The sequence below is a fragment of the Embiotoca jacksoni genome, unplaced genomic scaffold, assembly GCF_022577435.1.
Source record: "Embiotoca jacksoni isolate LCO1_2020_lvr unplaced genomic scaffold, fEmbJac1.0.p SCAF_26, whole genome shotgun sequence".
NCBI classification, from domain to species: domain Eukaryota; kingdom Metazoa; phylum Chordata; class Actinopteri; family Embiotocidae; genus Embiotoca; species Embiotoca jacksoni.
Window position 1 is genome coordinate 4,663,683 of NW_027185377.1, and position 72,089 is coordinate 4,735,771.

At 44.3% G+C, this 72,089-nt stretch overlaps 2 protein-coding genes across 2 annotated transcripts; both read right to left on the reverse strand.

Annotated features, from left to right (window-relative positions):
- Positions 1–2,534: 2,534 nt before the first annotated feature.
- On the reverse strand, positions 2,535–23,173 carry hs3st3b1b (heparan sulfate (glucosamine) 3-O-sulfotransferase 3B1b). The gene is made up of 2 exons (XM_069160218.1): positions 22,280–23,173; positions 2,535–5,711 (listed from the first exon to the last, which is right to left on the reverse strand). The coding sequence occupies exons 1-2, from the start codon at positions 22,861–22,863 to the stop codon at positions 5,093–5,095; spliced, it is 1,203 nt and encodes a 400-aa protein (XP_069016319.1). The 5' UTR covers positions 22,864–23,173; the 3' UTR covers positions 2,535–5,092.
- A 4,026-nt stretch (positions 23,174–27,199) lies between these two features.
- cox10 (cytochrome c oxidase assembly factor heme A:farnesyltransferase COX10) lies at positions 27,200–58,874 on the reverse strand. The gene is made up of 7 exons (XM_069160219.1): positions 58,780–58,874; positions 57,210–57,352; positions 56,514–56,922; positions 56,162–56,286; positions 34,086–34,156; positions 30,381–30,613; positions 27,200–29,199 (listed from the first exon to the last, which is right to left on the reverse strand). Exons 1-7 carry the CDS (start codon positions 58,808–58,810, stop codon positions 28,766–28,768), a joined length of 1,446 nt encoding a protein of 481 aa, XP_069016320.1. The 5' UTR covers positions 58,811–58,874; the 3' UTR covers positions 27,200–28,765.
- Between the last annotated feature and the right edge of the window lie 13,215 nt (positions 58,875–72,089).

A 72,089-nucleotide genomic window follows, 5' to 3' on the forward strand; every position in this document is an offset into this window, starting at 1 on the left:
AGGAAACACTGACTGCTTTTACAGGGAGTGAGGGTGAGGGTGAGGGTGTGTGTGTGTGTGTGTGTGTGTGTGTGTGTGTGTGTGTGTGTGTGTGTGTGTTGGGGGTGAAGGGGGAGGGCATTTCCGATAAGCAGGCAGACCCACCGCCACCACCACCAGCAGCCAAACCTCCCACATAGCTATGGGTCACTTGAAACCATGGAGACCCCCCACCTCCATAACCGCAGTACCACGCTGAGCAGGAAACAGAAAAAACTAGCCAGGACGTTCTTTTTGCGACCACAGAAAGTCAGTCTACGCCATTCACTCAATCAAGTCAATAGTAGGTCAGGTCAAAGACTGCTCCAGTTTTTGCACGCACGCTTTACAATGAGCGTCAATATTGAAGTGCCAAATGGTTTAAAAACATACTTCTGAACATCATAGTCGTTTTTCAAAGACGATGATTTGAGATCCACGCTACGCACACGTCTGTGCACGAGCCTACTCCTGTTTACAGGCCTCTCCTCTACATTTCCTGTCAACATTTGCATTTTTACTCCATTCACCTGCAAAAACAAGCATCATGACTAACTTTAAATTCAAATCATGGATGTTAAAGCACAAAGTCAGATGAGGTAGACCTACATTTGATGCTATAATACGCATCCACCATGATATTTGTTTAGTTTTATGAGGACAGCCAAATTAAATGAAACGTAATTATCACATGTATAAAGAATATACACAAAAAATATATATATTTTCATCACCACCAGCAAGCGCAGGACAATAAAACTGACACACCTCGACCAAACTGATTTTAAAACAGAACCCGATGACAGCGTTAAGAGAAATTTGTATGGTAAACACCTTTTTCTGATGTGCAAATACCTCAACATTGTTCTTAAGTGCAGTACTTAAGTAAATGTACTTAGTTACTTTCCACCACAATGTAGCAGCAGTATAAAGCTTGAAACAGGAAGTCAGCAGTTGATAGGAAAAAAAAATAATAAAATCTATGAGTTGCACGTTTTCTGTATTTCTGTCATGTTTAGCTGAAAGAGTTACTATCAAGCATGCACGGGAGGAGCCGAAAACCGAGTTTCCCATCAGATGTTAACTAAGAACATCAGCGTGTTTTCAAGCCAAAACACAGATCCATCACCTGCAGCCTCCTTTTCAGGGAGGTTGAAAAGAAACGCCCCCCCCAAAAAAAAAAAAAAAAAAAAAAAAAAAAAACACACACAACAACACTACACACCAACATGATGCACGACAAGCGTTATAGGAAAGTAATGTCAAGCAAACAGCAAGCAGCACACATTGCTAGACAGGTTGCAGTCAAACAACTGTTAACACAAAAAAATACCAGCTCAGCACACCAACTCAAAACATGCATGTTCGCACAAGCAGTGAGGACCCTGCTTACCTTGGTTGGAGTGATGCGGTGGTTCCCGGCAGTTCAGCTGATTAACTCCTTTGCGTCCTGATGGCAAGCTGCAACATCATGTCTCGTAAACAATGACTTCCACGACTTGGAGGCGCACCGGCGTGGCAAACAGCTGATGGGAGTTCTCCTGAAGCCAAACAGCAGCAGCAGCAGCGTCAACAACGTCACTTTTCCTTCACAAAGTCCTACTGAACTGACGTAACTGAACGGATACAGGACTCTCGACATTAGACGCAAGGGCTTTTATATCTCAACAAACGGCCACTTTATAAGCACAGTGGGGAGTTGTGTGGTTGAACTGTGGCTTTATTCAACGAAATTGTTTGCTCAGGCACGTTTCAGCTTATTATTTCAAAACTGACGCTACCTGAGTGACGACGCGACACCATTGGTCAGGCGAATACCACGTGACTGATGACGGATGGCTAATTACACCAATTGGGCTCCAGCTGCGTGTTTGAAATCAAAAGCCCACTTTTCAAATTAAAAGCCCTCCAACGTTTCATACACAGTCCAGACATGTCCAAGGTTTTGACGTAGTCTTTTTTTTTACAAGCAGAAATGGTGACTCCCCTTAAACAATTGTAGTAACTACAGTAACCAGAAAATTGTTCTGTGGTTCTTGCTATTCTATTTTGAAATGTAGGAGTTTTATAGCGTTTTATAGGTTAAATTAATTTCAATCTAATTACCAGGGTGAAGGCAAAAAATATCATAGACATAAATCTCAAAATTACCCCCATTTAAAACTAAAACTATATGCAAGGCTGGATATTTGCCACTAGAGAAAAGTAAGCTTTTATTTTGTTAAAAGCTCAACACTTCCTGGGAAACGACAATAAAAAGTGAACACTTCAACTCAAGATTGAAAGGAGATCCAGAGGAACTCGTTGTGCCAAAGAGAGCTTTATTTAACGTTTTTCTTAACCCATATCCTCTGTTAGTACATATTCAAGCTCATCTTTTATGAGAATTTTTTTTTCTCTCATGAAATCTAAACTTTGTGGTGCCCTTCATCAAAATGAGTGTGTTATTTGTTATTTAAATAATGAAACCCTTAAAGAATACCAAGAAAATAAAAGTCAAGGCAAGAGGTTTTTGGTAAAATATATACTGTTTTATTTATTTCTTCATACAAAGAAATATTATGAATGTTCAGTATTTAATCGTCTAGAAACATCTCTTCCATTTTGCGCTTGCATTGTGTAAAATTAATTCCTTTGATGTACATACCACAAAATACTTGATTTACATGTCTTTTTCATTTTTGCACATACAGATCTGCTAGTCTAAATACATATTATATGTGGATAAGACAAACATTTCTAACATTTTTTTAGATCTCAAAACAGGTTGAATAAAACTCAACCATAACCGATGCAGCAACACGGAGGAAACCCATGAGTGCAAGTTTTATTTGTTTTTTTGTTTTTTTTCTCAGATATTCTCTCAGTTACATGAACTTGATTCAAATGCAGTACTCCATCAGTTTCAGGGAAAATGTCTGACTTTCCTTCCAGAATGTGACAGCTTGCAAACAGAGGTTATCATAAATGCTTTTTTTTTTAATTTTTTTTTTTTAATTTTTTATATAATCCAACATTGCACTAAAGGAGAGAAGGGGAGATGAAGGCTTTCTCCACAGAACTTCGTAAGAGGGGTATCGTCGCTCAGGCAGAGTGAAAGTAAAGGATAACACCACCACAACAACAACAACAACAACAACAACAACAACAACAAAAATACAGTGTAACAAGCCTCCATCTCCCCTGCTACCCACCATTGGTTTGAGGCTAAACCAGGCAGCTGATTGCAACTGGAAAATAAGAGACACTGAACTAGTCATTGCCTGTTTTAATGACAGGAGCAGGTGAACTATGTTGGTTTGAATAGTTGAAGAGGCACAACATTTTTTTTTCTTAACTTAAAAAAAAGGACAATCAAATTTCACCCAAGTGGCAATCTGACCTTTAAAACTGATCTGAATGACTATTCGTGTGAGGATAGGTTGTGTACATTCAGTCTGGGCTCTGCAATAACACACCAAACCCTTCTCTGGACGCCAATAATCCCCTCCACACGGAGCATGCATAGCATAGCGTGGCGTAGCACATCATAGCATGGACGCCGCCCCCTGTGCCCTTATAATAGCGTGCCACCCGCTCGTAAAGACATCACATCAAAGAATGATAACTACACATTTTCTCCCTCTTGCATATCAAGAATTCAAGTAGAAAGACAAAAAAAAAAAAATACTACGAGGCAATGCAGAAAAAAAAAGAAAGAAAGAAAAAAAAAGCAGAGATAGCAACTAAGCTGTGTGAAACGCGATATCAACCCAAAGTTGTTTGGTTTTTTTTGGCAACAAGAGAGAGTTAAGATCTGCTGTGGAGAGGTGAGACGTGAGGACGATGAAGGTGAATAAGGCATAAAGTATAGAGGCCATGGATGATGGCACATGAGGTTTTCTGATGCCACGAGAGGTGAGACACTGAAACCCCGCCTGAGGCAATTCTTGCTGTGCTGCGAGTGCTTCACAAAACCCTTTCCTGTTCCTTTGATCTGTTTAGTCTGAGATCTAAGATGGGGCCTGGTGGACTCCTGTCTGAAGACGCGCCGTCGTTTGTCTGTCATCTTATCTCCCTTTTATGCCCGATTTTCCGGCAGATACGCCTTCTGCTACCTCACGCAAAGACTTTCTGTCTTCACCAGGGGAAACAAGGCGCACAAACTCCCCCTGACCCGGCTCTGCTCGCCTCAACAAATCAAATGCCTCTCAAGGAAATTTGATTGAGACTTTGTGTGACCTTTGAACTGAGCGGATAGGGGCGAGAGCCCGGCTCCGAGCCAACACCGCTTCTAATGGGGAGTTTGAGAGCGCGGGCTCGATCGATCTGCCAGTTACCTTTACCCGATTAGCATAATGTTAACATGGGCCCTTATGTGGTCCGGGATAGGATTTTCCGTTTGATGGATGGGTCATTCATTAGAGCAGGCAGCAGGAGCACTGAGAATGAAAGGGCAGCTGTATACTTTAAGCATGAGTGACACAATGAGGATCAATTAGGCCTATTGATCTAACTGTTATTGAGTGGAATGGGACACAAGCTCCGCTGCTCCTTAGGCCAGTGCCCGTGCAGGAAAAGCTGGATTGTAACAAACTATAAAAGGAAGTGAAACACCTTATAAAAGAATCACACTCAGAAAAGGGTTCGAAGGTTAAAGTTAGGATGCATATATAAACGAGGACGCACATGGATAGGTGTTCTCCACTTCTCTGTGAGCACTCTGTACCCGTAATATGGTGCTTTTCTATTTTTTTTTTCCACCTCCTTCAGTCATCGCTGATTATCTGCATTACGAAGCACCAGTAAATCCACTGAGTTTACAGGACCACGAGGGAAGGAGCGAGAGATTTCAAAATATAATGAGGAATGTTAAAAAAAAAACGTGGGTCAGATGTTATGTACAAATATGGTTAGGCAGCTTAGTGAATTAATTGCTTAGAAATAAAAATAAATTATTATAAAATAGATTTCTGTACATTTTACATATATATAGCAATATCTCCACATCTTGCCGTTGAATTACAGAAGAAAAAAATAATAACTTCTCAACAAAAAAAAAAAAAAAAAAAAAATGTCTTTCATGATGTTCACGTCAATCCCAACCAAAATTATGTCCAGTCATCTGGTAGAACTTCATGTTGAAGGGCCGGTAGAAGTCCCGTAGCCTCTGCACCACCTCGGGATCAATGTTCGGGTGGGTTCGTCCTTTGGTTTTTCCCAGGCAGTGGGGCTTGCTGCTGCCCTCCGCTTTCTTCAGGCACGGGAACCCCTTGGTCTGGTTGAAGTAAAAGTGTTTGTCCGTGATGATCCTCTTGAGCCCCAAGAAGTCCTGCACGCGGCCCAGCTCTCCGGCCGGGTCGCTGATCAGACGCTCGCCGCTCACGAACAGGATCTGGTCCATGGGGAAGTACTGCAGCCAGTTGTCCAGGTGCTTGGCGTAGATGCCGATCTGAATGGCGCTCCACGACGTGTCGATGAGCCCCGTAGTCCTGTTTTTGAAGGTGAGGCTCTCGAAGGAGGGAATGTCGGGCTTCTTGGACAGCGTCTGCGTGTAGTCCGAGATGGCCCTGGTGACCGGGTCCCTCACCACCACGATCAGCTTGGTGTCCCGGGACATGGCGGAGATCCGGGCCGGAGCCTCTCTGGTCACGAAGTAGCTGGGGGTTTTCTCCATGGTGATCTGGCCCTCCAGGGTCTTCGGCATCAGCTCTCTGCAGAAAAAAAATAAATAAATAAAAAATAAGATAGAGGGCACAAAAAGAAGGTTAGGAGAAGGGTAAGGCAGAGTGAGGTCTTGCATAATGTAATCAAGTTGATGGACTGTACTGTGCTCTGCAATCAATGACTCACTGAGCCTGTTTAGCCTTATTACAGGGCTTGAGAAACCTATTAGTGCAGGCAGCTCTCCAACATCAACAAGCTCAGTCACTTATAAGATATCTCACTTCTGACAAAAGACAGAGACCCGTATTAACTGCACAATCACACAGAGGGAAATATTTACCGGAATCTTGTCAACACGATCGACCGCCAGTTTAGCCGTATCATTAGGATTAGGAGCTGGGTTTCCTCACTTCTGCTAATGCTCCTAAATCCTCCCCCTTCCAGATGAATTCAACTCGCCCCTTAAAAATGTTCATTGTTAATAATTTGGAGCCTTGCAGTGCATTTATTTTTTCCAAAATTAACTCACAGCATGTGTGAATTTCATTATCTGATGTGTCTTTCCTGAGCTCAACTGTCCTCGAGCCTCCAAATGAAAAATCACTCTCCCTCTTTAAAGTCTTTAAAGAGTAAAAACGCCCACTGCCTCCTATCAGACCCACAAAAAACACAAATTATACAACAGGTAGTTCCGACCCAGAGATCTGATTGGTCAACTGTACATTTGGAATCAGCATGACATCACACCGTGCTCATCGCTGGAAAATATCACTCCGCCTTTCCAATGGGAATATATAAATGAAATTGAATTTCATATAATATGCAATACAGTGTTGTTTTTACTTGTTACAGGCTTATTAAATTTAAACCCATTTGGTGAAACTGGGTCTCTTTTGGTCCTTTTTTTTGTCGCTCCGAGCACCCGTACCGTAACACCACGGATAGTCGGGCACTGAAAATCGTTTTTTGTTTTAACGCGCCACGGTGCTAAAATCTTAAAAATACATGACTCCATCGATATCGTTTTTTCAGTGGATATCCTACTTCCAACAAGACGGCACTAGCTAAGCAGTTTAGTGTTTCTATGTGCTGCATTTATTTAGTTTGAGGAACCATCTCTGGAAAGCATTAAGACGGACTAGATCTCGTCTCAGTCGCTAGGGTCGTTGCTAAGGGTCGGCCTACTTCCTGGAGTAGTAAACATTGCATGAATAGGAGTCTACTGACGCGACTGATTGATTTGAACAACAAGAATACATTTTTATTACATATTGTATTGAGTTGGTAACGTCATTATTGGCACGACAGTGATGCGGTCAGGACCGAGGCGCTCGTGTCATATTGCTTAACTGCAACATCTCTGAAAGACGATGAGGCTTGTTTCAGAGACGGAATCTGTGTTTTTGACAAGAGTGGGTTTGGTTTTTGGGTGAAGGCTGTGTGATGGGCTTCCTACAGATACGTTACATGCAGACATATAATCAAGAGGGACTTGAGAACAACTGGTTTTGCAGGGAAAGCGACTGCGCTCTGCTCTCTCGGCATTGGGTTTCAGAATCGGTGGCCGACCGCGGAGTCGAGATTATGGTGCAGGCGATAAGAGCGGTTTGACTGACATTGGGAGGCGGATCACTTTTCCCCTCAAGAAAACCAGCCTAGGTTCAAAATGATAGAATGTTACACTTATAGTCAAATCAAATAACACAATCAGTGACACTCAAGACAGGGAGAAAAAAAACCACAAAAAAAAAACAACCAAGGGACGACAATAAATAAGCAGTTTGAATCATTCAAAGGAAAAAGAAAACAAAGGAAGGGAGAGATAACTGAGGGCGCCGATCTATCAGGGCGAACACACTCTCACAGATAAGATCCCTGTTCGCCTGAAGCTCGCCTTTGTTGTTAAGGCGAGAGCACTGATATGCCATTGTGTAGCGAGTACTAAAGTAGTGGTTCCCAATCTAATACTTTGTAATCCTACACAGAGTGTTTACACACGGAGAGAGGTAAAAGACGCCGGACACTCGCGTCCCGTAACGCTCGATTCTTCCCCGGAGCTTCGGCCGCTCCTCGGAAATATACTCTAAAAGCTGGAATCTAGTTCATGTCCATCCAGCGTCATGGTTAATTCATGTAACATCAGCTCTCCGTCGATGCACATACACACAAAAAAAAAATTCCCCATGAAAGCTGGGGCTCGGGAGGGAACAGAGAGAAATGCCCAGGGTGATGTCAGGTAACCAATAAAATGCCTCGTGGAAATAACGCTGGAAGATTTGTGTAATCCTAATGCAGTGCCAGTGATCTAATTATGATAATATCATCTTGATTGCTGACACATCAGACGGGTGAATGGGGAGAAAGCAACGCTGTTTCCAAAAGCTCATTAAATGCCTATTGAAATCAAAACAGATACTGCATGTGGTTTGTATTGCAAGAGCATGACGGATCCAGAGAACCGTTTCAGGAGATATAAATGCAAACAACGCAGGAGCCACAACTTAAAAGTGTTTACACGGCACCTCTCGAACGTCTTCAAGGAACATAAACCCAACATGCTTGACTTAAACTGCGCGCTATTCGTCATTCTCTCGATGCACAATGGCGATACAGCCCGCGAGCCTTTTTGTCGGTCCTTGTGCTAACATACAAAAAGAGTCTAGAGCCGAACAGAGGAGGCAAATGGCTCCCCTTCTAATCCGATTTCAACATGACAATGCTGCGTGGAGATAGGGAGGAGGCCTGAGTTACAATGTGCATAGTGATAGATTATGCTGATCCAAGCTCAGGGAATCCTTGGAAAGAAGAAGAAAAAAAAAAACACAACATGAAGTGTTGGGGGTTGCAGGAGCATAAAACCAAGGGGACGGTCAGACAGCGAGGGAGAAAGAAGGTGGTGAGGAAACCCTGAAAAAAAAAAAAAAAGCGCCATATCCACAAGAAGAGGGCCCCCCCCTAATAAAAAAAAAAAAAACTCCACCTCTGACTTTGCCCACTCTCTCTGCCAAAGAAGCAAAAAGCAGGAAGGGAGAAAAGAAAGAAAGAGGAGAGGGGAATTTTAGTGGGACAAGTAGCTCTTGGAGAAACAATGGCCATTATGCTCTTTTTTTGATTTATGAGGTGCTGCTTTCAAAGAGTCCGTCAGCAAACAGGCAATTCTGTGACACCGGGCTCCTCTTTTTTCCTGCTTTTCTTTGAAAGTGAGCCGTTGTCCCCGAGCGGAGGGGTGAGCAGGGGGCAACGGGTCGGGGCAGAGGGGGCGGGGACGGGGGCAGGGGTAGAAAAGAGGGCAGATAGAAGAGGAGGAGGAGGAGGAGGAGAAGGAGGTGTGTGTGTGTGTGTGTGTGTGTGTGTGTGTGTGTGTGTGTGTGTGTGTGTGTGTGTGTGTCCCCGTGCGTGTGGGGGGGGTGGGTGGAGTGCTCATTGGGAGCTGAGTGGAGCACTTCGCCGTCCTTCTCCAACCTCAAGTAAGAGAGGCCGTTTGGAGAGCTCTTAAGTGGAGCGTGTGCCCTGCAAACATCACCCTGTCCCACTTAGATAACGACCGCTGCACAGGCCGCCGCGGTCGGACACAGGTCGCAGGAATGCTGTAAACAAACTAATATCACAACACAAACACACTTCATTGCTCGCTGGTACTTTCAAATGATATCTATCGGTGCTATTTCCTTTCTCTCCGCACCGTTGTCCACTTGAGGATGTTTCCAATTTGAAAGACATGCCAGGGACAGTGATGAGACGGAAAGCAGAAGCCCCCCTGTCACATGACAGCATCAAACAGGGGCCGGCGGAGTGCCGGAAAGGAAAAGAAAAGGGGGGGGGGCCCTTTTCTTTTCCTTTTTTTTGGGGCCCCCGTGTTTTAAAGAGCCCTCATCCTGCCGGAGCTAAACAGTAGGCAGGAAAAAAAACACCAAAAAAAAGGGTTATTTCTGTCTGATGCTGCTGCCTCCCTCCTGTCACATTTGATTTGATGATAACTGGCTGCCACTGAGCTCTCTGTGTCACAGCGTCCCTCACAAAATGACTGGTTTGCTCACAGACAAAAGGAAAAAAGCTATTTGGCGGGTGTCCATCGATTTTGCGTTTGATACAAAAGGCTTCTCAATTGTCTCACATGTCTGGATGCTGAAAGCATTTGAATCTCAAATTAGGGTTTGCGTATTTGACTACAGACAAATCGGAGGGCATTTTGTGTCCAGCGGCGGAGGAGAAGGCGTGGCTTTGCACTTTGCACTTACGGGCATTTAAAGCTGAAGCAGTCTGGTTTCTACGGCTGGAAGACCCTGGAGCGAGAGTTATCTTCCGGAGGGACAACACGGTAGCTCTAAGTAGCACTACGTATAAACTCAATTAATCTGTCTGAATCAAGGAAGATAAGGAAACTAACTTCTGGGAGATCAAGCAGACAGTCATCCGCAAACCCTCAGCCTCCAGTCCACCCCCCACCCCGCTCCCTTTTTCCACTGATCTACGAGGTCCACTCGACCCCCGGCAATCAGGGATTGAGGTCCGATAGCTAAGTGACACTTCACAAGTGAGAAGGAGGAGAGGGAGGAAATGAGCGAAGGAGATTCTCAAAGGCTCCCTTTCTTTTCCCGAGGACCTCTTACCCCGAGCCCCTTCTCGTGAACCAGCGCGGTAGACGTCCAGGCAGTTTTCAGGGAAACACAAAGAAATATCTTTATTCCTCATTGGACGATAAAGATCTGGAGCACCACTTGTTCGATCGCAGTCGAACGTGTTCGAGGTTTGATCTCTGGGACCCCGGAGACGCTAAAGCATTCGGGCGTCACGTGTAAATGCAAACAAAACGGATTGATTTTACGTCGCATGATATGACGCACTGGAAATCCCTTTTCTCTGGTGTTTTGAGGAGGAAGATTGGAAAAGATGAAGCAAATGTGGAAGTTTGGATATAGGAATTGGAGTCTGATTTGAAAGCGCTCAGTAGCCTGCGTACTATAAAATGGAGCTGCAGTAAGCAGCATGTTTACAGCGCGCGCACACACACACACACACACACACACACACACACACACACACGATGGACACTACCAAGGGAGGTCGGCATGCTCTGCCGGCTCACTGAATATTTTCAAAGTAGCATTTAAGCACACACACAGACGAGAGGCCAGACATTTTGAAATACACTCCAGTGTGCCTGCAGTCTGACATTATATTTAACCGCAGAGCACGGCTTCGGCTGTAAATTAAAAAGAGTAAAAGAAGATAGTTTACGGCGCAGAGCAGGAAGAAGCGCTGCGACTGCAGTCACAGGAGCCCCATCTGCTTTCTCTTTTCGAGCACTCGGGGAGTTGGAGTCCAGGTGTAAGTATGCCGCCACTTAGAGGTTCTGACAGTTCATTTCCTGGCTGAGAAGAGCCAGAGATCTCCTGCTTAAAAGTGAGATCCTGCAGACGTGCGTGCTGAAGGGGGCCTTGTGTGTATCTATATCTGACGTGTCTACGGTTTCGTGTTGATATGCGTGCCTTCGGCAAAAATACGCACACCTTTTTGCACTTTTAGTGCGTACCTCCCACCTGCTCGTAACTTGACGCCTAGTGATGAACCTTGAAGTGATGCTGCAGCCTCATCGACCCGATCAGACCGAGGTTTCAAATTAACAGGCTTCACTGAATAATGGTGTCACTGGAAACTACGGCTGAAGGTTACTGAGTGGAAGCCCCCTCCAAATCATGCGTCTGCCGCGAGGATTAATAATGCAGGCTGGCCTAGTATCACACACTCAGACCTGGATGGCGGAGGGGGAGAGGGGGGGGAGGGGGGCTGCATGAGATGGAGCGTATCATTGCAGCTGTAGAAGGAGGAGAGCGCTATTTGAAAGCTGAATTCCTCCCGCAGATTACCGGCGAGGCTGTTGTCAGAAGTGCCACGGAGCCGCAGCACGCTGTTTTCTGCTTTATCTCTGTTGCTTGACTGAACTCTGCCTCTCCAAAAATAGTGAGCGCTGATGCAATGCTTAACCTTTTTGCCCAGTCTCAAAGGAGGAGGATTTTTTTTTTTTTTTTAAACTCTCTGCAAGTAGATTTTGGGAACAAAACACTTCAGCTACAATTTGAAAAATAAAAAAAAAAGCGCTTTCTTATTTCCAATGGCAGGATCTTTATTGAGGGTAGAAGAAGGGCCAAACACGCCACAACGGAGTCTAAAGTCAGGGTATAATGAAGGAGCTTTTCCCAGAGCAACACGTACTGACAGCAGAGGTCGAATTGGTCGGAGGACCTCGTCTTGTTTCTCGCTCGGTGACACTTTGACACCTCAACTCTGGGGCCGGACTTGGAGTCCCGGTCCTGGTTGATGAATGCAGCTCCCAGACCCTGAACTCCATCAAGACGTTGCACTGTGTCAGAGCAGCCTGGGAATCTACTGACCCTCCAAGTAAACGAAGCGGTTAACCCGAGCGACGCAACCCGTCCATCCATCATCTTGCACTGAAATCAGGGAGTGGATCGCAGTTTTGTTTTTGTTTTTAATTTATTTTGTATTTTTTTACTGTAACAGCCCGAGTGTAGAGAAGTGTGTAGGAGAGGCAGGGCGACTGACTGAGACGATGTGAAACGACGAGGGAGGGAAAGACGACGAGAGAGGGAGAGGGAGAGGGAGAGGGAGAGGGAGAGGATGGGAGTCAGTCATTGCGGTCACAGACCATCCAGCCTGGTTTTGGACACAAACCCGGCCTGGTTTTGGAGGCAACATCAGACACAAGTAAAGTAGAATAAATAAATAGAGAACAAACCACCACATTTAATGTCAATGGTCTGTATGCCCTACAGCATATTACCCCCTCTGCTACGTCCTGAAAATACTTAAGTGAGGTTGAGACATTCTTCAGTGATACTATCGTGGTACATTTCATATGTAACCATCATTTTTTTTTTCCCCCCGCTCAGAAAAATCAGTATTTGAAGTATATTTGTTGCCGTTTGGCACCTTTGGAAAAAAAAAAAAAAACACAGGAATGTGTGGTGCCGCAGAGGATTTTCTTTTCAGGGGCCTGGAACCACATCGGCCTGCGGGCCGTAGGCGGGTGCCGAGAATTACCGAGTGTTAATAAGCCTGCAGTGAAGCGAGGGAGCCCACCATGTGGCATAAATAAAACAGAGGAGAAAGTCGCGAATACCTCCCCCCCCCCCTCACGTCCCGTCACGAAATCCGCTGTCCCTTTCAAAGATGGCGGTGAAAAAAAGATCCCGTAGTTTTCGGTTCCACTTAACACCTCACCGGTTTATTTGTTTGACGGGAGACGAGTCACCTGAACTCCGCCGCAGTGATTGGGCCGCTCTTTGTGCGCGCCTTCCGCCACACACACACACACACACACACACACACACACACACACACACACACACACACTTTGAAATCCACCACTTGGTGATATTAGCTCGAATTTGTTTAGCGCTTGTAATCCTCTCTAATCAGTGTGTTTGCTTTGAGTGTTTACTGAAGGTGTTAGGCCCCCTCTCCCCCGAAGCTATAGCCACACATTCCAGCACTCCATCAGGACGAGGGCGCGACGGGCTGACAGCTCGGACCAAACAAACTGATGAACCGCGAAAGGTTGAAAAAAAGACAACAACAACAGGGCCGAACAAGAATGAGGAGCTGCAGGTGAATGCTCAGTTTGTGTGTGTGAGCGTGTGTGTGTGTGTGTGTGTGTGTGTGTGTGTGTGTGTGTGTGTGTGTGTGTGTGTGTGTGTGTGTGTGTGTGTGTGTGTGTGTGGGCAGAATCAGCCATTCTGACTGATTTCCTGACACTTGACATGCACCAAGAGGCACATGACTCCTTGATCTAGCTACAGCAAAGATGAATAAAAGATGAAACAGACTGCAGAAGAACATACATGCCACCACCCCCTACTCCCCAGACACACAGTCACACACACACACACACCCACCCACCCACCCACCCACCCACACACACACACACACACACACACACACCCACACACACACACACACACACACAGAGCGAGACAGAGGGAGGGAGCGAGCTACTTTGCATCCTGTTTGAATTGTCTGTCATCCGTAACTGCCTGCACACCTTTTTGAAGACAGGTGAACTACAAAGTGTGTGTACGAGGAAGAGGGGATTTCCTCTCCACTGTATGTCACTCAGCGAGGTGAAAAAAAAAAAAAAAAAACATCTTCTTGTGCGTTTGGGCTCTTATTTGGCCTCCGTTACTGCACACTGCAAGTTAATGGTTTACAAATTCCTAAAGACAGCTCGCCAAGTTCAACATATAATTAGCTGCATTGAGTAACAATAGCGCCAGTCAAGACAATTCAGAGATGGAGAGAGTGGCAGCAGCAGTCCGGAGGCACTATTACTCCTTTCCCTGGATTTGACTCGATATGTTGTCGGCTATAATATCTCCAAACATTAAAAACTATAACCCTGTCTTCCTTGGTATGTTTAGGTGCCACATAATCGCTGGTGAGATTAAATTTAGAGGCAATTTTTATTTAATGAAAGAATGAAGCAGCACATGTATAAACTGCATTTGGCAGGAGGTGGTTGGGGTGGATGGTGGGCACACAAAGCACTCAACACGTACACCAGAGATCGTGGTTACACTAAAAGAGATAGAAATTACAGAGCCCGATTTTTCCTGTTTAAGTAAGTACAGTAGTTTATGAAAAGAAAGTGAATCACAACGTCGGCTAGGAAGAAAATAAGAAAATAAAAGCATGTCAAAGAGGAAAATTAGTCCACGCCGACACCCCTCAAACTATATTTTGACCAAATTGCGCAAAATGACATCACCACGATTTTGGCTAACTTGCGTCTGCGATGTTTCGGGAGTGGACGTGTAAAGCGGGCGCAGATATTTGTCAGTTTAATATCAGTAACAGCTGATGGTCGTGGAGAGGAGCGGCGGCCTCCGGGGACCCGGGGCGCAGTTTCCAGAACGGCCCCGCTGATTGCAATCAGTTAAACGAGGGAGGGAAAGAATCTACGCACGGTGGAAAAATAATTGGCGTTGAGCAGAGTTTGGCCAGGTTGTCTCCCCGAGTTGAGCCGGAGTGTCTTACGAGAGAGAGAGAGAGAGAGCCCGGCAGCACCGGGGAGCAACTCTCAACGGAGGGAGTGACGAGTGTCGAGGCAGCCGCGGCGGAGAGGGAGGCAACTCGGTGCTTCTAATGAGCTCTGCTCTTTTACTGCCAGGCTAATGGAAACCTCGGGGGACCGCTGCTGTCGCACTGTGTGTGTGTGTGTGTGTGTGTGTGTGTGTGTGTGTGTGTGTGTGTGTGTGTGTGTGTGTGTGTGTGTGTGTGTGTGTGTCCCGTCCTCTCTCCCGCAGGCAGCCACGCTCTCCCGACACCCTAATGGCTACCTCTGGGACTGAATACCTGGGACGAGTGAAGCTTCACAGGTTTGCCGTCATCGGTTTCTCCTCTTCCTCCTCGACTACTTTTTTTTTTTGTCTTTCGCTTTCACTGACGTGACAGTGAATACTTAACGAAACCACATTAACGTGTGTTTTTCCGCCGGCCTCTGGGGAAACCCGTTCTAATGTGCCAGTGTTTATTTAGCGGCAATGAATGACCATAAACTCTGGAGGGAGGATGTCTGGTTCTGTTCTGACATGCGTAACAACATCCAAATTATCACCTCATTAAAAAAAAAAAAAAAAAAAAAAAAAAAAAAAGGGTCTCATTCACACGAGGCACAGAGGGAGGTTTGTACGCCGCCTCCTCCGTCTTACGGCTCTTCTCTTCCTCCATAACAGCTTCATTAGAGTTCTATTAAGTGTTTTATTGTTGTCGAATTACTTTGACTTCATCGCCAGTGCGCAAAAGTGAACAAACACGGTCACGTGACTCCCCAGCCCGAGCGAATGAGCACAAACAATATGGTGTGTGTGTGTGTGTGTGTGTGTGTGTGTGTGTGTGTGTGTGTGTGTGTGTGTGTGTGTGTTTGCATCATCCTTGTGAAGTCGGGAGTGCGTGTGAGGGTTTGACAGCGACTTCCTGTCAGCCTCTTCTTTTATCCACTGACTTCAGCAGGAGGTTCTTGTCTGCGGCGGCCATATTGTCTTCTCCGGTAGTGGGTATAGTGTTCACTGGACACCAGCAGACGTGGACGTGGAGGAGGGGGGTGGGGTTGTGGGGTGTGTGTGGGGGGGGTGCAGGTCACCACACCACAGCGCTGTCCCTCCCCTCTCCACAGGTCTCTCCTTTCACTATTAACCGGTTGTAATTTGCGGATGAAAGCCGCCTTTTCTCTGTTTCTCCACACACACACCCCACCCCTCCACCCCTCCACCCCTCCCCCTCCCCCGGTCGCTCTGTATTCTCCAATGGGCCGTGCCAGCTTACAGGCCGCAGAGAGAGAGAGAGAGAGAGAGAGAGAGAGAGAGAGAGAGAGAGAGAGAGAGTCCCTCCACGCTGACCAAAGGCTTCTCCGGGGCCACTGGTGGTCAGTGAGGCCTGCAGCGAGCCCCGCCCTGCAGCGAGCCCCGCCCTGCAGCGAGCCCCGCCCAGCAGCGAGCCCCGCCCAGCAGCGAGCCCCGCCCAGCAGCGAGCCCCGCCCAGCAGCGAGCCCCGCCCAGCAGCGAGCCCCGCCCTGCAGCGAGCCCCGCCCTGCAGCGAGCCCCGCCCAGCAGCGGACGAACGGAGCACGACATGTGACACTATTCTTACACATGAGCGGCGCAAGTGCACAGCTGGAGCGTGGAAAGAAAAAGCGTTTCGTAAGGGGTGGGGATTTGGGGGCCGATGTTTTTTTTGGGGGGGGGGGGACACGGTATCATTAACAAGTAATCTGGGAAGTGAATGTGGAAGTTTAGCCATCACGGAGGCACAGTTTCAAACTGCTTGTTTTCTATGTTGGCCCACTGCGAGTGAGGATTTGAGCCCAGGATGTGAACCTGCTGTCAGCTGTACTGTTGGCTGGTAGCCGGCCGGCCGCTCGGTCCCCCGGAGGAGCCGGGGAGTTCCAGGAATCAGGAAACAATCAGAGAGCCAGAGTATCTAATCATCTGAATTCAGCAGCGTCCTCTCCGAACGAGAGCCACTTCAACTCTCCCTGCTCATTGAATCTGTCATGAAGTTTTAAAACACTGCAAAAAAAAAAATAAATAAATAAATAAAAAAACATCCTCCTCATTTTCTAACTCGCTGGGTTTCAAAATTGTGCCGTCATGCTGTTGTTTTCTGAGGATATGAAATCCCCAGCGGGGTTCGTAGCTTCCAGCAGCTTTGTGTAGCTCTGCAGATGGTCAACAGAGACCCTGTCAGCGAGCAGACGTGGGTCTGACCCCAGCCAAAGGCCCTTAACCCATCTCTACCACATTACCTCCAATCAGGCCTGACCGATCAATACCGGCCATCCCCGAGGAGCCACGGCCGTGGCAGCGCTGGCGGAGGGCTGTCTGCGTGTTTCGGGCCTTTTGTGACTGCAGATGAATATCATTCGTGGTTCAACAATGCCCGCTGACTTCCTACAAAACAACCCATGTATGCAAACATCAGCGCTGGGTGTTTTTTGTCGGCCTTGATGCCTTTCACTGACGCTCTATAGAACCAGGTGGCCTCTTTTTGGGCCATTGAGAGGGAAGGAAGGAGGGCGAGGTCAGCAGAGAGTGGACGGATCACCTACGTGGCGCCCCCGCGGTGGGCAGATAAAGGGACGTGCACCCATCCAGAACTGTCCCCCAACACGGCCAGGAGCGGCAGCCTGACTCCGGCTCAACGAACGACCAGCGGGGGCGGAGGTAGATAACGGCTTTCAAACGGTGCAGACTTCTGCACAAATCCCGAAGTCTGATAGCGGAACCAAGATTTGTCTTTTTTTGTCTTTTTTTTTTTTTTTAAGGGACCCCCCCCCTTTTCAACAATGCTCCACTTGTCCTTTTGTGGCGCCATAAAGTACTGAACGCCGCTTTGTAAAGCGTGTTTACCTCGACTGTGTTTTTTTTTTTTTTTATCACTGACTAGATACAAAGGTTGACCAGAGACACGTCCTGCTCGGGGATGGCGCCGGCTCTCTCGACGGCGAACGAGGCCCAACCTTTGATTATGAACCACATCACACAAGGACTCAAAGCGTTCAGTCTCCAAGTTAACATGTTGTATTATTATGGCACACCAGTTCTTTAAAAAAAAATCACCACTTGAAGACAACTTTTCGCTTTAAAAAAAATCTCCAGAGATCGACACGACTGACGCGCCCCGGCAAAATAAACTTCGCTCCAGTGCAAACAGAACGCCACCTCATGTTACTCATGAGCACCATGTGGCTCTAAAACTCCGTAACTCCACTCTGCCCGACATGTGTGCAGCTTCTTGTTTAATGCTGCGGGGGGACGGGGGCGGGGGGGGGGGGACGGGGGTAGGTGGTGGGTGGGTGGGTTGGGTGGGGGGGGGGACGGCGTCGACGGTGCCTGGCCCTGACAGTGAGCCGAGACCAGAGCCCGCGACACGACAGCAAAACCGCACTGGAGTAATTACATATCAAAGCCCCTTCATAACCAATAGGGCTAAATGCAACACGAAGAGAGCAACGTGCGCCGCAGACTGACAGGACGGAGACGAGGGCCGCAAGTCAACAAGAGTTAGGAGTAAATAAAATGCCTCTCCGGTTGAAAGGGAGAGCCGGAGCACTCGCAGCTGATTTGCATGAGCCGAAGCACGTTTTACAAAAAGTGACACACCGTGTCAAACAAACAGCAAATGAAGGGTTAAATGTAAAGTAAGACTTGGCAAATTCAAGTGCTTCTCTTGTCGCTTCTACACTCCTACAAAGTCTCAATGAAAACAAATGCTAATTTTTTTTTTTTTTTTTTTTAAATCCAACATTTCTTCTACGACCTTTTCACGATTTTATAACGTTATATTTTCTTGTTCATACACAGTTTTTATATCTTATTTTCTCCACCTTTGACCATGTGTCTCTTCGTTTTCTCCTGTAAAGTGCGTTGTAACTTCTGATTGTGAAGCACAAAACGTTTAATTGCTGCGTATGTTTGAACGTCACAAAGTTGGAAAATTTGAAATGAAACAAAGTTACACAAGTTGTCGCTTCACTAAAAGTTCACCCTGCCGCCCCTCAACTCTCGTGTTTTTACTCCGATCGGTTTATCAAACTTTTGCAGGCGTTAACTCTTTGCGTTTGCGGCTCGTGCGCGTGCTGAGGAGAACTTTTTTTTAATTTATCGTTTTCAGACGACACCAGTTGCACTTTTCGCCGCACCGTGAAACAGGTGCAGACAGAAAATAATGAACCAATGTTCCTGTTCACATTCAGTCACATTGGCCCGTTGAGCCCTGACTCCCTCTGTGTGTGTGTGTGTGTGTGTGTGTGTGTGTGTGTGTGTGTGTGTGTGTGTGTGTGTGTGTGTGTGTGTGTGTGTGTTCCTTGGGGCCAGTTTATGCATGACCTCACTGTGAAAATGTGTACCTCCTGATACAAAGACCCCCTCGGTCAAAAGCATGAATCGTGTGTTTGTCTTTAGCACAAATAAAAACTGTCAGAGTACATCAGAAATCCACAATATGACTTGTTATCACCACCTCCTTTTCATTTTCAAACTTAAAGAGTCTTTTCTGGTCCCTCTCTTTCTCTCTCTCTCCGTCTTTTCTCTCTATGGCTGCAGTTTACTAGCTGGAATTCCAACTCTAAATGTGCGTCCATTGTGGGGGGGGGATGGGGGACGGGGGACGGGGGACGGGACGGGACGGTGTGAGCTAGCTACAATAGCGGATGGCGGGGTGGGGGTGGGTGTGTGTGTGTGTGTGTGCAAATGAACAAACGAGGAGAGGTGAGTTACACAACTCGGACACAAACACGCACGTTTGAACCGTCTCCACGGACGACTGTGATTTTTAGATCACTTTTTCACCGACTATTCATTCTTCAATGCAATTCAGCCTCTTGTGCGGAACGTCCCAGCGTCCTCTCCCGAGTCATCTCCAGTATCTGGTCCTGACGGAGCATCAGCAGTTTCCTCCGTCCATCCTCACTCCACAAAAAACACAAAACGTGTTGTTTTTTTTTGTGTTTATTTTTTTTTTTTTTTCTTCTCCCTCCTCTCCCTCCGCTGCAGGGACGGCCTCCAGCAGCTGTTTCACTGCAACGCGCATTTCTCACCGCACTTCGTCCGTAAAAGTATGTCACGACAGATTCAATCCGAGCGCACTTCTATCAGGAGGAAAACACGGGGGTGAATTCTTGTTTGGGAAAAAAAAAAAACACAAGTGTCCGGAGATCCTGCTCAAGCATCACGTTTCTTTAGATCGCAAACAAAATCTGGAATTGTGCACTAAAAAAAAGTTTTGTTTTCAATGCAGAACACACATATAGCCGGTGTACATTTATGTGTGTGTGTGTGTGTGTGTGTGTGTGTGTGTGTGTGTGTGTGTGTGTGTGTGTGTGTGTGTGTGTGTGTGTGTGTGTGTGTTTGTGTGAGCTTCCACTCCATCTCAGAAAACCTTGAGTCATGACTTCTTTACATGGTTTTGAAAGTATTCGATTTCATGGTTTAAAAAAAAAAAAAAAAAAAAAGTAGCAGACAGCATTTTTCCACAGTTGAACAGTCGAAGGTGGAAGTCGGGTGAAATCGCAGCCGTCCTGCAAACTCTCACCAGTAAATCGCCCTGAAATTATATCTAAAATTTCTCCCGAGAGCAGGGCGCATGGAACGACGTGCAGATCAAGGAGTGGTGTCTTTATTTTAAATGCTGCCAACGCTCGGTTCCCATTCAGCTCCTTTTCCCTCCCTTTATGTCGAACATTGTTGGGCCCCCTCTTCAGCGTCCTGCGTATGAGAGCCGGGGCCAAATCCGTTACTTTTGGGCGGCCACAAAAACACCGAAGAAACTTTCTCTTATTGTGTTTGACGAAAACTTAATGGAAAAAAAACCCCAAATTGGGGTAAAAGAGTTGACATGATATGAAAACAAAAAAAATGTCTGAAAATAATTGGCAATTTTTGAATTTTAAGTGGAATTTCAATAGCCAATCAATAAATTGATTTGGTCATCTGCTATTTATTCGCCAGAACTTAACCCTGATGATAGAAATAGATTTAAAATAATTACCAGTCTAACTAAGCACTGATTTAAATCAGATTAAATAAAAAAAAGTCGCAAAAAACTAACTCAAAACTCAAGTAATTATTTTCATTTCAATGAAGAGGGCTGTTTGCACTGTGACCTTTCATGGACTGTCAGTAAGCTCAATGCTCCCTCGGCTCCTTGCATCAACACTTTGTGATGTAAATGACGAGGATACTGTTAGTTTATCGACCTCTGAAGATGTTAAGCAGTTTGGGTTTTGTTTCTAAAGAGGATCCTCCTCACTTTATTCTGCAAATCCCCCTTCTTTTTTATTTTTTTCTTCTGACAAGGTAGGCTATGAAGGCCTGTAGAGCCCATTGACATAAGAATGCTCCAAACTCTTTCACATCTATCAACACTATTAGGTTTAATGTTATGCAAGACAAAAAAAAACACAATAGCCTACTATTCCCTTTTTTTCACGTCTCAAAATTGGTCTCACAAACAAGTTTAAAAGAGTTAAGAGATTTTTCTTATTTTTTTTTATTTGGATCTTGTCACACTGGGCAAATTTGCTCGAATTGTGCTCCACGTTTATTGAAGCTTCTTTTCACAGTGTATTGTAGTTAAGTGCAAAACTCGGGTCCTATATTTTCATACATTTCCTACTCACCCAAATGTAACCGAGAGCTGAAGGCGGCGGAGTCAGACTACAATCCCCTTAATCGATCCTAATAAATGAGATTTAATTTATAAACGCGAATCTCAGTCGCAAAAAAAAAACCAACAACAACATAAAATCCAACTAAATTCAAAATTGTAACTTGACAGACGAGCCTGAGGACGCGTCACCGTCAAGGTGCAGTGTGGCACTGTGTCCAATAGAGATCACTGCACATCGCAAGAAAACAGGCCAGCCCGACCGTAATGATCTGCAACTACAGCTTCACAAAGTGCCCGTTCTTCCAAAACAAAATTACATACGAGATCAAAATCAGTCTGCAATCAAACCTCAAAATTAACAGCTAATAAAAAAAAAAGACAAAGAAAAAAAAGAAAGGTTTTAATCTGTGAGAGCAAACAGCCTGATGGACTCCGAACAAAGCAGGGGACACAAACAGCGTCTTCCCACCCTGTTTATTTAAGCTTGATGTGTTTACTTAATAAAATAAACTCCAAACCAGCTGGATCATTTTTTTTTAAATTTGGTACCGGCTACTTTTATTAGGTCCAAATTACAGCTCTTGTTAGGGCATTTTAATTAATTAGTTAATTACACCGAAGGCTATAAAAAAAAAAAAACGGGCGTTCATGCTGCTGTGTGAGAAAGAAATGAACGAATAAAATCTTATAGAAACGATAAAACGCTTAAATAGAGGAAGATAAAAAAAACATATTTTGTCCCTCAGGTTTACCGATCAAATATCAGCATCACCGTGCTGCAGCGCTGCGTTGCCAAGTCCTCCATAAATTCTCCAAGGGAATAATAAAAGCCTCTCAAACGCTAACAGTAAAAAAAAAAAAAAACAGTTCCATTTTGTTTTTTAAGAACTTTCAGTCAGCATCCACACCGCGCCGGAGGATCATGTCTTACCTGTACCACTCCAGTCCGTTGTCGTAGTTGCGGTCGAAGAAGTGCGGCTCCGCTCCGACGGCTCTGATGTCCGGATGAACCCGGAGAAACTCCAGCAGAGCCCGGGTCCCTCCCTTCTTCACCCCGATGATGATCGCCTGCGGCAGCTTCTTGCTCCCGGAGCCGTTGGAGAAGCTGGACATGGCGCTGGGGTCCGGGGCTCCCCTCTGCTGCTCGCCCCGCATCTCGTCCCAGTCGTCGGCCCGGTCCGTGTCCAGCTCGTTATTGAGCAGGTCTCTGGACGCGGCGGTCCTGATGGACGGCTCCTCGTAGTCGCTCTCTATATCCTCCCAGGGCTGCGGTTTGGCCAGCAGTCGGGACACCAGGTCCGTCCTGCCGCTCTCTGTCCTCTTGCCCACCGCCGAGCCGGTCTCCTTGCCCCGGTAACCCTCCACCACCAAACTTGGCACGGTGGAGCAGTAGCCCACGCAGGAGTACAGCATGTATACCCAGATTAAAAACATGATGCTGAGCAGAATGAGTTTCTTCTTCACGGGGCTGGACCAGAAGGCATACAGGCTGTGGCACACTGGGCTATATTCCATAAGCCTTTCGGTTGAAAATCATATCCCAGCGGCGCATATTGCCCTACTCACTCCCGGTGGCACCTCTGCAACCCTCGCAAAATTTACGCACATGCTCACCTATAATAAAAAAAAAAAAAAAAAAAAAACAACAACAAAAAATAAATAAATAAAACTCACACCTAAAAACAAAACGAGAGCTAATCTGAACAGAATCGAAGTGAGCGATATATCCAGGAACGGAGAGGCATTGAGCGATTTGTAGTCATAATTGTGGCTAAAAATGTGTGGAAGTGTGGAGCTGCGACAGACGCACCGCGGAGCTGCAGCGGCCGCGTCGCAGGTTTGTTCACGCTGTTCCGCGCGAGCTCCGCGCCTTATACAGAGGCGCGCGCGAGAGCGACGGCGGCGGCGGCCAACGGCTGCAGGGGACGCGGACACGCAGCCGTTTGTTGATAGGAGCGGACCAATCAGAGGGAGGGAGGGGCGGTGCCGGCCGTGGGAGCCTCGGGATGGAAATGAAAGCGTGCGGTGCTGGTGAGGGGGGAGGGTGAGGGGGGGGGGGAGAGACTCTGCTGAGAGTTTGGAAAACTTTCTTATTGGTCATAAGAGTTTCAATTAACTGCAGAGTCTCACGTCCCGGTGCACACTTACCGTTCACGTGAAAGTGTAACCGTTTCAGTCTGGTTTGATCTCATTTAGGCAAACGGTTTATTAGGCTTAACAATAAAGAAAATAAACTCCAAAATATATTATTAAAAGCCCTTATTATGCAAAATACTGCCATACATTTTTTTTTTTTTTAAATAATAATAAACCAGCAGGTCTACCTACATAATCAATTCAAATGGCGTTTAAACTGACTCAGATTTGGGGAAATGACATAGTTTGACTGATATTAACACTAATGGAGGTCACTTTAAAGCCTTCTGACAGTTCACGCCTATTAAAACTAGAAAATTATACCGGGAAAACAAAGTCAAACAGATCATTAATTTTAATTACTATTGTTTTAATTACTTAACTAATTAACAGGCTAATTAATTGGGTGCGTGTGATAAACCTGGCTATTAAAACTGAAAAAAAATATTCCCGGAGAAACAACAACTGGTTAATAGAATTTCCGTGATAAACAAAAACAGGATTAATAATAATAATTATTATAATAATAGTTTTCTATAGCCTGTAATTTTCCTATAGTTACTCACACTATTCATTTGATCATTTCTCCCTTAAACGTGTGTCTGACCTGAGTGTGTCTTTACGTATTATAACTTGACTTAAAACTTTCCTCACTTCTCCTGCGTGTTCTTACAAATTAATCTATAACAGCATGGCAACACACCGTTTAAAAAAAAAAAAAAGAAAGAAGCGGGAACTGTTTGCTTGTGTAAAGTTGGAAGAATTATTTCAACAGGTTAAATCCATCTCCGTGGACATGGAATCTCTATAGAGTTATTCTTTTGATATGATCCAAAATAATGGACTTCACGGAGAGAGCACACTCTCCCATGGCGTTCATTTGTGACATTAAAAGCTTCATTCTAAAGTTGAAAAGTCTGTTTAATATGCAGCAAATGAGAAGATATAATTAACAGCCTGTGCGTAATAATCCGGGGAGTGTTTTACTTTGAAATATTCTATTAACAAAGAAAGTCTGCACGATAATAAAAAAAATAAAAACTCTCCTCAACATATAGACCGAAATACGTAAAACTATTTTTTTTTCAGTCATCTGAAAAACCCAAGCACACTTTTTATTAGATAAACTTCAAAATGTCGGTGGGAGCTTGCGAAACTCTGCAAAACCTCAGAATAATAATAAAAAAAAAAACTAAAAAAAAAACCTAAAAAACATTGGAAACACGCACTTAATTACCAATTTAAAGAGAAGAAGAAGAAAAAGGACAGCGAATGCTTTTCATCTGACTGGAGATGACTCAAAACAGAGCTGTAATTTAAACCTCGGCGACTCCAGCAGCGCATGAAACAGACCCAGTGACAGACTCATGGTTTTTAAAACGAACCAACACACAGGCTAAAACGTGAACAGCCTCCCCTAACATGTGTTTTATTGTACCAAAAAAAACAAAAACTTTTATTTTTAGTTGTCTTGGCTGCAATTAGTAGAAGTCACGGCGAAATTACGGCCTGGGTTTATTACAAGGACATTAAATTAAGATGGTGGCGTCAAACCGAGCCGATACGGTGGATTTTTCAAGATAAGATTTTCCTTTGTATGTGTCGTGTTTTTTTGTTGTTGTTTTTTTTTTAAGAGAAATACTCACACTACCTGTTGCTTGTGTTCCACATTGAATTTATCATAATAAAAGAGTTTTTCCATGACATTAAAAGTCACTTTTTACTCTCATATTCCTACTTATGGAACTACTTTTTTTTTCTTTTTTTTTTTTTTTTCTTTTTCCCCTGTGCACGCTCAGTTTTAAATGTTGCTGTAGGATTTACTGCCGCTATTTCAATTCTACTTTGCATCTACCAACCTTTTGAAGAGAGGCCAGAGGTCATCCGTCATCCTGAGATTTTCACTGCCTGGTCTGAGGAGTCCAGGAACCCGAGCTGGAGTACAGTATTTCCCCCCTCTGATGGGAGCCTCGGTGTGCGGATATATGAAAGCCTGCTGCACTGTGGTTGACATGCAGATTGCTGCTGGGAGCCTCTCTCCTGTTTACAGATGCATATTTCGCTCCTCACTTTGTTGACTCTGGCACAGCACCTCAGACTCAAACTGAAAAGGCAAAAAAAAAAAAAAAAAAAAAAAAAAAAAAATCACGAATGTTTTAATGACTGATATCAGCAGTGGGGAAAAAAAGAGAAAAGCCATCCACGTCTTTATGCATGGAAATAAAGGAAGATGAGCGCTCATAAAATATTGTTGACTTATGAAATAATAATACGGTGACTTTTTGAGGTTTGCATACATTAGAGTAAATCTGATCCAAGTTCAAAATGTCAACTGTTCTTTTACATAAGGTATGACCAGCAGGTTTTGAGGTCTCTTAACAAGTCACATAAATACTTTAAGATCTACTCAGACAATTTTTTTAAGATATATACACGTAGTCTGCTTTGAATAGCCTAATTGTTTGTGTTTGAAATGTTAATTGCAGATCAATTTACCAGAATAAAATCCTCTTAAAATGATTAAAAAAAAATTCTTCATTATTCCACTTGGATTAGTTGCATATTCGAACAGGCACGATGGGGCTCCGAACAAGCTGTGATGTCACAAAAAAACATCTCATAAATACAAATCTTAGCATCATATTTAAGGTGAGCACATTCAAAAGTTCCACAAAGCGAAAGATGTTTTTGAGTAGATTACACCTTTAGAAATTGCTGTTTGTTGGTTCACATGAAGTTTTGGTATTTTTTTTTTTTTTTTTTTTAACAAGCTCCTGTTTGTCTCTACAACCAGAGCATAAACTTGCCTGAGACTTTCATAGTTAATTATGAATAACGCTGATTTAAAAGGATGGACTTACATTCAAATAAAACATCACTCTCGTGTTAACTGGAATCTCAGCCAGCTACAGGTCTGAATGCTAAATATACAGAAACAATAAGAAAAATCCACTAACTGTTGAACCATAAAGGCGGATGGTACCAGACATCACCAGAGTCACCTCTGTAGGAGCGGATGTTGTAAACCATCACTTTGAGCCGTGGAGGTTGGTATCGACATTCAATCTCCACACAGGTTTTCTGTGTGTGTGTGTGTGTGTGTGTGTGTGTGTGTGTGTGTGTGTGTGTGTTTTTTTTCCCCACTTTTCTCCCAAACTGTAACAGCTGGCCGAATCGCTCCGCTTTCACCCTCTGAAACCTCGTATCCGGTCAGACGCTTTACGAGGATGTCGAGCCGTTTCAGGTCTCTCGGCCTTGGCTAAATCCTACGGCCCCCTTTCTTTTATGGAGGAGAGGATGGCAGCGGGAGGGGAAGGAGGTGCGGGGCGGAGGGGGGGTGGGGGGGAGGTGGACGCTCGTTTCTCCGAGTGCGGTGATGGAAATGTAACCAAATACCAAAACTAGGGGTAAAGGGCGGAAGGGGAGCACATGTTGACTGACAGGTGCCGAGGTGGCCTGCTAAATAGAGCCCCGTCGGAGGGACGGAGATTTGTGCTTAAAGCGAGCATGCATCCACTAAGGCCATAATTGAAACTTAAATCCATATATTATGTGCACGCGGAGTCAGCGTCACCTAACGAGGTGCGGCTGTAGTTTGCGTGTTTTGTGTATGTTGGGTAAAGGTGGAAGGGGTCTGCTTGCAGCAAATCATGCACAATTTACAACATCGAAAACAGAAATTCGAGACGAGGAACTGATGACACGAGAGACAGAATTAAAATAATGACGTGTTTATTGTTAGAGAACATTTGTTTACTACAGGGGGGGTAAACTGTTCCCCGTGTTTTGGTGCCGGCAAACGATGTTGAATTAAAGCATTACGTTAAAGCGTCCCAGTCTCGCATCAAAATGTGGAATAACGACGTCAATCCAAAGCGCAAAACGTGTTCGTTTCACAATAACGGCTCACAAATTGAGAGACGTCTTGTGTTTTTTGTTTTTTTCAGGACCCTTTTTTAACCGGCTTGCGTCCGCGTCGCATGACTGTCCAAACAAAGTCCGACGACGCCTCTGATATGTGACGAGGTGTCTTAAATGTATGCGCCAAAACCACGTGGTTAGATTTAAGGATAAAGATCATGGTTTGGGTTCAAATTAGTTACTTACAGTACCCGAGTTAAATACGTTACGCAAGTTTACAAAAATTTCATGCGGGTGCATTTTTGCTTCCTCGTGGACTTGGAACGCCGCCCGACAGGGTGAAAAGTCTTGAACTCGAGCCATCCGACCGAACGCGACCTTCAGCCGGGTGCCACTGTGTGAATCTACGTTTCGACGTAGACCTCGGGTTCATGCTGAAACCGTTGGCGCGTCCTTTAACCGACCGGCGTTGACCACCACATACAGCATGTTGTGTACCGAAACTCTTACCACCGCTGACATCAGAGGAACTTCCGCGTCATCGTATTGGTTGCCGATTGGTCCGCCCCTTCGGAGAGGCTGAGCGAAGCCGTAAAGCGAGCAGGGCCTCCGAGCTGTAATCACAGCAAAGACTGAAGCCAACAGTCGGGTGGAGCCGGGCGGCCCGGCCTCCTCCCTCTGTGCACTTTCTCACTCTTTGTGCTCCACATAACTTCCTTTGTTGACGACTCGGGTCTCAATTGTCGGCATCTCGGAATTTTTGTTGCCGTTATTGCGAAGCCAAGACGTTTCGCACGGTGGGCCGACGTTGCAATGCAACGGCTGGTTAATGAATAAAAACCCCTCTGTGCTTTTTCTGGGAAGCGAAATGCAACGAGTCTTATTAACCGTCAAGTAATATGGATCGAGTGAAAGTAGAGCAACAACCAAACATATGAGGTGCTATGTTGCAGCTGCTCCTGAAAGAGGTTCGATTTCGTCCTATTTTCATATATTGTCTGAAAATCAAACATAAATCTTTTAAATACATTTTGTTTTTGCATTCGTTCAATGCATCTGGTCGTCTGTTCTGCGGACGCTGAGGCCTCTGTGGATCCGTAGGAGCAATTCACACTGCATAAGGTCATTTAACATCAGTCATGTACAACAGAACAGAGGAACTGGTGGGCCCCGACATAAATAAATACAGAATATTTACAGGACACACATTCAACATAATTACAGCCTGATGTGATAATTCAGTGTTTTCTGTAATTCAGCTCCACATTATCTCCAGCTCTTTTCCTGATATGCGGAGATCACCAGTGGTTTCGGTTGAACCTCCCCCCCCCCCCCGAGCACACCGAGACACACCGGAGGAGTATTGTGGTTAAAAGGAGGGTCTCGGTGGCCTCGGGAGGCGTCGGGATATCTGTGGCGACTAGTTCGCCGGCAGTGCGAGGGGTAGAGGAGCTGGAGGCGGGGCGGCGCCCTCCTGCCTCCTGCTGTACTTCTTGCAGGTGAGCGCCAGCAGCAGCAGCATGGGCAGGTGCCAGAGGCTGCAGAAGAACAGCTTGCGAGCGCTGCCGCGGTCTCCCTTGCGGTAGAAGTCGAAGGCCAGGTAGCTGATGTACAGGTTGATGGGCAGGGAGATGACGGGGAAGGTCCAGGTGGTTAAGTCCAGCGCAGGCGCCGCGGTCGCCAGAGCGATCAGAGCCAAGCTGTGGCGCAGGGCCACCCGCTTGCACATGGCCGGGTGGGTGACGGACATCATGCGATAGCCGCCGCGGGAGTAGTCCTCCCTCAAGTTCCAGCTGAGGGCATTGAAGTGGGGGAACTGCCAGCTGTACAGGAAACCACCCAGCAACAAAGCACCTACGTGGGGAGTGGGAGGGAGGGAGGGAGGGAAGAGAGAGGAGGGAGGGGGTGAATGATTTCGACTGCAGTCTGAGCGGCTCGAACTAATTTGCTGCTTGTTTAATTGAAACTCAAATATTAGGCTTTATTGCTTTGAATTTGAGATAAAACTACTGACTTTGAGTCTTAAAATGACAATAAAACACATTTGTTCTCATTAAATAAACCCCTTTGTTGTTCAAATATTGTTATAGTATTCAGAAAAGTGTTTGTTCTTATAATAAACAGAAGAAAACTTGAACATTCTGGCCTGCTCAGAAAAATATAAACTACCATGTTAATAAATAATAAAAAGAAAAAAAAAACAACAACGAGCACAGTTTTTGTTAATCATCTGAAGTGGTTCCCTTTTGCCTGATGAACTTTTCCCAGAAGTCACATTACTGTCAGACAAGAAGAGGAAGTGCACAGATTGACTTCGTGACAGTAGCTCGTTTCACATCCTGTGTGGACTTGTGTTCACCACAAGTACTAATCAGAGTGAGTCGTCACAACAGGCGACAGAAAACCCTCCACATGGGAAAGTTGTCCTCAGTTTTGAATTCAGCAAATATGCAAAATCCCGACTGCAAACGAGTCAGAACGACTTTGGCTGGATATAAATTATATTTAACAGCAGCTCTTTGTCCTTCACAGTGTCTGCAGACATGGAAACGGCAGCGCCATCCGGGCTAATATGCCGAGTTTGTATGTCAGAGCGGCACTTTTTGAAAAGGTGAAAACGGTGACACCCGAGATCAAACAAATCCCGACAGTGATGCCGAGGCGGGCTGCAATTCATCTCTTTACTATTCCTATAATTGAGCCTCTGGTTTGATTAAATGTCTGATAATACTGGGAAAGCCAATTGTCTTTATTTTCCTTTCAACAGCCTAAAATCCAGATACATTTCCTTTTTCAACGATATAAAACAGAGAACTGCAGTAAATCTACACGTTGGAGGAGCCGTATCCAGGAAAACGTTTGGCATCTTGTGCTTGTTAAATCGCTTCAAGCCGAAGTCGTCCTTGCGGCCGAATACGTTTCCGGCCGACCCGCCTTAACATCTCCACGCCAGCACGCGGACAAGATGAACACGCATCCGTTAACCCCCCCCCCCCCTCCTCTCAACCTCCCATACGTCGGCCGGTGAGTTGTACCTGGCTCCAGACAGCCGGTGGCAGCGGTCCAGCCCATCACGGGAGGTATGGCGCCCACCACCGCTCCCACCCACGTGTTGCTGATGCTGAGTCTCTTGAGCGGCGTGTAGCAGCACGTGTACAGGAAGATGTTGAGGGCGCCCAGGAAGCCCGTCAGGGGGTTCACCGCCAGCGTGAGGAGGGCCACTCCGGGGACGCCGCAGGCGAGAGCGAAGGACACTGCGTGGAGGGGACTGACGTGAGGAAGGGAGGGTGGAGAAGAAAGACGGGAAAAGTTACATTACACGGATCCAGGCTGAAACAAAGGAGAGAGCAAGAAAAAGAAAAAAAAAAAAAAAAGCAGCTCGTCACTACTACGGGAACTGTGGGATGATGAACGTTTTGTGGGGCTCGTGCAGACACCAGATAAGACGGTGATTGCTCCACGTGTTCGGCGCGAGACGCCGCGCAGGCCTCCGCCTCCAAACGGGAGGAAACTCATCTGATAAGAGTTTGTCGGGGGATAAAAGTAGCCCCGCAAGATGAAGAGCATGTGCACACGCCAGAGATCAAAACTAGCTAAAAAGAAAAACCACCGCAGCCCAGGCTTTTTTAGCCGGATGAAGACTTCTTCCTCCTCCTCCTCCTCGTCTTTAACTGAAAGCAGTGATGGCAAGGTCTGGTTCAAATTCGCCAGTAAATGCTCCATAAATTAAAGAGAGGGTAGATTAACATCTTGACCAAACGCAGGCCCTTTTTTTTTTTTTTTCTTCAAAAAGCAAACAGGGCTTTTATTTTGGTGGTGTGGCCGCGCAGGGAGATCGCTGCATTAATGTGATTAGTGGTGTTGTGTCTGTTTTATGTGGGCTGGGATGGGGCCGTGCTGGCTGGCTGTGGGCTGTTGACAGTCTGGCTGTGGGCTGGCTCGGAGGAGGGTCGGGTCGGGAGGGGGGGTGGGGGGGATGGGGGTCCTACATCACATGGCCCGAGGTGGGTTCGCTGTCGCCCGCTCACAGTCGAAAGGCAGCCGCGATCAGAGCGTCAGGTGGGGTAATGTCAACACAGAAAGACCAAGATGTGGTCAGCTGGTTCGACCACAAGCAAGGCCGGGGATTCAAATAGGAAACACAAGGGATCTAACCGCCAGCCTGAAGGAACAGGGTTCTACTTAAAAACCAATTTACCTGTGAAATATTCAAGTGATCAAAGAGGGCAAATAAAGTGTGGAAAACAAAAATCTACTCAGAAACACAAGTGGCTTCACAGACTGGTGTAAAACTGGAAACAGACTGCAGATCATTGAAACCTACTGAGACTAAACAGCATCCACATGAACACAAACAGGTTTATTTTGCCTTGACAGCCAGAAAGGAGCTTATTTAATGACAAGAGTGAATCCTGAGGCACAACTACCCCCCCCCCCCAGAGAAACTGACTAATCCCCCGACACGAATTCTCACACAAAAACAGACATCCATCAGAAATGGTTTGTTTTGCTAATTTGCGCTGCGATTTGCACGGAAAAAAAAAAGCAAAGAAACTCGTGAAAAATATCAAATTTGATTAGAACTAATGAATTACGAGCCGCGGGAGACGGAGTTTCACTTCTTCTGATTTCAGCAGCAGTTTGTTACAAAGAAACATGATTAAACTACCTTAAAGTTTGATCTTGACCTCAGACAGAGTAGTTTGACAAATTCGGTAAAACCAAACTGTTGACGAAGAACATGACATGTTGTTGACAGTTACTGGAAAACCAGCGAGTGGACCTGAAGCGGATTTATTTTGATGAACGATTAAAGATAGTCTCGGTGAGAGCGAAGACTTGATCAGAAGGCAGAAGGATCACGGCGACACCAGATTTGTTGCGATGCTGAAATCATAACCGTCTTCGGCTCGACAACCGGAAGGTGTGCCGCCGTGCCGACGGGAGACTCGAACTGATCCGCTGCGCTCCTCCGACCCACCGAGCTGAAGGTAGTTCACGTGGAAACCTCACACTCAAGAGAACCGCGACAAAAGAAGGGCCGCGTTTAACTGAAGAAGAAACAAAAGGAAACGGAAAAGGCGGGGCGGATCGTGCACGAGGGCGCAAAACTACTTCCAACTCTGACATCATCGTCGGGCATTCAAGACGGACCGAGCTGAGGGACACGAGCTGGCTGAAGATAACATGGCCGGTGTGTAAAACGTGGCCTCGTGATGGCTTGTTTGACAGGACGGCTCAGCTTCCCATCTGCTCTCCGTCTCCACGAGCAGACCGTATGTGTGAGGGAGACGACGAGAGACACGGAGCGAGAGATAAAGAGCCTTTCATCGTGTCTCCGAGACAGGCGGACGGACGAACGCCGCCTCTCGTCACGGACGGGCTGAAAGCCCGAGAGACGAGAAAGTGTTTAGAATATGTCCAACAACCACCTCGGCAGCACGAGGGTCCGCTTTTAAACAGCACGTCAACGGAGAATTCCTCAAACGGGGATGAGATGGTTGTGGGTCGTTACGGCACTAAAAGGTTGTTCGGTCGTGAAAACGACGATGGAGCTGGCACACATCGGAAGGCGAGGCGGGTATTCGGCCTCCGTTTTGCCAGAAGTGGATTTGCACTCAGAGTGGACGGCGTTTCATCCTCTTATGTAAACAGGTTGTTTTTCTTTAGTTCCTCCTGGATAAAAATGTAAGGGAGCTTTTCCTGTCCGAGTGAAACGGCAAAGGAGGCCCCTTCCTGAGACTAACAATGGGTCAGAGGACATTCGTGTTATTTGTTTTAGTTCGCGCATCGGTGAATATCTGCGCGTCTGCCCCGCGGCTTAAAGGTTGACAAAAGGGCAGGTAGCCGAGACGAGGGTCTCGAGAGCTCGAGGTTAGGGTTTGGAGGAGCGCGGCGATGCGTCAACGCGGAGGTTATCTGACATCTGAACAGCGGAGTGAGGGCGGTCAGATAAACTACACCCGAAGCCTCGTCCACCCCACCCAACACGGTCCGGTTACACCCGACAGGTGTAAAGCAGAGGGTCGTCACTGCTGGCGTGCATTTCTCTTACTGGCAAGCGACGGTCTCTGTCTGCCGCTATCCTACACACACACACACACACACACACGCACACACGCACACACACACACACACACACACACACACACACACACACACACGCACACACGCACAAATCTACTGGCCCGCTTCAGCAGCAACGACTCAATAACTAAAGCTGGAACCGAAAGGTGTAAATCAATACGGCATGTGTGCTCCGTGCTACTGTTTTATTCAAGGTGTCGTCTTCATTATAATATCGCCTGCAAATACACACAGGCTTTGACATCACGAGCCCGTTAGGTCGTGTTTCAACCCCCCCCACACCCCCACCCCCCCGAGGGAAAAAAAAAAAAAAATCCCTCTGAAGCACCAGGTAAGGATCAGGTCAGTGAGCAGGAGAACAGAAGCACACTTTGTCATTCACCCGGGATGAACGGTATAAAAGGGAGCTTGGGTGTTCTGCGGAGCGGTCACACAGTGTTGTTGTGCTGCCTCGGCGATAAACCCGACTCATGCTGAGCCGTTGCATTTCTCCCCTCCCGTACACTCGCCGCTCATTCTTCACTGTCTTTCTTCAAAAAAAAAAAAAAAAAAAGAGTAAAAAAAAAATGCAGATGAGGCCGCTCTGCCAAATCGCTCATACGGAGCGTCGTGAGAAGAATGCTGCTGAATGAGAAAGAAGGCAAAAACAGTACCTGATCTGTCCTCTGACGAGGGGTCGGTTCTTCGTACGGTTCATGTTGGAGTCGAAGGGCACCTCGAAGTACTGCGGAGACAGAGCGACAAAAAAAATAAAAAAAAAATAAAAAAGACACGTCACAAAATGACAACACGTTGTTATAGATGCAAACACACTCGCACATAAAACGCGAGAAGGAAACATACTGTGACACTGTACCTGCAGGCAGAAGTGAATATTCATCAGTTCTACAGCTAAATCAGATGCAGTTTCAGGTTGTTGTTTTTTTTTTTTTAATGGGCTCTTCTTGCACACCTCCCACACAACAGCAGCTACAGGTGTGGCTTAGAAAACTGAAATCAGCTTTCTGTATTATGGAGGTGCAGAGGTTGGGCTGAGACACAAACACATATTATGCAAATATTCTGCAAACAAAGGAAGATGCGAATAGAAAGAAACAACCATCGTGATATATATTTTGTACTTCTTCTCTGCCTGTATTTAATGCTTGCCCTGTTCTAAGTCAGCTCGGGGGGGGGGGGGGGGGGGGTGTTCTGGGATACAACTATGTGAAAAACTACTTATACTCCTGTTTTATGATCTGCTCTGGAAGAGTATGCTTCAAAGTGCTCCCTCGAGATTGGCAGTGTGACTAAAATGCAAACATATGGGGTGCTTAAACGCAGGAACTGGCTAATCTATGTGCGAGTGTGTGTGTGTGTGTGTGTGTGTGTGTGTATTTGTATGCCTGATAGAAGCCTTTGACTAATGAAGAAAACAGATAAAGCACTTACACTACGGAATATCAAGATCTATCCATCTCTAATAAACAGATAATCCACTTTTCTCTTCGCAAACACAAAAAGTTCCCATATTTAGTGCACTTATGACATCAGAGCACCGCCATATTAATACAATAACCCTGCTGGAATGCACTGCGTTTGATATCATGTAGGTTTTTAGTTTTTAAAAACATTAGGGAGGGAGCTGCACTATTAATGTCTGATGCAGAAAGTAGCTCATAATACTCGACTGTAAACCGGAGTCCCAAAAAGCTCAAACGTGCATTTTCATTATTTTCCCTTTTCACATCAGTTTGAATCAGGTTTGGAGTTTGGGAGGAGAAACACAAAACCTCTGAGATCAGGGGGTCAAAAAAAAAAAAAAACTACTACAAAATGTCAGCTATGAACTTTCATCTTTAAGTTGGGTTATCTTCTAATTACGTTGGGAGTTTCCTCGAGCTCATTTTGTGAGCTTCTTTGGGATTTCTGGCGACAAGTGGATCACGGTGTCATGACACGGCTACCGATGTGAATATTTGTGTCAAAGTTGATTAAACACGAGAAGAAAAAGAGCCTTTCATGGCAATACAAGACACAGAAAAGTGTGAAAATATCTCATTATTTGGTTGTAGTTAGCGCTGAAACTGCAGCGGCACTAAAAACCCTCCAGGCGCACACACAGACATTAAAATTAACGGTGGGATAAGCACTCTTCATACGCGCCGCAGAAAACCTCCATCTACTCTTTTCCACCTCTGGCTCAGTCAAGAGCACCAGTGCGCCGGGTCTGGGTCTGGACTGGGCCAGGCTAATGCGCAGCTGTGTATGCGGCTGTCGGACCCCGAGGTCCGGGCCGAGGTGTTAATTCTATTTCCTGGGTCAGGAAATGCGTCAGGAGGTCAGGGGCCGCATGGGAGAGAGAGAGAGAGAGAGAGAGAGAGAGAGAGAGAGAGAGAGAGAGAGAGAGAGAGAGAGAGAAATGCGCTTTGTGTCCAGGACGGAGCAGAGCGGCGCTTGAACCAGGCCTCCGGCCGGCCCGCTGCCAAGCTCGCTGCAACACTGCTCACATTAAAAAAAAAATTTTTTAAAAAAGGGATCCACTTCAGTTTCCAATAACATCGTCCCGCGTGTTTAAAACAAAGAAAGAGGCCGATATTGTGCACGGCAGGCCCATAAACGCACCTGTACGGTAAATAAAAGGAAGCAAAGAGGAACCTTCCAGCGTGAGAAAGCACCCCACAGTGTTCCCCGTCATTGTTTGGATGAACCTGCCGCGTGCGCGTCGTTTTAACGTGAGCGCGGCGCCCCTCGGCCGACCTCGCCGCGCCGCGCCGATCCACGGTTCGGTTCGGTTCGGTCCGGTCCCGCTCGTCCTCCCTCCCTCTCCTCCACCTTTCAAGTCGGAGCGCCTCATCTGGTTCGCATCAGTGGCCTCCGCAGCCCGTGTCATTATTTCCGCCCAGCGCAGCCATGTGTTACAGCGATGGCTTTATAATAATTGGGCCATTCGTGTTTGGCGTGCGCGCACGTGCGCCGCTACAGGTAGGTCTAGAGGCTCTTAACAGTTTAGAGTTAAGAGGTCTTCACCTGCTTTTGGTTGCGATAACTTGAGTGGGTATTTAACCGGTGGCTGTTGGAGCGTTCAGCAACAATTTCAACTCCGGCAGGGCACTCCTGACCAGACGGGTGTGCCTCTGCAATGCCGATATTTAACTTAAAAAAAAATAAAACGGAATACTGGTGAATAAAATATTGTTAAAAGAACCCCTGCCGACATGTCGGTAGATATATAAAAATACTCTACTTCATAATAACTGTTATCTAAAATGGATTTCCTATAAAAAAAAAATATATATATAAAAAAAAAAAAAAAAAGCCTCTGTAAAAGGAAGAGTTATTTTAGAGCTTGCTGTTGCAGGAATGTTTGGAAAGGACCTTGACAGCCTCCCTTCATCTCCAGCAGGAACAATATGCTAATACTGCAATTCAGCTTGAATCAGGACATGTGTGCACAGTGCCTCTGGATTGAATGCAAACAGACCTTTTGTTTATTTATTTGTTTGTTTTGAGGATGATGCGCCTCTGCTCGCATCATTCACCGACACACTATGACATTTGTAATTGAAATCGGTGGCCGCTGTTTGTTTAAAAGGCTGTGCGGCTGACTCGTCGTTCGCTCACCGACATGCTGAGCAGTGGAGCACAATGGGCCGTTTTAAAAAGGTGGCGTACCGAGAGTAAAAAAACAAACAAACAAACAAATAAAAGGTTCGGAGGTGGATCGGGGCTTCAATTTAAAAAAATAAATAAAAATACAGTTCCCCTCAAAAACTGCCCGAATGAATAATATGGACACCTTTATGGATCAACGGAGAGAGATGGGTGGGTGCACTGAACCGGAAGCCATGGAGAGACTGCTGCTTTCAATTATGAACGAACACACACACACACACACACACACACACACACACACACACACACACACCTAACCCATAACTGGAGCGACAATTATGTGCCAGATGATGAGGACGGAAAACAGGCGAGACCAAAGTGAGAAGCAAAAAGGAGAGGGGGTGTTCGGCTGCCAGATCCTCCGAGCTATCAAAGACAGAACGTGTTCCGCCGCCAACCACCGGGGCTAAATTGATAACAGCCTGCGGGGAGGCACTTCCTATTCTTGTGTCGAAGCCGAGGGAAGACAATTTAGCTTTGTATTTTGACATAATTTATGGCGACACCAACCCACAAAGTGTATCAGACGGATGGCTGTAATTTAAACTCTCGGGCAGAAGAATTTAAGGGGCAAAGTTTTGATAAAATGTGTAAAAAAAACAAAAAACAACACAAAAAAAATTGTTTTTAACTTAGTAAGTTGGCTTGTATGGCCACTTAATCAAGAAGGATATTATACGTCGATGGCGCATCGCCCCGCGAGAGAAGGTCTGTCTTACCGAGCCGACAATCACGTCTGTGATCGGCCGGCGATGCAACAACGGGAGGCGCCACGAGGAGCGCCACGGCAACTACACGCTGTGCGTTTACCGTGTTTACTCAAGAGGCGAGAGGGAACAGATGCAGCGAAGCAGCGAAGCAGCGAAGCAGCTGTGCGGCTTTTTGGCTCGCGGGAACATCAGCTGGCCCAAACAGCGTTCTCTCGCTCGCTCCGCCGAGGGCAGCCCAGGTGCTCGGCCTAAACCCAACAATCACAAGCCGTCACTTGTCAGAGTGTCACCTGTTTGCACACTGGAGCTGAATGGCAGGCTCAAACATCCGCAGGGGCGGGCAGAGCCGCGGTGCACGCGAGCCAAGTCTACTTAAAAAAAAAAAAAGGCACGAGAGCTCTCAGAGAGCGCCCTCCACCCCCCCCCCCCCCCACCCTCCTCCCAACCCCCTTTCAACACCAACTGTGAACTGTCTCTGATCAGCCACTTGACAAACAAGCAGCCAAAGATTTACATAGATTAAGCTTTCCTCAGAAGTCAATTCAACGGTTCTGGCGCGCATTCGCAACGTTTTGAAGTCAAATGAAAGAAGAGGAACGGAACACAACAGACGAGGCGAGCAGCCTGACTCGTCACAACACAAAAGCGATGGCATGGCAGATGAAGGTTATTTCAAGGTGTTTCTGTGGTACAACGGGGACCGCTGTGCTGCCTGTCACATAAATGCTATTGATGTCTCCTGAGTAAAATGAATAGTCTCGGAGCTATGTGAGCAATGCTGGGATTTTACACCGCTCCCCTGAAGAACCTGTTAAACACTTCCAAAGTGCTTATTAAACTGTTAGAATCAACCTGGGAGCATTGTCTGTGGGTGGTGGTTATATAACTGGTATAAATGCTACACCAACAGAGATGGTGCCTAATATAGGGCATAAAATATTCTCGTAAAATATTAGTAATAATATAAATGGTGACATTAATCAAGGAAACCTTGTAAATTTCAAATCATTCATATTAATGAAATGACTACCGAGTCGAATATAACACTAATGAATCAAAATGTTCAAAAACTACAGCCGTTACATGATTTATCATCATTGATGACGTGGTGTGATGCTGCGTTGTTATTGGTTGAGAGAAAGTAGAACCGCCTCTTTTGATGTAGGTAATGTCCCAAATAAAAGTGCGACAAAGTCGAGATTGCATCGAGATTGCGGTTTTATTGCGATTAGTTGTGGAGCCCTAATCACGGCTATAACTTATTGCATGTTAACCTGTGCATCTAATAACTCCTTCACCCAATTCAAAGTGAAAATGTAAGTATAGTATATTATAAAAGAGTTTTCCATCCATAGGTTGAACACGGTTTTGTTGTAAGCAGTCAAAATCACTTCAAGGCGTTCGTAGTGCGACTACAAATTGGATTTTAGCACTGAAGTGGTTTCGACAAACGTGCCGAGGGGCATCTCCATCACTTCGTTTCTGTCACGGGGGAAAATGGTCATATTTAGATCACTCTATCTGCAGTGGAGGTGAAAGATAAAAAAAAAGTTGCGTCCGCGTCTGGAACGCTGCGTGTGGACACCTCCTCGCCCTCCGTGATCTTTTGATGTGATGAAATGATGTCGGATCAGCTCGTCTGACTCGGAACGAAAAGCTCAAACCGCTCGCGCTGTTTAATTCACGATGAGAAATCGAATGCAAAAGCAAAATCAAAACGCCGGTGTCGTGAAGATATTTTGTCCCGCCGGCCTTCAAACGGTTAAACCTCCTCCCCCCTCCCCCCCCCCGTACTTCCTGGTCTGGTGCGCTCTGCCGCTGCAACACACACAGACAAGCCCCACAAGTCTCCCTTCACTCTTCCCCGGGCATCACGTTGGAGACTGCAGTACTCCGTCTGGCCAAAGAGTGGATCACGTCTCCCTCTTAGCTGCGGGCTGAACCCACGCCTCCTCCAGCTCTCTTTATAGTGCTCTGTGTCGAGCTGTTGGCAGCAGTTCAGCTGGCACAGCCTCCCTCTTGATTAATGGGCTGAGTGTGGGACAGTGAAGTGCTAAACTGTCCTCATGTTAATCAGCCAATTAATGCCGAGCAGAGCCGCATTACCTCTGGCCTGCCGATAATCTGTCCCTTTTGCCTGTGCAGATGATATGGGCAGGATCTGGGGGGATCTCGCTGCAGGGCACAGGCATGCGAGACTCGAGGAACGGGGCACGGAGAGGGGGAAGCAGTGTTGGAACGAGACGAGGACGGAGCTTGAAACAAAAAGAGAAAACGCTAAAAGTAGAGGATTATTCATACACGGCGTAGTTGATCAAAGGGGGCTTTGACAGCTGCTGCTTTGCCTCCATAAATAACTTGAAGAAAAGTTTTGGGTTCAGAACTCCACATAAATGAGTGTTATCCATTTCTGTTCTGCTCAGAGACTTGTCTTAAGCTGCTAAACTGGGGCTCTAGGGAAGGGGGGGGGGGGTCGACACACGTACCGATGGGTTTAGAAGTGATGCCGTAGTTCATTCACACAGTGCATTCCTTGTGTGTGTCATATAATATCGCTATTTTCATCATTTACATTGCATTGGGGACCAGCCCACAGTGCCTCCTAGTGTGAGGGAGGACTCAGATTACGAGCCAGACTCTTGTTGGGGGAGCAGTTAGGACGACTGCAAATCTGGAGGATTACGAGACCTTCTCTCAGAAAGAGATATATTTCATCACCGAGACACCGTTTGGTAAACAGGCTATTGGTGCACAACCCCGTGACTGTCACAGAAAACCAAACCGGTTGCTCTCCTGAGCGAACACACCTTATTCTGTCTTGGACAGACAGATGCTCTGCCCATCTTGAAAAACAAACGTCACTGAAAACACCTTACTCAGCTTATTGCCGTGGGCAGTTTATTTTAGTATTTTTTTTTTTTTTAGTAGCTCCCCGTTGCTGATTTCAATGAGTTTGACACGTAATTTGATGTGCTCTCTCTCAGCTAAAGTTCACTGTAAAATCGCAGCTGTCCAAACACAGCTAGTCACAAAAACACATGTAACATAAGTGCGGATGTTGACGTTGCAAAATAAACTCGCAAAAGTTATTGCTTCTCCCTGCTCCCTGCACATTACCGTGCTGCTGATAGTGTTGTGGTCATGTTTTAAGGTGAAATAGTTCAAGTTTCATAAAATGAATATAAAATGGTTCGGTACCACTGCAAACAAGAACAAGACATTGAGCCACGCCGGCTAACACGTTCATTTTCTCTCCACTGTAAACACATCAACTGTGCAAACAAGGCGAATTCCTTTTGGAAAGCTGGCCGGCCATATCTCTAGTCTCAGCCTGATAAGTTAACGTTCTTACTAATGAGGGCATTTCACTGCGGTTCCCGATTACCATTAACTGTGCACATACTTAACTGCATTCTACTGAGTCTCACACACTGTGGGAAAACATATCAGTGGAGGCTGAATACATAGAACTCCGTGAGAGAGTGTGTGTGTGTGTGTGTGTGTGTGTGTGTGTGTGTGTGTGTGTGTGTGTGTGTGTGTGTGTGTGTGTGTGGCCACTTGTTTAAAAAGAAATAAACAGTCCTTTCCGCCATCAGCAGACATTTGCAAATAACTGTGAGGGTGTGACTGACATGACATGAAGTTTGAAAGCCTCTCAACAGTTTGGGTTGCAGTTGAAAAGGAGGCATGTGCACGACCGTGTGTATGTTTGAGAGAATGTGAGTGTTTCCATTTTTTCGTCCGCAGCTGCGTCTGACCACAACGAGACTGGAACGGGAGCATGTGTGTGTGTGTGTGTGTGTGTGTGTGTGTGTGTGTGTGTGTGTGCGTGTGTGTGTGCGTGTGCGTGTGCGTGTCGGCTTCATCGGCGTTCTTGACATGGCTCGTCCCGGAGACGTGGAAGAAATGCAGCCTTGGAAACAAGACGTGATAAGGAACGCACGCACATGAAGGCCCTTCGCTGTTCTCGCAAACGTGACAGCAGCCATCAGCACCTCTGGTAGATTTGTATTTGCGGCGGCGACCCGCGGTAAAAATCCTCCCCTTCATCTCGACGGGCTCATTCAACAAGCCTTTCAAACGGGGATGATGAGGACCCGAGACGAAGACAACACATGGTGAGGTCTGGTTCTCCGCGCACAGCCTCTACTCACCCGTAGCATTACCTTTTACGGACATAAAAAATCTACTCTAGATGAAGGTCAACTATCTTTTAATGAGGCCAACAATGTGATGCGCGCACGCACGCACGCACACGCACACACACAACATCCTGCAATCCTGCAATAACTTATATCGTCAGAAATACGAGAAGATGACCGCATTCGTGGTTGTCTGCGCTTGTACGGGTTGTCACGGCAACCAAAATTCACAATTTGCGCTCGTTTTGAAATCGCGGTTTTGGTATCCAAACAACAGGTACGTGACCGAAAGGTTTCCTGCGCTACGGTTTTTGTTCCCAGAGTGCGATCGCGTCGATCACGGTGAGCCGAGGAACTCGAAGCCCCGACCGAACGCCGTGTACAGGACGTGCCTTTACATGACTAGTGCTGGTATTCACAACCGTTAGCTCTCACTGGAGATCCCTTTATGTATTTCACTAACCACAACTCCAAATGGGACAACAGGTGCTTTGGTGAAAAAAAAAAAAAAAGGATTACATAATAAATGAGTCACTTGATTCAACCGCCCATGAAAAATACATTCTTTGTATTTTTTTTGCCGTTGTTTGCCAACTAAAAGAAAACTGATTACTCCGTTTCTGTGGGTTGGTTGTTTTCTTTGGTTGTTTATTCTCTCTCTCTCTCTCTCTCTCTCTCTCTCTCTCTCTCTCGGCGACCTTTTAAACATGCCCGGATGTGGGTCACACGCTGCCTGCTTTTCCTGCAAGGTAAGGTTGTTTCAAGCTAAACACACCGTGACAGACATTCTTCAATCAGCATGTTTGTTCTCATTTCCTTTCTCCTCCCCGGCTTGTTCTTCGCAGCCAGACTTCAGATAACGTGTCGATAACTCGTGTTGGTGAGTTGGTTCGGAGAAGGCAGAGGAGCAACTACGGAGATGACGGTACTTCTGCGTATTAAGTCACAGGAGGTGTTTTGGTGCAGGCTTGCTGGATTTGCTTTAGTTTGTGCAGTAAAGTAAACAATGTGTCAGCACCTCCTACAGAGCTTCACAACCACCTGCTTGGTCCAAACAGAGAAAGACGAGAGCTTAGTATCAACCAGACAACTGATTCAAAACTAGAGTTGTGGGTTTTGGTCTTAAACTTGGGTAACACACAATTGTGGACATCTTCTGTGGTGCTACAGCTTTTCCTTTTAGTTTGACATTTCTGAGAAACAGACAACAGGAAAAGGAAGTATGAACTATGTTTATAGGAAATCAGAACATTTGAAGATACACCTAACGCAGGGGAGCAGACAGTAAACGGTGTAAAAAAAATAAATAAAAAAAAGCAGCCTGACTAAATAATTTATCCATGAGTGACAATCTTGTTTGCTGGAGCAAATAGGAGGAGACTGTGTAAACAGGGTAACAAAGTTCCTGTCAGAGTCTGTCCTCCTCCACCGCCAGAGCGTTGCCCCCCCCCCGAGACCCATCTCTTCTCTCTGCCGTACCCTCCGTGTCTTCAAGTGGAAAAGCAACCAGTTAGCTCCGCGATGGGTTCTAGAAGTGAGCTGTCAACTATCTGTCCCGTTAAAGCAACAGAAATTCTTGCTGTCAGGATGTGAAGTAACACAGCTTCCAGAGGGCTTGAGTGTTGGCGCAGTTTCTCAAGGAGAAGTCACAGTGACTAAACTGAATATCTGAAAATGAAGTTTGAAACAAGGAATTGCCCTGGGCTCGGGGATGATCATGGTTTTTGCTTGGATATGCAAGTTAGCATTGAGGCCTTGTATGTATACAGGTATGTGCCTTTCTATATCATGTCCAATCAATGAGAGGCACCGCGGCTAAATCTTAGGTGTCATAGCAAAGTGTCTGAATAATAACTATATGTCAATGTGACTGACATATATATTATATATACACACACACACACATTTTTTTCTATTTAATAATTAATAATAATTTTCAGACATTTATAAAAACTACTACTACTTCACAGCAGTGTGTAGGGGATGCAACTATGCCTTTAAGGCATGACGCCAAAACTTCTATGATCTCATTTTGATGAATAGAAAGGAAATTTGAGGGGGAATCATTAATGCCAGGAGACGGACTTCAACAAGAAGCCTTTGAAATTTTTTATCAAATAAACGGATATACCGTAAATCGAGGACCGGCGCGCTTAGTTGTAAGTTAATCCCCCTGATTTAAAGAACAATGTTGACGATAGTGTGCCAAGTATCAATTCTTATCTGCAAGTACTGTATCGATATTTGCATAGATAAAATCCTAATGATACCCGTACCTACCCTTAAATAAAGAAAGCAATTTCAAACTGGTAAAAGGCCATTGAAATTATGGATTGGTGCGACCCGCCAAGTCTCTTCCACAATTAATTAATTAACACAAAAAAGGCACTTTGATTAAAAAAAAGGTCTGCAGGTAAAGTATAGAGCAACCACCTACACACACACACACACACACACACACACACACACACACACACACACACACACACACAGTCTATCATTCTGAAACTCATTACAGTTGTGTGGGTGTAAAATGAATGGCACCATAGCAATGGTTACGTCCTTCTATTTCAACGAGTGACTGAAATTAATGGTGTTCAGAGTAAAACGGCCTTTGCTCTCAAAAAAAAGGTCTTTTTTTTTGGTGCATTTCCAACTGCTGTGTTGGACAAGCAGATAATGCCACAGAGGATGAGTGCAGCTCGAGTCTTTGCTGAACTGAATCTGAATGATCATACAAGGTCTTTCGTGAAATGGCCAGATATGTCCATGAGCAGAAAATATAAAATGCACTTCAAGCACTTATTAATAAGCAAATGCACGAAAACAACAGCCTCAGTTACAGAAGCACCTTCGAAGCAGCGTTCTGGTATGCAGCGCCACGTATAAATAGATATTTAAGTTTCGTTTGTGGGCTGACAAAGCAGCGATTCTTTATGTGGCTTAGAGGCGAGCCTCTGTAAAGAGAACAAACAGTTATTAAGATGTGCAGAATAGAGGGGTAAAGTAATGCTACGCTGTAGACATAAACAACAAAAGAAAACAAGTGTAGTTTTACAATCCCTCTGTGATCCCCAGGTGGGGTTAGCTACAAAGCAAAAAGCGCTGCCTCCCATAAGGTGTCGAAAGTATATTTAAAGGCATCGGAGGCCGGGCGAGTATGTATGTGCGTGTTGCGCACACCCACAGACACACATACTTTGATCTGTGGTGAGAACGGTAATCAACAGTTACAGTCTGACAGACTGCCGTGTCATCATATAGCTGAAGAGCCTTTTAACTGGCTGCTGTGTCTACAGCGAAGCCGAGTCAGACGGGGGAGCACACCCAACTGAGTTGTGTGTACGTATATATAGCGGCATGTTAACAAAAATACGAGCGAAACAGAGACAAAAAAATTAACCCAGGGAAATTCCAACAAATAAATGAATAATTACAAATAATATATTGGCCTGGCCACGCTCATGTGTAGACCTTGGCTTAAATATGAAACGATTGAAGCAGTCTTTAACCAATCGGTATTGACCACCAACGCCGCCCTTGCTGGAGCTACCAAAGGTCATCATATTTAGTTAATATGACTGGCTGGAAGCATCATTTCAGACACATTAGTTGCCTAGATTAGTGAAATTAGTTTCGATTTTTTAATTATGTTTCAGACGTTATAATGAAAATAGTCATACTATCTCGGCGTTGATGAGTTTCCTTTTTACAATCACCTGTAATGGACACACATCTCTATTCTTTGAGGGAAGATTAATAAATAACAGATGGAGAAACAATTTGCTAAGTATGCATCCCACAGGATTTATGAAAAATCACCTCCAGAACAAACAGCTGATTTGCGCACGTGTGAGAGTTGTGAGAGAAGGAGCGTGAATGCTGTACTTTAAATCACACGGAGACAGAGACTCATCTCGTGGGGAGAAAGGTTAAGCAACACTATATCTTGGAGATCTTTGCAAAAGTGGTAAATAGATGTGGCGTGTTCTCGGCCTACATCTCAAAGTCTTTGAATAGTTGCAACTTTCATGACAGCGCAGTCTTAAAGGATATTTCTGCTTTTAAATGAGACTATTATAATCAAAAATAAAAGGCCATTCATGGTCAAACAAAACAACCTTTTTTGTATGCTAAATATCAGTTGTGGCATTTTTCAGCTGTTCAGGATATGCTTGGAGATTACATAATGAACAACTGAAGAGTTGGGTGGCAGTTAAGATTCACAAAATATAATTTGGATAATAGTCATTGGAGACCAGGCAAGAGACCTTTGAAATGTTTTAAATAATATGTGCAGAAGATGAAAGACGGAAACAATTACTCAAACTATAGAGTACTGAGAAATGGAAGCGAGTCAAAATCTGAGCTTCTTTGTACTCGTGTGACGTCTTCATATTTATAATGCTCAGCCATTACAGAGCACTTAACAGTAGAGAGGCAAATCGACGTCTGAAGACTTCTTCAATAGGCGAGGTGCAATGTAATGCATACTCATCGAGAACAGACCTTTAACTTAAATGATAATGAACCCATAGAGATGGAGAGAGAAAACTATTCAGCGCAGTCAAAAGTTTCAACACAAACTATGTAACCTCATTTAGGCCACATACAGAGTATGGCGGGCTTTATTTGTGCTAAGATTTAAGATAACATATGCCTGAGCAAATTAAAAACATTTTCCTTTTCTGTTTTTTTTTTTTGTGGTTTTTTTGGAGGGGGGGCGGGGGTACGAGGCAACCTTGTGATTTTGGGCTAAATAAATAAACTTGGCCGTTAAACCAACATACTGAGAATGTATGACAAACCTAAAGCTTAAGGAAAGACTCGGTGCATGTTGGTAGAACCGTTTTGTTTTCCAGCAACGATGCCCTTGCCCCAAAAGCTTCTCGGTTCGAATCAAATTAGCATGCAGTGTTGGCTCACGGGCACGCCATAAACAGGGCTGCTTTTGTTAATTATCCATGGATCTCAGCATTACAAAGAGTGTTCCTACTTGCCTTTGGCTAAGTTACCTTCAAATAGAGAGGGCAAACTTGAGTTTCACAAGAAAAGGAAAAAAAGTACAATGTACAGAAATGATGCGATGTCTTAGGAAAGTAGATGCTATGAATGTCTTTTTTATGAATCCTAGTTTCATCAATGTTTCTTTTCTATTTGTCTCTGACTAACACTAACAATAACTTTATATCCACATGAACAACTATCTCTTCAAAGCAGGGCAAAAACAACAACAACAAAAAACAGAAAGCTGAATAACTCTCACGTTTCAGCTCAATAGAAAACAGCAGGTCATTCCATGAGATGTGTTATTCACTCCGCTGTCACACATTTTTAATGCAATACAGTGCCACACATCACAACACAGTGTGCACTCATCTGACTGCCATTAGCATCACAAAAGACATTCCACATCATTGCCAAGCCTTTTTCCATCAGAATACTTTCACTTTCTTCGTGTCATTATGGGTAATTTTTGAGCTGCTCAAGTGAACGAAAAACATTTGGGCTCAGGCGTGACAGTATTCAGTGACATCAACTTCCACTAACAAGGCAGGAAAATCTCTGGGCTCAACCTGCGAATGTTAAACCATGCAAACAGCTCTAGAAACCCATCATTACTGTCCACAATGTGATAAGAGAGTTCCGGTTTGTCCTCTAAACATACAGAGGCCTCTACACCAGCTGTTTCATCCACTCATACGTTCACCACGTACGCTGGAGGTGCTGACATGCCACTATCCGTTTGAGTGGGGAAACAAGTCCAGACTGTCCAAAGAAAACAAAGTAGGCAACAATAATAGCGCCAAAACCACAAACAGATCTCAAGGACTACTTTAGAGGTAGTTAGGTGCAAAAAAAACATGGTAAAAACTTGAATATTTCTGAATATTCAGATTCTACTTTCACCTTGCTGAAAACTCTGCCGAAGGCAGTAACAGAGAGACTAAATACCTCCGACGAAGTATCCTGGTTGTTGTGAAAACATTTACTCAGCTTGTATGAGGTCAGATATGGCCAAAAACAACCAAAACTATTCACGTGTGTGTGTACACTGCTCACAAAGTGTGGAAAGGTTCATTGGCACCAGACAGTGCTGAGGTGGGTGGTTTCCTCCTCTCTGACTAAGGTCTCGCTGGTGTCTGCAGCTCTGCTTGTTGGTCATTGAAGCCCGTAATCACAGTGTTTTGTCAAAAACTAAAGGCTAATCAGGGAGGTGGAAAAGAGGCGCTCCACCTGCCCATCAGTCAGTCATGCTCATTCCCTCAGGTGAAGTCGACTCTATTGGGTGTTTGTGCCGACAAGCCGCGGCATTGACAGCCCAGAGAGGCTTTTGGTTGCGTCGAGTATCGATGCGTCACTTGAGTGTAATCTTCACAAAAGCTGACAGCAGGTTGTTGACAGCTCCATTAAGAAAACCTTGTTCTGTTCTTGTTCTTCCGGCTCCTTTGAAGTAAAGTCACCCTGTGCTTATTTGTTGAAGTTTGAGTACAGTACGATCAACAAAAATATGGGTCGTTGAAAAAGAAAAATATATATATATTATTTATTCGTTGTATTTAGAAGTTGCACAATGGGAAATGGGAATAAAAAAACAAAAAACTAAACTGCAGGAATTTAGATATGTTTATGTGCATGTGCCTACTCTAATTATTTATGATAGCAAGTTTGAGTCCATGATGAGGAACATCATTTTCTACAGTAAAAAAAAATATTAACAATCAAAACGTCTTTTTCGACATATCTCTGATTGCCGGGTCAGTCGATAACAACCAATGGAGAATAATTTCAATATCATACAGTAACCATTATAAAAATGTGAACATGGAAGATTTGCAGTTGTTAGCACCTCAGTAGTTTTCCTTACAAAGGTAACAATATAAGGTAATCATGGTATAAATATTAGAGCTCCTAAAATACTGAGGTTGTGCATCTGTTGAACTGAGGAATAGTTGAAGAAAACTGATACTGAGAAACACTGTGCTTTTAGCGGTTTCCAATATTTCTCCGAGTTCCCTCTGCTGGACTCATTAAATTTTATAAGGCCGGTTATACTGACTGCAAGAGGTGAGCTGGTATTTTAAGGATTCACATCAGTAGGAAGGCTGCGCTGTTTAAAATTAACACCGTAAAAGTATTTAATCAGGATGCAGCCGCTGCCTGCCAGCGCTCCTATATAAATTATTCTCCTTTACCTCAGTGAGTTTGGTCTGCCTATTTAAAAAGGTTTAATCTTCTTGCAATTATTAAATGCACAAAATGTAAACAAATAAAGAGCAACATCACAGGCAGCTGGATTTCAAAACCTTCAGTGCAGTACATTATACTTCTGGAAATAGCAGGAAATTTAACTTAAAAAAAAATAACGTAAACACAACATATGAATTAAATAAACCATTACAACATTGTCAGACACCAGAATATTATCAGTGCATCCAAGCCCAACAAACACTTTGCCTGACAACAGTATTTGCCCTTGCTTCCTCTCAGGCATTTTCCTGGGGGCATATGATAGGTGGATTTACCCTTCGTGACTTTATCAGAGTACAGCATCTGTCTCCCATCTGAGGCTACAAGAGAACCATTTGTACCGTTTCAAATGGACTGGCACCCCACAGTTGACAAAGACAAAAGGCTTTAAAAGAAATTAACTATTAAACAGGGCTGTCTAGTTAAATATTCATTTTGATCCGGCGCTGAAAGAGAGATACCCAATCGAGGCCTTTTCATAGCATCTTGCTCAGCAATTAAAAGGGAATTTCCACCCGTTCTCCGAGGCTGAATTAACAGCTTGGTGGAGACCACTGAAACAAAAAGGCTAAAAACTATTCATGTCAAAGATCAGCCTGCTCTTTTGTTTCAAATAAGCTGGTGGAAAACAAGATCTGAGGAACCGCATCTGCAGCGAGGAAGGGATCTCCGTTTTAGTTAATCGCCACAGTTTGATGTGTTTGACCTTTAACTCCAAAAAAGCACGACGTGGCAACATAATCATTTGACAGACAAAGCACTGATGTACTAAGATATGAGAGAGTAAAAATAAATACAACATACAGAGTTTGAAATTTAACATGCATATTCTTGGATAAATATATCTAACTTTTAGATATCTATTATTAAAATTTACAATGTTTTCAATGCTTTATTCTATAGTTTAACTCTATTTTATTGTATTAAGAGTTTTGTGTGTTTAATTTGATCTATTCTTATGCATTTTATTTGTTTTTCTTATTTTAACATATTTTTATGTTCCTTTATATCCGTCTGTGTGTGAAACACTGTTTGTTGCTTTAAAGCACTTTGAGCTGCATTTCTTTTATGAAAGGTGCTGTACAAATAAAGTTTATTATTATTAGTAGTAGTAGTAGTAATAGCATCCAGATAACGTGGAATAAATACTGAAGCCTCTACGTTTGTCTCATTTTCATGTTTCATCTTAAATTCAAATACCTGAAGTAGAAAAAACATCAATTTCACATACTTTTGGAGGTCACTGATTATATAACACAATATAGGGGGTAATGTGAGGATGAGGCGCAGGGTGACTTTCAAACAGATTTGTTGAAAAAGGACACAAAAATGATACCAATTCTATCAGATGATGAGGTATTCTGCAGCACCCATTTAAAACCAAACCGTCTGTTAATACCGCTCAGCAGGTAACAGACACAAACCCAGTGGCGGGAGGGTTTTACTGTGTTTGAAGAGAGCAATGGTCGGTGGAGTTTTAGCAGCCAGGAGGTCTGGTTACAACTAATGATCCTCTCAAGGAGGTAACATGTTATGCGAGGTGCCCCGACCTACGATAAGAGGAGCCCCATGTCCGCTGCTGGAAAAATTGTAGCTGCAGCCCTGACTGTTGCGGCCTGGCAACGTGCCGCCAACCCGGGCTGAGGTAGATGAATACCACCTACTGAGCTGTTGATGGGACAACGATCGAAACACACCTTCAGTATGTCGAAAGCAGTGAAAAAAAAAAAAGAAAAGAAAAGAAAACGAAAAAACATCACTGTAATTATAGGAAATGTATTAAATCATATGTATAACACTGCAGCATAAAAGTCCACAGGAAGCAAAGGCAATTTAATCATTTTATTGGTCATGTAGATTTATTATTTAATGAAAATGTTATACAACACCGCCAGAGCAAAATGAATGCGTATTATGTCATGTATATTGCATTGTACGTGTATTAAAGCAGCTTAAGCACAATCCTTTTCACATACTACCTTTGTGTCTTTGGTACATCGGCTGCGATGAGGCTCCTTTTGAAGATATAATAAAAACTGGAATATAAAAGGGACAATAGTTTTCAAGAGAAGCCTGGTTGGTTGTTGTTGTTGATTGGCTAATAATTAGTTTGCATATGTGTAAACATTTTGGGCTTTAAATTGGTTGACTTTATTTAACTCTGGTTATTTGTCCGATTACTTTCTGTTGCCTAAATTTAGAGTACTGTGCATAGAAAGAGATCACATTTTTACAAAATACATCTGATATGGATGTGACGAAAGCTCATAGTCTGCATTTAGCCTATAGTCAGTTATTCATTTGAGGTTCAATCCAGAACCAAAACAAAAAAATATGTCATAGCCCTGATATTTTCTGTGCACTGTTATACAAAAAAAAATAATTCTGCATTGATGTTGGTGTTATTTAAGGACTTTAATCAAGACCAGACTGTACGTTTACATCAGTGCCATTTAAAAACACAGATTCAGGGATTATGCTTGATATGCCTGGAGGGGAGGATTCAATATTTATAATAATGAGAGGGAATTTCCAGGCTTTATTCACATCACAACAGAGGTGACGGCACACCAATCTGACATCCAAATGTTGTGATAAATATGCCGAAAAAGACGACTGCCACTTCAAACGGAAACAGAGATGGCAGTCAGAGATGAAGAGTTTAACATGCATTGTAATAACATGTGTTTGAAATATAAGACGGTGGTGTCATTACATTCAGGGGAGGTTCACAGTGCTTTTAAAGTTGAAAGCAGAAGTGTAAATGTGCTATATAAAACTGGCTGCTCGGCCGCTATGGTCACATAACAGTTTACAATTGCATTTGTATATCTTAAACAAATGATTTGGGATTTTTTTTTTTTTTTTTTTACCTCAGTAACACACGACTGTCTGCATAACCTGTGCCCATGTTGGGTCATGTACCCCCATACTCTACGGGGCTGACCAAGGTGCACCGAGGAGGAAGCGTGCAGGAGGGGAAATAACGCATGCCTGCACAGGCGTAGAGGGAAGGGCGTAGCTTGAAGTGGTAGGAGTGGATGGGCCGGGGGCTTGTGGGGGCCCGCGTGTGCGTGCCAGCCTCAGACAGCTCACCACACGCGACAGAAAACTCGCTGCCTTCGTCGCCAAAGCACGTTTCGGCCATACAGAACAAAGCCGGCTCGAATCCACGTCAAAACAAACACGCACACTCACACGGTGCGACTTACACTACAGATGCTGTCAAAATAGTGGCGCAGTTGTTGTTTGACAGTCGAAGGCCATATCGGGTCTTATTTACACTGCCGGGGACCTCAGACCTCCCCCGGGGTCTTTCAGGCTCCGGCCTCAAACTCTCATCTCACCCAATTATCCAATTAGCCGAAGTAGTGGCGAGACAGGAAGGTGATGACGGCTGGAAACACCTGCAGAGGCCGTGCCTGGTGTGGGGCCCGGGGGCCCGGGGACCCGGGGGCCCGGGGGTCCTGCAGACTAGAGCAACCAGCACTTTTTGAACTAACCTTTAGCTATGATTCAATCCCGCAGGAACTCTGCTACCGAGAGGGAAAACTGTAGTCAAACCTCTCGGGAGACTTTGACTCTCTGCAGAGCGTTACCCCCTTTTTCAGGCGAACATCTCCACACTGGCTTTCGTGGCAATATAAGCTGCGAGATTCAGGTTCAAGCAAAAAAAATAAATAAATAACACACTGAAAATCTCTTAGTTGGTATCCCAGAGAACTATTTCAATTGGAAGCTCAAATAATGACGTCCCTTTGCCGTTGGACCTGAAAGTCCTCTGCGACTGTCAGACAGACACGACAGCATTAAGTCTTTCGACTGTGGCAAGAAACTCGAGCCGGTGACATGCCATTGTTACGTGACTCCTGGTGCTTACACCCTTCCGTCAGTTTCCTAAATAGAGTCACATTTTAAAAAGAAACCACAACATTTCTGTTCGCCCTCCGGGCACTTCCCGATGGGACAAAGAGCAGCCTTGGCTTTTGACAGCTCAGCCGAACGTCTGACTGCCACTTCTAAGAGCCAAAGCATTTTGCTGTCCCTGAAGGCAGTTTCCTGCCTTCCTCACCGTAATTCGACAGTTACGTGGCCGCATTTACTCCTCGGCCTCTTTAGACGACGAACATTAAGGGATGAAGGTGGAGCAGAAGGATCCGTAGGAAGTGATCTTCATTTGGGTCTTTCTCTGCTTTGATTTGCTCGTTTAGCTTTCGTTTGATATTTCGTATGAAAAGGACTCGAGCTTTGATCACACCTCACCACGCTAACGGTGAAGCACCAATATCTTTAAGATGAAAAGGAGTTATGAGAAAACAAAAACCCTTGGCAGCAGATCTGAGGTTCGGATGTTTTTCTTCCCCATTCTGTGTTTTCTTTTAGGGATAATGAAAAAGAGAAAAGATGATTGAAGTGTTGTGGTTACTCAGGTGAGGGTGTGTCTGACAGTCCCGAGTGTGTCGGTCCACTGCAAAGAGGTGCAGACAAACACCACAGCGGCAGCGCAACAGGCAATTATGTGTCACGCGTGACATCCATGCTGCTTCAGTGAGTATAATTACGAGGAAAATGACATTCTTCGCCAAAACAAAGCAACCCCAACCACTTTTGTTATAGCGCGTGATGAAAGGAACATACTTTTCATACGAGACGAGCAGGAAGAGACGAGCACAGCCGACTACAAACGAGTTTTACTTTCCTGGCGATGTTTACCATTTTAACCACCCTTTAAGGTTGCTACTTGCATGACTTTGTCTAGCAACGTACTTTAAAGTCAACCTCACTTCAAGACAGGTGGCTAATTTGTCTGAAACAAAAAATCCCATCTCCAACGCTTTCCAATTAAGACTATGATGACACGCAACATGTGCCCGCAGAGAACATAGGGCTACGAGAGCAGAGCGAGTCTGACTCGTCTCACATACCAGCTACCAACCACAAAAAAAGGATTTTCTTTTGGCCTTAAACGGAGTAAGCACTGATTAATTTCAGGCTAAGACACACAAGGCCATTTGTGAAAACAAAGAAATGCTGGAGTAATATTCCACAAGGAGCTCTTTCCAGTTCACCATGTGTTTATCTACAGAAACCATGTGAAGCATTCCCAAAATGCCACACATTCTACCACAGGACACCAGGACCCACATGGACAATGCAAAAATGAACTCTTGAAATCTTTTCAGACCTCCATCATATGATTACTATCGGCATGGTCCATTCACACAGTCAAATATTTTCATGCTGATGTTTTATGGTTTAGTGCATAAAAAGTCATTTAATATGGTGGGGCAGTGAAAATACTGCAGACTAGAAAGAAGCAAAAGTGTCTTTTTTTTTTTTTAAATAAAACACCTGGAAAATAGAAACAGTTTTTAAAAACTTTCCACGACAGCAGAAGCCTTAAGAGTCTTTATTTTCCGCAGGTCTTCTTCAAACACACTTATCTAATTTGCAACTAGTATAGTATAGTATAGGAGAGAGAGAGAGCGAGCGAGAGAGGCAAACAAACGTTGTTTCAATGAAATCTGAAGCCCTGTTGTGTCCGAACCTCGGTCTGGGCTAGTGGAGAAAATGAAGACTGACAGGGCTGATGTGAGGGTGGGCCCACACAGATAAAGGGACACCAAGGGTACAAAGAGTGGCTTGCTGCCTCTTACACCACTCAACGCTCTGAACGTCTCGGAGCTCTCGGCCTCTCAGGCACGGAAGGAGGAGGGGAGGGAGGATTTTTCAAATACCTGAAGGATATTTACACACCTGCTCAGTGTGAGGTGGAGGTGTACAGAGGAGCCATTTTAACCTTTAGCAACGGACTGATTGACACTATTCAGGCCCGACCACAGCAATAAAACCGTGTCAACATTTGCAGTCACATCCAAACGACAGAATGCAAAAGTTGTCATTCGAGATGATCAGCGATGTCACAAAACTTTTCGCCTTCTCTGTTGCAAAGCAATAAAGACGGCAACTGGAACATGCGTAGTTGTTGTTGGTGGTGATGCTTGGGGGTGGGTGGGTGGGTGGGTGGGGGGGGGGTGCCTCAAGGGCATGAACCTGCAGTGTAATCAAGGTTGCTGCCAAATTACAGGCCACAGACACCACTAAGCGCAGTTCAACCCAGGGCTGAGGGGGAGGTCACCCATTATACTAATATCCTTAAGACATGGAGCAAATTCCGATGTACGACGTCAAGTAGAGGGAGGCCCTACTTCTTCTAGGCATTCTGAGTGTCTAAGCACACTACCTCTCCTTTGTTTATGGCTTCAAAAAGAAAAAAAGAAAAGCTTTCAGCAGGGAAATAATAACAGCATTACAGTCAGCTCAATGCATTTTTGAGATCCGTTGGAAAAGAGGAATGTAGAGTGGGTAAAAGAAGGCGACGTGCTGGTTCTTTTAGGATCTCTTTCGGAACATAACTTAAAGAAGAAAATCGTGCGGGGTCTGTCAGCAAGCAAGTTAATGTTTGTATAAAATGTCAACAATAAAAATCCACAATGTATCATAAGACCGACAGACGTTTTGCCAAATGTGAGAAAAGTCACTTTCTTTCCAAAAAGGAAATTGGTACTTAATAAACAGTCAGAACCAGAACCAGCTCCAATGTTTACTGCAGTTCTTGAAACAGTTACACATGCAACGTGATTCATATTTTATGCTTTATGGGATCTTTGTATTTTCAGTGAATTTGTGGTTCAACATTTTTAGTTGCCAGTATAACCCTGGTGTAACTCCCATGTTTGTGAATCTTATTATGTTCCATTTTTTGTTGATAATTTATTGATGGTGATTAAACTTTAATGTCAAACTGTGAATGCCAACGGCTTTTAATCAGAGTCTATTAAGTTATACTATTTAGAAAACCTGGCTGTGATCAGGTGATCAGGGTGTGCAAAAAGCCAAAGGCAACACACACAGATGTTACAGAAACATACACACATGACCTTGTTTGACCTCAATATGACGATGACAAACCTGGTTAGTTGAGTTGGCAGCACAAGAGGCGAGGCCTGTCCCCAGAGAAGACACAAAGAACATGATGGGATTGAAGGGCACTGGAGCCATCGCAAAGCCAGCTGCTGCAGTCGTAACCACCAGAGCTGAAATCAACGAACAAAAACAACAAGAGTTACTTCTTCAAATGGAAACTAATGCTATGTTTCCACTGAATGGTACCGGCGGGGCCTCGACTCTACTCGGTGTGAGGACATTTTCTGGATTTCATTTGCATCTTCTCAATTGGCCACGTTGTGGTATTTTGGGATTCCTATTTCGTCTCGTGGTCGAGGGAGTAAATGACATAATCACGAGATAGTGCGTACCCCACCTGTAAGTTTGATTTTGGAAAGTCTGGCGTAGACATCCGGTAAGTCGGCCATGTCGACCTTCAGCTGCTTCCACTGTTGGTCGAGACGCGCCTCCCTCGCCTCGTCCGTCTCGACCTGGACGTGCGGAGTCTCATCTCGACGTGCAACCACAAGGGACACGGTTTCATTTTGCGCCGCCGCCGCCGCCGCGTCTCCCGTCGTGGCCTTCGAGGTGGAGATTTCGGGCCGCGTCGTACCGGCGACATCGTCTGGCTGTGGAGCAGCGTCTGCGACCGCAGAGGTAATAGTCGGTATTCTCTCCACTTGCCTTTCGACGCCGTCGTCGTCTCTCTCGTCCACGATGGCCAGGACAGGTGCCCGTTTGGGGACGGCACGCTGGTGAAGCTCACTGTTGTTCTTTGCAACATACTGAAGGAAAAACAAAACGGGCAGACATGGCGATTTATGAGATAATCTCAAGTGTGATGAGAAATGCAAGAGCATCCCGAAATGTGCAGCAGATAATAAGAAAATCAGTGTAATTTCAGAATACAGACAGGGAAGGCTAATTTATATCATTTCGTTCATACATGGCAGCTGCTCAAATTACTTTACAAATGAGAAAATACAAAAATAATTCAAGGTCTTTCACATTTTTTAAAGCAATAACAAGGCATAACAACAACACCACCAATTAATCTCATGTAGTTCAGTACCTGCCGTTTAAGGAAGTTGAGATGCTGATACGTCAGCCACTTCGATGGATCTCTTCCGTGCAGTTGAATGAGGCTGCGGGAGGTCTGGTGACTTCGAGGAACATTTTGAACTAATTTCTGTTTCACAGTTGCACCAACAAAACCTAGAAGAAACACGAGACACAACGTGTAATCATTTTAAAAAAATAAATAGTCTTGGTTTGGTTTGAATCTGTCATAAAACAATAAAGCATTTAAGCAAACAAAGAAAACCACAATAAAAAAACAACAACAATTTAATCTCAGATGGCACATGGACAGGGGCAAGAGAAAAAATAAATATGAGAATGAAGTGAAACAAAACGCACTACAGACCGCAATTAAACTTGTTTTCCACAATACTGCAGTATGAAAGGAAACATATTTCACAATGATCACAGACTTCCCAAAATAATTTGCTTTTAATTGCTTCATGCAGGTTTTTTTGGTTGTTTTTTTTTTAACTCTGGTTCCTGGGTGACTCTTTCTAAATATCCCTTTGGTGTAGTTGCATCGAAAAATTCACATTGATTTGATTGGCAGACAAGCGAACTAATCGAAAACAACAACTCTAAATTAAGATTGCAAACTGCCACATGAATGGAGGCGGAAAAAAAAAAAGATGCAAAGCAGCAGAGTGAATGTTGTATTCCACGTATAAGCTTTTTTTATGGAACATCAGATGTCGTTACCGATATTTTAAATAGTAACTGTGATTTAATTACATATTTCCTCCCAGTAACTGCACCTTTAATACAATTACATGTATTTTGTAAGTTAATTACTGGTAACTCGTTTCATATAAATTGAGCCAAAGCGATTGGATCTGAAGTAGAAACAGAGACACTACTTTATTATATACCACAGTGGGGGAATTTAGTCGTCACAGCAGCATAGAAATAGTTAGGAAAAATAAAAAGGTGCAACAATAAGAAAAAAAAAAACGTATGCAATAAAATAACATAGATAAAAAGATTAAAAAAAAAAAAAAAAAAATAAGACTAATGAATAAACACACACAGAAACGATATATAAACAAATAAATAAATACAACTTGGGTTGAAAAAAAAAGTATCAGGTGCTGCGGTGTGATACAGATTATTATTTTTTTTTAAATTATTATTATTATTACAGAATAATACCACCCTGCATTAACCCTTCCAATAGTCAGCTTTTTACTTTCGTTATTTAACGTGTTCCCGGTTATCCACGTGGAAACGCGACGGGGTCACGTGACTTGGGAGTGACGTAGTCGTCCCACCGGGACTTTTTTTTTTTTTTTTACACTTTAACAACAGTTACAACTAAACAGCTGCAAGCACTCTGTTGTTGTTGTTGTTGTTGTTGTTGTTGTTTTGTTTCCGGTGAGTGCAGGTGCAGCTGACTTCCCTCTTAAGGTCACTGCTAGCTTCCTGACGAGCTCTCTTTACGTACAAGCTACATGCTAAGCTAATACGCTAGCTGCAGAGGGAGGAGGAACAGCGCGGAGAACCGACAGACCACCTTTGCCGACCCCCCCCCCCCTCCTTCCCCGCCTCCCTCCCGGTATTACCTGACAGTCGGCTGCATGGCGTTTTGTACATGTTCTCGAATCATAAAGCCGGCTCCCTTAACGACCCCCTTTCACATGCAGCGCGCCGCCATTTTCACCTCGTTGGGTAAAGCGAAGCACTTCCGGGGGCAGAACACGTCACGCCGGCTGTTGCGGATACTGCGTCCCCCCCCCCCCCCCCCCCCCCGTAGACTGTATACAAAAGTGAATATTTACATTTTAATCAACCGTGATATACTATCCAAAAACAAATCTTAACCGACACTTTCCCCGATTTGGTTCAATAATAATATTCTATTTGTAAAAAAAAACAAAACAAAAAACAAAAAAAAACGAAAAAGCATTTAATTCAGAAGGGTTTTTAGGTTAGGTTAGGTTAGGTTAGGTTAGGTTAGGTTAGGTTAGGTTAGGTTAAGTTAGGTTAGGTTAGGTTAGGTAGTTACTTTATTAATCCCCGAGGGGAAATTTTTTTCACTACAGCAGCATACAGAAGCAATAAGATAATAATAGAACAATAGAAAAGCAATAAAATAGCAGTAAAAAATATAAAATATAAATATAAAATATAAAATGCACAGTATATACAGTACAGTATATATCTATATATATGATAGCTGCTTGTGGTTTACCTGTCACAGTCATGGATTACTAGGAAACTTTAAAATTACTCAGCCATTATTAATTTTATTATTAGTTGCACCTGTGCTTTTCCTATTAAAGCAGAACAACTCGATATAGGACAGTGCATCTGACTATATAACAATTTATTTATATTCTAGTTTAAGCACCTAATTTCTCATTCTTGAGTTTTATTTTATTTTATTCCGTGTAGGGTCTTTTTTCCACCAGGTAAATCACCCAGATTGTTACGTATCTAATTGTCAAATTATAGCTATGGTAGTAGATTACTGTCTAAACAAAACATATTGTCATTAAATCACATGAGGATTCGGCTCTTTTTCATGAAAGGTTAACACTATTCAATAAAATGCCCTAAATTTATCACCTTCATGGTAAAACGCGGTGAAAAAAACAGACTTTCTCCCTTGTCTTTAGCAGTTTGTTAGTAACATTATTTTATTCTAGTTTTAAGAGGAAGCAGCTATGTATCATGTAGATATGACTACATTTGTTTGCTGTGTCGCTTTTTCATTTTCCTGTTTTTCTGTTTTTAATGTACGTAATTTGTTTTCTTAGAATAACAAACGACAATATGAGTTTTGTTTTTCCAGGAGTGAGATTACCAGAAAACGTCTTGACTGTGGTCAATAAATCTGAGTTGAAGATGGTATTAATTTAATTTAATTTAAAACGACTGTCTAATTCAGTGCTTTGTTTCTTGCCCTTGTTCGTCCTCCGACCAGCTCTGCTGTTTGGTCTGTTATTTATGTGTGCGATCATCTTGTTGACCCTGACTGCCACAACCAGCTAGATAGAATCCTTCTGATTGATATGCTCTCGACTGCTTTCACTTCGGGCGCCTTGCTTTATTCAAACAAACATAATAGAACAGTGTGTTTGTCTCTTTCGGCGCGGCGTTTAACTTCAATAAAACAATAACCTTTTACTGACCCACAGTTTCCACGGTGCATGGAAAAACATTCCTCGTTGTTTGCTGCTAATTAAGGCTGGTCTCGTTATTTATTGGAATCATCCAAATGTCCACGCTGAAAATATCATTTCCAATCACAGGCGTTGTCTATGAACTCGAATCCGAATGCGACCGAAGCTGAGCATCCAATTCTCCCGATTCATCGCATTCATTCCACTCGATTGCCAGTTCCTCCATCCCTGCTAAGATTACATGGTGTAATCTTCATGCCCCATCAAGATGCAGGGGTCTGATGAATGCCAACAATACACTCAAGGCCATCCCGGATCCGCCACAAGAGCACCTTCATTACGGGAGATAACCATTATGTTGTGTTTTACGAGATTTCATTCCGCTCTGACCCGGTCAACCTCTTCACGTTTGTTTATGATGTGAGTGCTGAAAAGAAGGTTTATTGGTTGGTTTTACACCATATTATATGTTTTTGGGTTCTGTTATTCAACTTCGGTTTTCTACTTGTTTTGCTACTCCAAAGCCGCAGGAATTCGGTTTCTCAAGGATCGAACCTCTAAAGTTTATAGCGGTTAATGCAGAGCGCGGCATGTAAGGTGCAGCTTTTAATGGCCGACATCCTGATCAGAATACCAGAGACTTGCATTAACACGCAGACTCACTCAGGAGTACGCGGCCACCTCTGCTCCTCGGGAATACAATGGAATAATATTTGTTTATCGCATTAAGGAATAGTTTATCCTGTCCAGTGAGTGACTGTCTCCGAGGAATGAATTCCAAGCACTCAGTCGTCCTCATCCTGAAGCTGTATAATTTCGTATATCTTTGTATTGAGAGTCTGTGTTTTTTTGTGTAGGATTTTGTGAGCAGTTCTCCTAAAATCAGGAAGCTCCACTTGTTTGGATAATTGCACGACACACTCCGGTGAGTAAAGACAAAGACAAAACATGCCTTTAACGCCTTCTGTCCATCAGGTCGGGCAAAAGAGAGGACCTTTAGAACAGATGGAGAAAAAAAGGAGTGGAATGGCTTCCAAACAATAGGAGGAGTTTGTAAGGTCTGTTCAACCCAAAGAGGTCTTTCAGAGGATCTTTACAGTCACTCTACCTCTGATGGTGGTCTCAGCATGAGGGGCCTTTTATCAAGCTGCTTTCACTGCATCTCGGAAAAAAAAAAAATGAAACGGCTGTAAAGATCCTCTCTAGAGAGAAAGGAGGGGAAACAAAAGGAGTGGAGGCTTGTATTGTCGGGTGATGACATAGTTTATCAAGAGTGAAAGCAGCCTGGTGTCAGCCGGGCACGTTAACATAAAACTCCACCCACTGCAATGATGGCACTCCCAACGCAGATTCTAGGTCCAGAATGACTTAAGAATTTCTGTTTATTTACAGTAAAATATGGCTTAATTTGAACAATCTAAGCACACAGTCTACAGGTGCATAGTGAAAGTGCATTTTGGGACGGTTCTCATCCACTTTTGCTGGTTTACTGGTGGATAATCTGAGCGCAGAGGAAGGCGGTTCAAAGGAGTTTTACTTAGTGCCCTAGTTAAACAAAGGTGTGTTAGCATGAAGTAAACTAATCAGATTGTCATCTCCCATTTCCTTCCACGGCCAGGTGCACGTGCACCTTGACGTATTGCAATTATAATGGTGAAAAGATTACTTCTCTGCAGAGGAAACAGATCTCCTCGTGTGCCGATTGAGCAAATTGATGCACGTATTAATAATCTTTTCACATTGTAATATTTTTTATCTTTAATCTTCTTTCATGTTTGTGCGCTGCTGAATTTAACTTGCAATGTGCATGCGCCCTGTACAGACATATTATTGTCGATGCACCATTAAAATACCAGGGAAATACTGGGTCGTTGCAGTTTTTGTCGGTTAATTGTGCGATTGCTTTCTGCTGCTTCAAGATGGAAATGCACCACGAAGGCGCAACAATGCACCTGACCACACCTTATATTGAAAACAACATGGCCAATGGGTGCTCATATGTTCACGAGTACACTTACTAGTTACACAACGGGGGAGCCGGATGGTGAAAATGACAACTGCAACAGTCTCAATCTAGTAAGGACACGTTTACCGGGCGTAGCATATTGACCTTAAATAATTACAGACTTTTAACTCATTTAGGCAGAGGGTAGCTCTGGTGAATGATTGAAATGATATGTCACCCCTTACTGAACAATATTGCACCATAATCCTGGGCGTGGAGACATTAGTCATACATGAATGTGTGCCTGCGTTTTTTCTTCACAAAATAACTGATGACCACTTAAAGTCCTCTGTTATCTTAGTCAAATGTTTTCAAAATGGCACAATTTACATTCTAAGAGGGCAAACACAAATAATTCTGGAGTGGAGAGCAGATGTCAGTAAGATTGATGGGCAAGCTCCGTGTTAGGATCTCTGGCTGTCTGCTTTACTGTGAAGCTGGTGTGGTGAGAGGGAAAAGCGGTTGACTCTCTTTAGCAATTTCAAGGGTCCAGGAATTTACCCAGCTTTCTCTTTAAAAACACAGCTCCTTGGCACTTCGCGGTGAAAAGGTGACACGTTGAATTAATTTAAGGTAGCGTGGGCCCACAGCTTGTGTAAGCAAAGAGCTGAAGGGCCATTAATAGACATTAATAAGAAAGGCCCTGTTGCTCCTTGCGTGAAGATTGCCAGCCACATATGGCCCTCGCAAAATGGCCAAATCATTTTTTATTCTAGTTTTACATGTCTCACACTGGGGAACACACTAACCGCCTATAATGAAACACTCTCCTCCCGAGAAGTCCCAATAAATGGCCCAGTCAAATAACCCAGGGCCTCCTCGAGCTGTCATCGCCTCAGTTCATCTGCTCTGATTTACAAGCGCTGTCCCAGAGGTTTTTAGTGCCATCACTAATCCCGGAGGGATGACCATCTGAGTGGCAGTGGAGTCAGAGCCTCTGCAAAAACAGAACGAGGCAGACAGCGCCGCATAACTCCGAGCAGAAACAGATGCAGAGACGCTCTCCTGTTTATAATTGATTTTCAAGGGCAACATTTTGTTGTCATAGTTTGTCTAACGAGCTCCCGGCTGGCGCCCTGTTGCTCGTCAACCGCACGGTGTCAGACGGAGCAGCCATCCACCGCCCCCCCCTCCCCCCACCAGGATGGCACCGCGCTGGAACACTGACATCACCCGTGGAATTTCTCTGCGGGACAGATTCTTGCTTTGTTTTCAAAATGCTCGCCGACTTGTCTTTGGAGGTATTTTGAGTCACTGAAGCATCTGCAACGTTGTCGTGTCCAGCCCCAGCTGCCCGCCCGGACGCCTGTCCTCTTTCCACGGACAACAGGTATCCTCGAGCCCTGTGGCCACCAATGTTTATGTCTGAGATCACGGGTGTCTTTGTGGGCCTCCGAGGCTAAGCCTGTAATTGGCCGTGGCTCATCAATCACACAGAGCAAACCCCATTCACCCAAAATCTCATCCAAACAGCTAAAACCATGGAATCGACTCTGTGTCTCCCAAAGGCCTAAAAGCAGGCTTTGGGAGGGGCAAATGGTTTGTGAGAAAAACAGACTTACTCCACGTTGATATCAAGCAATGTATGAGTCTGTCCTGTCTGTCCTGGAAACCATCGGCTACTTCCCTCCAACATTAAACCAACAAAGGAAATAGATATGGCACTCGATTGATGATCATGGTGCTTTTTAAAGGTTCCATATTGTAAAGCAAAACACTGAAAATATGTAAAATAGGGGACCTTTAATAATGCTGAAGACTCGTCTGTGCTAACCAACGCTATTAGACTAAATCTCATTAAATCCATTAAAGGAAAACAGACAAATGCCCGCCTTCACTGTGTTTCTTATTTGCTGTCTTTACTTGAACTTGACCTCATGTTGATTTATTGCTCAGATGAGGGGAAAAAAAAAAAGCATTTTCTTTCACTCGACTTTATAACCTTGGGTGCGATTGCAGTGCTGAGAGCCGCTTCACGTATAGCAGGCTGGGGCTATAGGGCTCGGTGACACTCTACAGCTTCCTGTCCGTGACCACAATCCAGAAGCACACTCCAGACGGGGTCGGCGGGGTCACAACAACTTCTCAGCCATTGTGCAGCCGGTATTTGGTTTGGCTGAACTCTCAAAGTCCAGGATTTGAGCCCACAAATTTGTCAAGAGGAATAAGGAAAAGTCCACAGTGCATGCGGTTTATGGGGTCACAGAAAAGTCTCCACATTTCTTCCAGACCCAGCATGCGCTACACGCAGTGTGTTTTTCCCATTAGTCTGGGTGTTTTATTTATTTATTCCTTCATTTCCCTACTCCTTTTTCTTTTGAATATTCACTCATTCATTCACCACAACATGCTATATTGCCGGATGTCTGTCTATGGGAACCCATGAAGGTCACGGAGATTTCGGTCAATTTCAAATCTGACTGAAGACCACAAACAAATCTGGGTTCCTGTGATGTCGTTTGTCCTTTCATAAACACAAACACATGGAACATCCCTGACGCTGGTCCACGTCCAGCTCTCCTCAGTAACCAAGAGTAATCAGCTGTGTCATCCTCGTCATAAATCTCAGTGCGGCGGCGGCTCCCGGCCCAGATGGGAATAGGCCTTGTTCACTCGCACTTGCCTCCGGATCATAAATCCACGGACGTCTTCGCAGGATCGGTTTCCTGCTTTGTGTGTATCTCCCAACAGAGGAGTAGGATATTGCAAGAAGGAGTCAATTTGCAAAATGGACTGTCTCTTCCTCCCTGATGAAATAATGTTGGGGTGCGAGGCACTTTCTTTTTAAACATAGGATGCACATTTGCAGCTCGGTCCCTGTAGATAAAACTCTGTGAATGAATGGGAAAAACAGAGGTCAATAGTGTTTACATGTTTAAAGATATATTTTCACATTAAAAATATACATTCTCTTAAATGTGGGTAACTCAAGTTTGGTGAATCATTGGACAGAATTGATTGATCGAATCATAAACCATAACTTAATCTTGGTCCTAATCTGACGGAATTTCTCCAGTTTACATTCCTGGGAAAATCTCCGGCAAAAAAAAAAAAAAAATGCACAGTGACAAAAATTTGAATTTCCACATTCTTGTTTCCTGTTTTTATCTTGAAAGGCACTCGCTTATTTTCCTGTCGCGTGAAATGAAACAAGGAATGTACGTGAAAAAAACAGTAAATTGACAGCACAATGTAAACCGTTTTAAGATATTAACACCACTTGAAGAGGTACAAGGTCACTATTTGTTACTAAACTGTTGTGTTAAGATGTGTTATATGAGGTTTTTTTTTTAATGGGGTTGTGAATTAAAGTTTGTTTAAATAAATGAGAGTTAGCTTCATGTGAGCCAATGTTAAGACAGCTGTTATACTGAGAGACCGTACAGGACGGTAATTGATATGTTAGGTTTTTTTTCTGTATATTTACACCATAATTTACAGTGGTTTGAATTTTTTTTTTTTTTTTAACTACATCATCAGTTGAAGTGCCATGATCATTTTTTGGCAGGGTACGCTACACGCAATATTTCACTGTGTGTGGCTCAGACATACAGTATAATCCATCTAGTTTAACTCAGTTATGCACTCGTCTTTTGTCAAAAGATTTGGTTGAACTCTCTCTTTTCAGATCCTTGTAAAGTGAATTTATCACAACCTCTCCGCCGTATAAATTGGCTTAAACCGCCAGTACGTCTGACCTTTCGTATCTCTGCATCACACGCTTTCTGTAATGGCTGCGAAACCTCCCTTATTCCCCGAGAACGTGTTCTATTCCCCGTGGAAAAGCCAGGCGAAGTTTTAGACGCCGTTGTGATAGCCTCGAGGCTAACAGAGGACCTTCCTGTCTGCGGGTCAGCGGGCATCGCCGGTTGTGTGACGGAGTCTTGGCAGCTGCGCTCGAAGTGGTTTTGTGTGGCAGAAAAATATGGAACATTCCGGGATGCCTCTCTTATCTACCGGGACGAAGCTGTTCCACACATTACAGTTCCAGTCTGAGACGGCTGTGCTGTGGGCTGGTGATCTGCTCTTCAATGCCCCGACACCGGCCCATTCAGGGACATATTAACCATTACGTGTGATTGGATTACACTCAGTTACAGTATGACAATCAATTTACTATTAATTAAATTATGACCAAATTACATCCTAATTATAACTCTTTAAGTGAATTACAACGATGCTTCGAAGAAAATGTCTTCTTTCTAATCTGCTTGTGTTGCAAAAAAAAGCAAAAGACAGAGTTTGACTATTATTCCTGATTGTATTAGTCTTTTAAAAAAATTACATTTTAAAAGTAAAGAAAGTAAAAAAATCTTTTCTTTTTTTTCATCACTGCTTCCGATGCCACCGCAGCCCTCCAACATGACTCCAGCCCCCCCTTCCTTTTTTTTGGAAAGTGCCAGGATGACAAAGTGCATAAGAAAAGCACAGTGGCAGAAAACGAGGGGAATCCTATCAGTGCATGAATTTAATTACCACTCAGATGGCGCCACATAATGAGGAAAAGGTGGATGTGTGAGAGACTTGCATAATTCATTCCGCTTTTCTCATTTAAACCTGCCCTAGCCTCCTCGCCTGCTCTCTATTTCCTGCTCGGCACCACATTTCTCTGATCTATGATCAATAATTTCTTTTCAACCAAAAAAACATTTGCATACCAGGAATTATCTGCTCGCTAGGCGCCGCTAAGGGAGAACTTCAACAGGAAATAGGTAATACAAGTGGTTGAAATGGGCTTTCATGTTTTTTTTTTCCTCTCCTGTTGTAATAAATGGCAGAGCAGCACCAGAGTCTAGATTTACAGTTGCATACCTTATATCGTTTACAGCAGCCCGTGGTGGGCAATAAAAGAGACACAAGTCCATTTCATAATTACCCAGTGTTGTCAGTGGTGACCTGGAAAATATGACCAACAGCAACACGTTTATGGAATCAATCAGTTGTAAATTTGATCGAAATGAAGCTAAATTTATTGCTGACAAACATACATGCTGACACTTGTCCAATTTACTAACAACTACAGGTTGAATTTAACTTTAGCCCAAATTCATTAAGATCCAGAAGTGGGTTTCTGTCACTGCAGCTCTGTGAAGCTTAAGGCTCAATGTTCCATATGTTTCAGTCCCATCGGCCTCGTCCCCATGAGATGTAGTTTCCAGTAAACAAATTCATGTACGCTGGGAATACACACGGTTTTATATGTGTATCTTCTCTGGTTTACAGGCAGCAGTGATTACACCATCTCTGCCCAGCTGTTATCAACGGCTGAGACGAGCAATGCCTGAGAAAATACAGCTTCAGACATCAAACCGTTTCAAGACGAACATACTGCCGCTGGTGAGGAGCTGAAGATCGTGAGCACCGATTTAAAGATTGATTTTGTGGTTTTCTAGGTTGAGTAAAAATCTGCTTGTGCTGACTAAATGAATTGTCAAATTCATCGCAAATTTCCAACCACTGAATTTCAGCTATGTCAGGTCCTTGGCCCTTAAGGTGGAAAAACTCCAACCCTGAATTATTTATACTTTGTGCTCATTTGCTTTATGAAATTACCTCCATCTTTTCCCGTGTCGAGTAATTAACACGTAGAAAAAAAAAAAAAAACTCAGGCTAGGTGGGAGTCCGTCATATGAGCTCCGTGAGGATGCAATGTTTTTATTTTACTTTGAGGGAAACAAATTGGAAAGATTAGCCATACACTCAGATGCCAAATATGCATTGTCACAGTTGCAGAGCTGATTTTGGAGAATAATATTCCAGCCAACAACTTGATGAATGAGTGTGCATACACCAACATAAATTTGCATCCGTCTTTGAAAGTGCATCCAGTTAATTTCCATCCCCAGATCTGTCACAGTTAAATATATGCAACCACATATCTGCTATCGTGTGTTCAATGGTGCTGCTGCAGAAGACGTGCCCTTCTTGAAGGTCTTTTTCTTTCCGAGGAGCACCGGGTTCGCCTCATTTACAGAGCTTTAAAGCGTTCATTAGGCCGAATTCCTGAGTCTTTACAATAAACTAGCAATCGCACGTCGTTATGAGGTACACGTCTCGACACGACATGTTTTTTCAGTGGCGTGTGTTTTGTGTGAATGTGCTTGTTTGTGCATCTGAAGTGTGATGTGTGAACAACACTCGAGGAGAGAGAGAGCGAGAGAGAGTGTGTGTGTGTGTGTGTGTGTGTGTGTGTGTGTGTGTGTGTGTGTGTGCGTGTGTGTGTTTGAAGTTGTAGGATGATGGGGATGGTTGTTTGAAACTCGACCCGGAGGCCACTTTGGGATTCAATGAAGGGCCTCTTTCATGTCCCCCTTCCCATCCGGTGTCGGACTTGAATCGTCCCGCCCGAATCAAGTGCTTCCTTATGCCAAATGTTTACTCTGCTACTTAAGAATATTAAACAGGTCTTTTTTTTTTTTTTTTGTGCGAAAGGGGGCGAAAAAACGCCGGCGAATGTGTAGCATGGATGTGTTGCGGTGTCAGTCAAACGCCTGCGGCTTTCAGCACAAAACAGACACTCTGTCATCTTGTTTTTCTCCTTCCTTCCCAAATCTCCCGCAACCCGACTGTCTCGAGTCGGAGATGTCGAGAAATCCATACGAAATCGCTCGATATGTGTATAAATGCTAGATCAGCCTCGGCATAACGAATCGCACTGATTTATTTTTTTTTCTGTCCCGGCTTGATTCTGTTTCTTTTCAGAACACTTGCGGCAGGTGGAATAGTCATTATCTGGCAGGACGGGAGGAGGACAAGAGGAGTGGATGGACATTCTGTACTCAGGAATCCCGGGATAGTTTATAAGGGCTGAGAGCTGTTGTGACGCTCTCCTGTGTTGTAAATATGTGGTTGACCGTCCGCAATGCCCACAAGAACAACACTCGAACGTGGATGAACTCCTGGAGTTGTGAATCGAGTGGGAAAAGGGGGGGGAAGGAAGTTTACAAATCCAGATGGCGAGAGGAGAATTCAGTGTGTCAACGTGTCTCAGGAAAAACACCGGCGATGCACACATCACATTAAACCAGCGGTCTCCAACACGAAGGTCGAGATCTACCGGCAGAACGCGACCCGGTTCTGAGTAAATCACCAGTGTGAGCTTCATCAATTGAAAATGTATAAAACGCATACAGAAAAAAAAAAAAACCCATGCACACGCTGTTGAATTTAAACTGTTGTTATACAAAATGTGTGTTGAGTATCAATGTGTTATTGTTCATTGTAAAGAAGCTTATTCGGCCGGTTTGGGTGGAGCTCAGCTATGTGAATAAATGTTACTGAACATGAGTAGCTCTCAGAGGAAAAAAAAAAAGGTTGGAGGCCCCTGCATTGAACTGTACTGTGTCGATGTAAATGTGCGTCAAGCCCACAGACTGTATAATAGTGGACATAGCTTCCGGGTTTAAAAAAATGAGGCCGACGCCGAAGTGCCTTAAACTGCGGATACCACAGAGTGCCACTGGAGGTTGGCTCCAAAAAGCCTCCATAGACTCTCATTGAACTAATCAAGTCAATCAAATTTCTCCACGAGTTATTTTAGTGTTGCTGGCTAAAGCCGCTCCTTCTAATTCGTTTTCTGGCCGTCCATCTGAAAATAATCCCGTCGACAATTAGAAAATGAGCTTCAAAAAGCCGTGTTTTTGAGGGCGTGTCTGTTTGATTGACAGGCCTGTGGTGCAGTCAGGTTACGGCTATCGATTAGCGGGACGTAGTATCGTCGGTTTTCCAGTCAGATCCGCCGCTCGCTCCCGCCCAGCTCGACCAAATATGGTAACTTCCTGCTCCAAACCGCAACGAACTAGCAAGGTGACGACGGCCAAAATCTGAACTCGAGGCTTCACATGTAGAAATGTGCAGTGTGTGTGTGTGTGTGTGTGTGTGTGTGTGTGTGTGTAGGTAGCTGTGTGATGTAGTTAAAAATTTCCAGATTCAGGTGTGTGTGCGCACTTTGAAAGGCCTATAAATACTGTAGGACTAATTTGATTTAAACTAAAATGGAAAACATGTTTTGACCCCTCAATGAAAAACATCTGTGTGCTGTTATGTGGTAGCCAGGTTGAGAAGCAATATTTTCTCTGTGTATGTGTGTGTGTTTATTCCCCCACATTGTCTCCAGCTGGATGCCTTTTGGGACAATACAGACGTGTTTGATAATTGGAGGCTTTTGTTTCTCTTCGCTGCTGACCGTCAAAACTTATTTTTTAAAGGATTGCCAGCAGGTTGAGAGCACCTCTGCATACCAAGGCATGCTGCTCCCACCTTAATGAATAAAAATGGAGCTGTGATTTATAATGGATTCCTCTTTTACCTTCCCCTTCCTTTTTGTGTGTGTGTGTGTGTGTGTGTGTGTGTGTGTGTGTGTGTGTGTGTGTGTGTGTGTGTGAGAGAGAGAGAGTGTTGTTTTACAGCCTGCATCCTTTAAGCTTAGAGAAAGAATAATGTTGGACATTTCTCATAATCTTCACTCTTAAAACAAGAAGAACGATGAGCTGCTGATTACTATTCAAAGACAGAACCGATGTCATGCTTTTACTGTCTAAAATTGGAAAAATGAATCTACAGCACGCACTGTTACACATCAATCCCTCCCGATGTCCTAATAACTTAAGAGAATCTCCCCTGTTCCATTTAAATATGCCAAATCAAATTGCCCGTGGCTGACGGCACCTCTGTTTAGGGATGTAATTTGAATGTAAAACCTATATTTCCTTCCACAAAATTTAATTTCCTGATAAAATTCAGAATCTGACGCGGCCAATTTAACTAAACAAATTCGATTTGTCCGTGTCCAGATCATCGAGATGAAGCCACAGCTCAGATTCCTTCTCTCTCCGTCCGAGGGACCGTGACCGACACGTACCCAACCCCTCTGAGAGCGGACGAGCACACCACAAACAATCGTTCGCATTTTTTGTTAAGATGTGTTTCGACCTCTGCCGCAGAGTGTGAGAGAATGTCAGTCAGACACTCGGAGGATTGCGTGACAAGTGTTTCTAATTACAGGAAGAGCACCGCTGCTTTCCAGCTCCAGACGTATGGGAACACATTGATTTGTTTTTCCCATGGGTTGCGTTTTTCTCCCAAGTGGAAACACGAGGTGACGCTTTTATTATCTTGCATTATCACTGCAACATTTGTACACCTATTGACATTCTTTCTTGTGGCTCAAGGTTCATAGTTTGGCGATAATATTTGTCCAAATAGTGTACTGTACTCCTCAACCGTTCGGTTTTTTGCAACATTTACCAACATGAAGTGGCTCCCATTGCTGGATTCTTCCGAGAGGTTTCCCATAAACAAAGTGTTTATTGGCAGACGTTCAAGTCTAAAAGTAAGATAGAAAAATCCCAAGGCCACTTCGCAGCCTTGAGAACTAAAAAAAAAAAAATCAGGGATTACATGTGACATATCACAGAAAACAAGTGAAACAAAACAGCCTCGTGTAATCACAGCAGGGTTGCATAATATACAATTGGGATATTTTCTGCAGGACTGGTAATAGATGGAGAAAGTGGATAGAAAAGGTTCAACGGAGGGCAAACCTCCTCATGAGTGGGTATCACTGGAGCAGCTTGGACTTCTTAATTGGGCAATACGCTCTTTAACTGCAGCTGGAATTCCAGTTCTGGACGCACTCCTGTCATTAGGTGTTGGAGGAGTCACTGCTGGTGGTTTGGATCACTTTCAAATGGAGGACTGGGGAGGTTCAGACAAGGAAACAAAGATTTTGGGAGACAGTTAT

Bases quoted from the DNA above. Each gene is read 5' to 3' on its own strand.
- cox10 (XM_069160219.1), bottom strand. From the start codon at position 58,810: ATGTACAAAACGCCATGCAGCCGACTGTCAG. The intron at 34,157-56,161 runs GTTTGTCATCGT...CTGTCTCCGCAG, and splicing joins CTGCCAACTCAACTAACCAG to TACTTCGAGGTGCCCTTCGA. The intron at 29,200-30,380 runs GTACAACTCACC...CTCCCCACGTAG, and splicing joins CACCGGCTGTCTGGAGCCAG to GTGCTTTGTTGCTGGGTGGT.
- hs3st3b1b (XM_069160218.1), bottom strand. From the start codon at position 22,863: ATGGAATATAGCCCAGTGTGCCACAGCCTGTATGCCTTCTGGTCCAGC. The intron at 5,712-22,279 runs GTAAGACATGAT...TTTTTTCTGCAG, and splicing joins AACGGACTGGAGTGGTACAG to AGAGCTGATGCCGAAGACCC.